This window comes from Corvus moneduloides, unplaced genomic scaffold (assembly GCF_009650955.1).
Source record: "Corvus moneduloides isolate bCorMon1 unplaced genomic scaffold, bCorMon1.pri scaffold_114_arrow_ctg1, whole genome shotgun sequence".
NCBI classification, from domain to species: Eukaryota; Metazoa; Chordata; class Aves; order Passeriformes; family Corvidae; genus Corvus; species Corvus moneduloides.
The window spans coordinates 82,637-145,865 of NW_022436879.1; the positions used below are offsets into that span (position 1 = coordinate 82,637).

The window sequence follows — 63,229 nt, forward strand, 5'->3', positions numbered from 1 at the left end:
AAACAACTATGGATTTATAACACGAGATGATACAGGGGAAGATTTATTCATCCACAGAACTGCCATTAAAAGGAATAACCCTAAAAATTACCTGCAAAGTGTAGGAGATGGGGAAGTTGTACAATTTGATATAGTACAAGGAAAGAAGGGTTTACAAGCAGCAAATGTTACTGGGCCTGGAGGTATTCCCGTCAAAGGCAGCCGTTATGCACAAAATTATAAACAATATCCATCCCAGCAATTTCCTACTCACACCCTACTTTCCCCTTTTACCCTATACCCAATATGAACCCTTTCCTAAGTTTACCCTATCCCCAGTTTATTCCTAATCCGTTTTTCACCCCATGGCTTCCCTATACAATTCCATTTCCCTACAATTCCTCTCTGATGCCGAGGGGGGGATGAAAAGAGGGAGGGAAGAAATTAAACCCTCTCCTGCCTCAGTTTCCCCACAAAGCATGCCCAGAGAGTTCTGTCTCTGTTCTGTCAGCCCTAAGATGTTCCAGAGAATCTGTTTGGACATTTAAAGACTCAGGAGGGTGGCTTGTTTTGTCTTGAAACTGTTCTTGTTATGTTTATCCAGTTGTTTTCATTCTCCTTTTATTAAAATAAAACAGGTGAGATGTTGGGGTCTGCCCCCCCTGCCATGGAGCCCTGGGAGATGGGCCCTGGGCGGGAGACACGGGGTTTCCCTGCCCCTGGTCAGCTTCATTCCCCATTGGTTGGTTTGTGCTCCCCGGTGTGGCCAAGGTCCCTCGGGTCCCGTGACTGGGGGAGTTCCTGAGAGAGCCCCGGCCATGCGGCTGGAGAAATAAACATCTCTAAACATCTGCCATGAATCTGTCCATATATACTTCTTTTCCATGGGACTCCTGGCTTGATATATGTGTGTTACAGTAATCCCCGCTGCAACAGTTCCTCTCTTTTTTCCCTAGTCAAGGACAGTTCACTCATATAGCTTGGATTGTGCACGTACACATGTCCCTGTTCACTCAGCCATTTCTCTACAATTCCCCCTTTTTCTTCTTGCACAAGCCAAGCTCGATGAACAACTTTCTTGAAAGCTTTCCATATGCACCCAAAAACACAACAAATTATTATTGCCACAATTACTAGTGTAGCTAGCAGACGTAATCCTTCTTGAACCAGGTTTCCTAACCATCCTGTCAGACTGAGCGAGGACAGCCACTCAGAGAAGCTGTCTGTATGGATCTGTATCTTCTGAAAAGCATGTTGCAGTTCTGAGAGCTGTCGATGGATACTCTGGGAATGGTCTGATAGGTTCATACAACACATACCTGCTAACTCTTCGCAACCATGGCCGTGAGCTAGCAATAAAAAATCAATCACAGCTTGATTTTGTAGTACAGCATGCCTAATGCTATCTACATCAGTTAAAAGCTCATTTAATATATGGGAAGTCCTATTAAATTCCTTTTCTGACCAACAGGCCATGAGCTGCAGCACCCCCTGGGTTAAAAATAGCCAATGGTATAAACGCACTCAAACTCATAATGTTGACCTTATCATTACAATCTTTATCAAATGTGGAAACACTACGATGGTATCTATTCCGCATCCTACTTTTCCAACTTTTTGATGCCGTAATGTTTTTCCATGTTCGTATAGAAGGGGCAAACACAGTTAGCTTTCCCAGGTAGCAAGGATCCCCAATCAGACTATGCGGAATCCCATTCCATGCTCTATCTCCGCATATCAAAAACACTCCAGGAGGTGAAATCTTTCCTCCGGTTGTGTCAATAGACTCAGCTCCTCCCAACGTGGCCAGCACGTTCCAGCTTGGATGGAGTGTCCTGATACATTCTGTTTCCTTGGAAAGGATCCTATGCCCTGTCGTGCCTGGTAGTCCTCCCAAGGATCTCCATAGGAGAAAACCCCAGACCCACTGGCATATTGCATTGGAGGCACCACATTGGAACAGTTGGTCCATGGTGTTACGTTAACAAGAGTACTGGGAAGAAGGGACCCATAAAGCTGTAGCTCTTGAAGAGGCAAGGTTGCATTTTTTGTTAAATTGGCAATAATACTGGTTTGCTGCAAGGAGTGCCAATAACTAGACCAACAACCTAAGCACTCGCCCCAGTTTCTTTTGTTTTTCATTTGTTGCTCCACTTCCTCATTGATTTTCCCTAGATCTGTCACCCATTTTTGAAATGTGTCCTTGAGTGAGATCCATGGCATGCCAATTAGACATGTGCAAAATGGATCTGCTGCCAACGCCATGGCCAGACAGAAATCTGTCTGGTTTGCCTGGTGAGCCCATGTTACCCACACATTTTCTCTTTCTGACACTGAAGTTATCACAGCTTTACTCAGGGTGAAAGTACTTGAGAGGAGCAGCCACATGTAGGGCACCATGCCTGGGTTACAGTGGTCTTTTTACTCAGTTACAGACGTCTGATGGCTTCCTTCCCTGCCCACACTTCCAAGCTTATGGATCACTTCCAAACTCGTGTGGATCCCTGAATGAGCTAACTCTTATCTGTTGTGGTGGAATTCCGAACACAATAGACGCACACTGCCTAAAACTTCTTGTCTCAGGCACTTGATAACATCCTCGGCATAAACTGCCTCACTCGTCTACATTCCAAGTTCCCCTAGTAAGCTCTTCCCCACAGCCCCCACAGCACAAGCGCAAGCACAAGCTATTATAACAGCATAAACAATTTTTGCAGCGATTAGCATGCACACTTGATGACTGTTCCCAGACTCCGAGTGGTCGTCCAAATGTGAGGTCATCGGCCACCAAGCAAAGGTTCACTTCCCAAAGGCTGGGAACATCTGCTGTATGTGCCACGTCCTGGCTCAGTCAGTCACGCACTCACTGGAGCCGCTTTTGTCAACAGCAGGACTGGGAGCAGGCTTGGTCCATCTGCTAGGAACCCATATTGGTCCGGTTTCTGTAGAAACACAGCTATAACCTCGATCATTAAATAACAATGGAGCTGCCCCCCCCCATTGTCCTGTCCGTGGGTCTTTATAACAAATTTGTACCCCTGGGGTGGCTTGTAACCTAATATGGCTGTTATGTGTGACTATGGGGGGCTGTTCGGCATCTCCTGCCAAACTCAACAAATTTAGAGTAAACAGTACCTGTTGCAGCCTAATTACAGGATCCGTTTGCTCAGCACCCTTCTGTTTAGCTAAATACTCCTTGATTGTCCGATGGGCCCGTTCTACAATAGCCTGTCCTGTAGACACGTGAGGAATGCCAGTACTATGCTTAACACCCCATAGCTGTAAAAACTTCTGCACTCAACCCCCCATGTAAGCAGGCCCATGATCAGTTTTTAAGGAGTCTGGTACACCCATGATGGCAAAACATGCAGTTAGGTGGCAAATCACATGGATTGCCTTCTCTCCTGCCTGTGCAGTAGCCCATTATCATTTTAGAAAAGGGATCTACAGTGACATGCACGTATTTTAAACGCCCAAATTCAGGCACATGTGACATCCATCTGCCACAGTTCGCACGCCTGCAGCCCTCTTGGGTTCACTCCGAGGCCTAAACTTGAGCCGTGCTGGCTGCACTGTGGGCAGGCCCTCACAATCCCGTGTGCATCAGTGTTGGTAATGCGGAACTGTCTTTGCAAGGCCTTTGTGGATTGCTGGAACATAGCATGACTGTTATGGGCTGCTGCAAAAGAGTCCTGAGGTGCCTTCAATAGCGGGCTAACCAAGGCATCAGCTCAGGTATTGCCTTCGCCTAATCCTCAGTCAGAGAGGTGACTTCTGATGTGCAGCATGCTGCATGGCTCAGTCCGATCATACTTGCTGCACTTCAAAGAACAACTGTCCAAGTTGTGGGTTGCTGGGTGGTTTAATCAAAGCGTCCTTGATTCTCATCACTACACCCACCACGTATAGTGAATCGGATACTACATTCAATGGTTCTGTTCTCCACTGTATTAGTGCCCGCGCTACTGCAGCTAATTCAAGTGTCTGTAACGAGTCCTGATCAGTTCCATATACCAGGTGATGCTTCCATGTGGTCCCCTCTAGCCACGTGCAGGCAGCTTTTCTACTTTGTTTGCCTGCATCAGTAAATACCGTACGTCCCTCTACAGGACGCTTGGACACCTTTGCAGTCTCAAGCCACAGTTGTTTTCCTAACATTTGGAGTCGTGCATCCTTTGGGTAGCGATCAATAACATCACTGGGGTAGGCGAGTAACGCCACTTGTAGCGGTTCAGAGTGTTGCAACAATCATTCTTTCAACTCTGCCTTCAGAGGTAAAGCTATGAATGCAGGTTCCATAGCACCAGTTTTAAGAGTCCTAGTCCTGGCTTTGAGAATCAAGTGGGCAATTGCCGCTGTTCTGGCCCAAATGCTCATTGGAGGCGTGTGCAACGTAAACACCCATTCCAATAGGGCAAATTTGTCATCTGGAGTTTTCAGTCGCTTTGTTGTTGCTTTGTCAGGTGCTTGTGTTTGTTGCTGTTGTCGCTGCAGCCTGGCACTACAGATTGTGTTATCAACAGGGTCATTTTCCCCCTTTTCCTTTTGCCAGGCTGGCCATTGACAGAGCATTGCAAAAGGGGAAGCCTCTTGGTTAAATACAAGCACCCCTATGGGTTCGTCTGGGAAGCAGCAATCAGCAAAGGCACCTGTTATCTTGTTCCCAAGATGCTGCAAACAGCAGCGCTGATCGTTGCTAAGCTGGACAGGGCATTGAGGAGAAGTACAGTGTAATAGGGGCATTAGTGGAGCTATTTCATCATTCTGGAGCCCTGTTATGTTGCGGACCCATTGTAAGTCACCAATTAAAGTCTGAGCATCGTGTAGGCTGGTGACATCAGTGGCAAGAGTCACTTTTTGAGGGCGTACGGAGCTAGAGGTAAGCACCCATCCAAAATACTTCCAGGGGCTTGATCATTTCACTTTTTCTGGTGCCACTATAAGATCTCTGTTCTGTAGCAACTGAGTGATGTAAGAAACATCTTCATCAGTAAAGGGTCGTTGCCAACAAAACAGAATATCGTCCATATAATGGTAGATGATGGTGGCAGAAAAGTGCTCTCGAACTGGTTCCAACGCCCAATGCACGTATAACTGACACATAGTGGGAGAGTTTTTCATGCCTTGAGGCAGGACGATCCATTCATATCTTTCTGTTGGGGCGCTTTTATTGACAGAGGGCGCTGTGAAAGCAAAGTGCACAGTATCTTCGGATCATAAGGGAATAGTGAAAAAACAGTCCTTAAGATCAAGAACCAAAATTTCCCAGTCTCGAGGCAACATAGTAGGAGATGGCATGCCAGGCTGGAGGGCGCCCATAGGCCACATTTGTTCATTTACTGCTCGTAGATCATGCAAAAGGCGCCACCTTCTGGATTTTTTGGGAATTACAAAGATGGGTGACTGATGGAGGGCTTTATGTTGTGGCCTGCTTGCAATTGTTCATGTATCAGGTGCTTAGCAATCTGGAGCCACTCTTTATTTAAAGGCCACTGCTCTACCCATACAAATTTATCAGTTTTCCATGGAATTCTTGGGGTAGGCGGCTGTTCTGCAGTGGCTGCACCTAAAAAGGTGTTGGCACATTTAATGTGGCCCCTATCTGGCTGAGGATGTCTCATCCGATGAGACCTCCCAAGCCCCCTGGAAGGGTCATGACATATGGGCAAAGAGTAATTTCTTGCCCTTCTGCCAACTTTATTTTATTGCTTGCAAACTGCGCATGGGGGTGGTTCCTCCCCCTACACCTTGTACTGCATCAATTGCAGGGCACAGAGACCACCGTCGAGGCCACTTGTCTCTGCTGATGATTGTAACATCAGCGCCTGTATCCATCATCGCAGTAATTTGATGTGCCTCGGTGTCATTTAACATGGTAATAGTGACCATGGGCCGAAGTTTCATTTGCTGTACAAAATTGACGACTGTTTCCCCGGTGGACCCAAAGCCACGGTCTTTGTGATAAGGACGAGTATGAATTTCTTCTCCTGCGGGCTTGTCTATAAACATGAACTGAGCAATCCGTTGTCCCGCTTTAATGGGTAAGGGGGGGAAACAAGGTATAAGCGCAAATTATAATTTCTCCAGTGTAATCAGTATCAATGACCCCTGGTAAGACTATTAGTACAGCAAGTCCTGTTGATGATCTCCCTAGTAGCAATGCTCCAAATGAACTGTCCACTTCTACCACGGGGCCAAAAACACCTGTGGGAATTTTGTGGACAGTGCTGTCCTTTAAGGTGATATTCACTGCTGCTGCCAAATCGACTCCCAGGCTTCCCCTGGTGGTGGGGGGGGGAAGGTCTTGGACACTGATGCCTGGCCGACTACTTGTGTCGGAGCGTGGTAAGGCCTCACACTGGATTTCCTGTTTTTTGACCTCTTGCATACGGTTGTAGAATGGATATCCTTTTGGCATTGGTCACACCATACAGCCACCTTGCAAATGCAACGAAAATGTCCTTTTTGGCCACAGTGAAAGCAAGTTCCTGACTCTTCTCCTTGTGACTTAATGCCCATCTTTGTAACTGCAGTGGCCAGGAGCTTTGCAGCAGGTTTTATGGCCTCTGCTACCATACTGGCCATAACTTGTCCTTGTTGTTGTTGTACTGTTCGATTGGCTAGCTCGAGCATATCACTTACTTCCACACCCCTTGGAAGGGTGGCGAGGACACGTTTCATATTTGGATTGGCTCCTTCAAAGGCCAACAACTTAAACATACTCTGCTTTGCGTCCTCTGTCATGTCTGATTGGCTGGCCAGAGCTTGCCAAAGCCTATCGATGAAATGTGAGTATCCTTCAGAATGGCCTTGTCGGATGGTGGCGAAGCTGGGTTGAGGCCGGGAATCAGGTACTGCGTTGAAGGCTTGGCAGGCAAGCTACGCTGACAGATGATGTATTGGCAACGGGTATTGAAGCTGCACTTGTAAATGTCCATATACTCCAGACCCGGTCAACATGTCTGGGTTAATACCGTATAGAGGTTCATTCTGCTGTTGCGGACAATTGGCCTCCATCTGTGCTAGTCTTTTCCACTCTCGCTCCCAGTGAAGGAACTGGGAAGGTGTCAACAGAAGCCTTGCCAGGTTAGTGCTGTCTATAGGAGAGTTGGTATCTGCTGTAAAAATCCAATCCAAGGCCATGCGGGTGGCCTCAGATTTTATTCCATGATCTGTTACAGACTTCTTGGCTTGTTGTAAAATTTTCCAGCAATGCTGCTCATATCGTCGTTCACCGTTCTGGAATATGATGGGGCAGGCAATTTGCCCTGCCGCTTCCCAGTCTCCCTCCAGGATAGCATCTTTTATAATTCCAGACCACCTCTGTCCCAATCGAGAAGTAGTGGGAGTGCCCGTGACGTAGGGTGGAGGTGGTGTGTTATCAAAGTCAGCAGGTGGAGCGGAGGGCTCTACTTGAGCCCATTCCTGTAGCTGCAGGGCTGTCTGGGCCACACCCTTTCGGGACTCAGTGGGACCCTGTTGTGGCTCGTGCTTCCGATGGAGCTTTTCTTCCATAGAAGACAGAGCACAATCAAAGTGTGGTTTCATTTGATGCATTGCCTCTTCTACTTGATGAGCCCATCTTTCCAATGCTTGTGGGTTCACACAGGATCCTGGGGGATGAGCAGGTAGCTCATTTGTCACCTCTGTCATTGGTATGCCATCATCTGGCAGAGGAACAGTCTGTGGCTCTGGCAGGGAAACAGTCTGTGGCAGAGGAGCAGTCTGTGGTCCGGGATGAATCTCTGCTGGCAGCGGGGGTGGAGGGGGTGGGCAAGCAGGGTAGAGGCGCGGTTGACAAGAAGGACTGCCTGTTGCTCTGCCCATTGACTGGTCGACTGTAACTTCCGCGTTTGCCTTCAGTTTGCTCTGAGGCACAGTGACGGTAACTTCCTCTTTTGGCTCTGATTGCAAGAGCTCTTTCTCCTGCTCCTGCAGGAGCTCACTGACAGTCTCAAAGTGCTTCTCTGCTTTCTGCCCTTTTATCACGCTCGGGCTTTTAAACAGTCCACTCAGCCCCTGCGCTGCATAGTTCAGGCAGGAGTGACAACCCCAGCCGCTGTTGCAATTGCCTCCACCGCAGCCACAGCTAGTTTTGACTCGGCTTGCATATTTTTCAAGGCATTTATAACAGTTCTCCAGGTGGGCCCTAAGTTTGTCATTTCTTTCCCTTTTCCCTGGATAGTACAGTCCCAGAGGTGATCCCCTACTTCCCTCCACTTGGCTGCATCGAAGAGGAGGGGGAGGACTCGCAAATGTCCATGCTCCTGCACCCATAAAACGAGCTTATTTAGATCCTTTTCCTTGACCTCCTCCCCTTGCTTAGCGAGGATACTGAGGAGTAATTTCTGTGCTGCCGCAAACTCTAAATCCATGCTAGCAGGGTATCATGGAGGGAAGGTAGCGACCCTTCTTACCGGCCTGACCGACGTCCTTTGACTCGCGGTCGACACTCTCCGCCTGCAGTGTCTCTGTTGCTCGTCATCATCACCCTTCTTTCGGTGATCAGCGAGCATATCTTCCTCTGAGGAACGGTCCCTGGTCGGGTGCCAGAAATAGCCAGAGATCTGCTGGGATGAACCACGCTTCTCACAGAGATATGATGGAACTCCATTTATTCTATTGTCAGTCCCATAGTTATACCCTAATTCTCCAAGCACGCGTAAGCAAGCTCCATACTATTGGGTTACAGCTACTGTTCACGCGGCTTTTAATAGCAAGTGATTGGTTACAGATTAATATGCACACGACTAACTAACATAAGTCTTTCTCTTTCTGTGGTCAGCATCCCCCTCTGCAACATCCTGTTGGCTTGCCACATCAGCATTGCTCCTCTCTTTTTTCCCTAGTCAAGGACAGTTCACTAATATAGCTTGGATTGTGAACGTATACATGTCCCTGTTCACTCAGCCATTTCTCTACAAAACTCCAAGCACACTTTCATCCTACCAAGATATTCACACCAGGAGTCATGATGTAATTGGTGCCTGAATGGATATTTGTGTCCTTTTCCTAGGCTTTCCCTACACCAAGAACTTTCGCCTCACTAACACCTCTTCGGCGTCCCTGACATTCAAGCTCTGCATTCCAGATGATGGTTCAGGGCCTGTTGTTACCTGCTATGACCAAATGCACAACAATACTGACCCATCCTGGAGGAAGGGAATTCATTTTTATGTGGAGCCAAAGGAGTTTACAATGACTCCCAGCCAAGGGACCATCCTCCCCCAGGGACACCAGGATATTGAGGTATGGGAAGAGCCCAGCTGGTGGGCTGAAACTTCACTGGAGTGTGGGAGTGCTTTAGCTCTGCCAGCTTTGAGCATCGTGTGCGTGAGAGACCTGTGTGGATACAAAAATGCTGCTAGCAAGAATTTTCTTGGTATTTTCTGTGAGAGACTTTCTCACAGAAGATAGTACCAGAGTTCTATAAACAACAAAATACCTGCAACCTTGAGAAGCCTTGTTTATACTATAGTAGAAAAATATTTTGACAATGGATGTTTTAGGATTTTAGCCAATCATCCCCAAGGGGTGGCTGATCCCTTGTCCAATTAGACTATGAAGAAAAAAGTCTATAAAAGGGTTTGTAAAATAATTAAAGAACTCTATCTTGCTGCACAATTCCTGCCTGCTGGATTTTCTCTCCTCCTCCCTACGGCTACGGGACACAGTAATATTTTACGGCATTAATAGACCTGCACCGGTGTGAGGCCTCTGTTAGCTGGGTTACTGGGGATGCTCCTGAAGGAGCTGTTTTGTCTCCAAAATCACAAGCTGAAACCGTGTACCAGATGATCAGTACAGAAGCCATTCTTGTGCTTTTGAGAGAGATTTCTTTGATTGAAAGTGGGCAGAGGAAGGATGAGGACAGGAGGTGGCTATTAGAGAGATGTCACTGTATAAAGCAGTTTGCTTTTCTTCCTGGTCTCATTTCTCCTCTCCTGGGGAGCAGATGAGTTGTGTTCACTGCAGGGATCTCCAGGGGAGACAGAAAAAACTCTGCAGCCATGAACTGCCCAGCCCCTGCTGGGCCACACTTTGCCCTCAATTTCTTGCTGTAAAGCTGGACTAGTTCTGTTCAAATCAGAAGACTTCCTCTGCATTTATGTCATTGCAGTCAGATGAAAAATTGGCCCCTTAATTTGAATACAGTGGTGCATAGAGCTTTACTCTAATGTTTCAATTTAGCTGACCTATGCCCTGATAGAAGGGTGTGTTTAACAAATCTGGTATTGCCAGAAGGCTTGTGTTACTCCCAGAGACTGTGCTCTACACATGGACCAGCAGAAGAATTAAGGCAAAATCCTCCCCTTCCTTGCCATGAAACAAGAACTGGAGGACACCACACGTGGGCAATGAGCTTTTGTAAGGAAGAATTTACTGCTCTTCTCTTCCACCAGGTGACCCTGTGTTCCAACACCGTGATGGAATACTACTGGTATATCCTGGTGGTCATGGAGGGTGTTGGTGAGGGAGTGTTGGCACTGAACGTCACGGGCAGGTATCAGCATTTCCCTGGCCTCCCCCAGTGACTTGGGATGACCTTATGATGTGTATCCCATATCGCTGCCTATGCCCAGAAATTAATTCCTGTGCCTTTCTATGCCTCTAAACTGAGCCTGAGAGGGGGAAGGAAAAAAACTGAGCAAAACTTTTTCAAAGCAGTTTGCAGCTTGTTCAAGGTCACACACAGATAGCAATTTGTTTCCCAGCTGTGGCAGGGGAGGGAGGAAGCACTCGGCTTGCTGCTCCCAGGACAGTTTTTTTTTTTGGCCAGTGGTTCAGCTGCTTTGTTCTCCGGAGAGAGACGGAGAGTTGAATTTTTCCTTCCCTGGAATTTTGGATTTTCTCCCTTTTCTACTGGACTGCTTGATTGCTTTAACATCAGAGCACATCGGGAGGACTTTCCACCGGGCACAGAGGGCCTGGCCCTGGGCCAAGCCCCAGCTCCGAGGAGACCAAAGGGAGGACTCTAACGCTTTCCCAGGTTTTTCCTCCACAGTGAAAGATTTTATTATTAAGCATTATTTTCCTTTTCCTGTGTGTTTGTTAAATAAATAGTTTATCTGCTTCACTTTCCTTCGAGGAAAATTTATTTTTTCCCGACCCTGGTGGGGGAGGGGTGATTGTGCCTTCTCTCAGAGGATATATTTCTAAATTTGGCCAAACCAGAACACCCAGCACACTGCCATGCACAGGCTTTGCTGGCTGCAGCTCCCAAGGAGAAGTGTTGCTTAATGACCTTGTGTTCTGCCCAGCTGGACATGAGAACATCAGTAATTGGAAAGCAGCCTGTGGTGAAAAGCACCCCTGCTTCCACCCCAGCATGACCCTGGGCCTTTTTCTAAAAGGAACAGGAATGATATAACTTATTAGCCTGGTTTTTGATGCTTGAGGTGGAACAAATTTCCCGAGGGCCTCCTCTCCTTTTTCCTGCAAGAAGTGGAGTTGTGCTGGGTTGTGAGGACCCTGCAGCATTGGTTTGGGACACAGGGAGCAGCCTGCCGAGAGTCAGGGTCTGGTTCTGTTAATGAGGGCACTTGCCAGTGGGGAAGTGGCTCACAGCAAGAGTGGTGAGGGCAAGATCTTATGAAGGGAAAACAGCCCTTAATGTGGCAGGTCAGCTCTAGTTTTTCTCCTCCCCTCTGCTTCCCATTTTGAGCTTTAATGTTCTCAGGCTTAACCCAGAAGTTGTTCTTGCTGCAGCCAAATTTCATCCTGCTATGCTGCTGTGGACATCAGTTTAACGACAAGAGGGATGCAGCTCCCTCTCCCAGGCAGAGCCGTCCGGGCAGTGCCTGGGCAGCAGTTTTGTCAAGCAAGTGCAAATGGGGACAGTCAGTGTAGAGACCCGTGGGGTGAAGGACCAAGGGAGCTGTAGGAGGTGGGAGAGGGGGATCACCCACTCCATAGGGCAGGTGGTGGCTTGTGCCCTCCAAGGCTGGGGCAAGCCAGCTGACTTCTCAGGCCAGGGCAACAGCACCATGGGAGAGAAGGGAGTTATTTTTACTGAGACACTGTAGTCTTGTGTTCTTTGAGCCTTGGTGAGCACTGGTCCTTGTTGGCAAGGCTCCCCCAGAGCTCATGGATCACTGGGACTGTTACAGGAGTCCTTTCAAGCCTTCTTGGGTAAAGGAGGGGCTGAGGCAGCTGTGGGACAAGTGCTCTGCCTGGGGCACTTGGCAGCCTCTGGGTGCTGCCTCTCAGGGTTTGCCCCTCCTTGACAAGACATGTTTGAGTGGGAAGACTTTGAAGGCAATTTATCACTGTAGGGCTGTTAAATGTCGATTTGACAGTGACAGATGTGTTACGCTCCATTTCACAACCTTCAGGGGTAAACGTTCTCCATCCTCAGTAGCTCTGATTCCCTTGGGGCCATCTCTTTCCCCAGATGCATCGTTCCTAAGCTGACAGCGTGCCCCTGCATCCTGTGCTACAATGAGTGCCATCTGAAGGAGCCGTACGAGAGGAAGTTCCTCATTGTGAATAACAGCCACATTCCTGGCTGCTATGAGCTTATTGCCCAGGTTTGGCATCGCATCCACCTCCTCCTCTCCAATATTATTGAGGAGATTATTAGGGGAAGAAAAGGGTTTGGTTTGCTGGTTTCTATTCAGTCTTAAAGATCTGCTGAGAACAAGATCCTACCTGAATGTAAACTTTAGGGTGCAGTTTAACTCCTGAGGAAGTAGTTCATGTTCTAGTCTTCAGGGTGTGGGAGATCTTAGAGGGTTGTGAAAAGCTGCTGCATCCACAGACACCAACGCCTGTGCTGGCAGCCTCCTTGCAGGACCTCCTGAGAATGCTAAACCCACAATTCTTGCATCTTGTTTGCGCCTTTCACCTTTTTCCTGGGGATTTTTAGAAGTGTGTGTGAGTTGCCATTGTGGTGGATGTTAAGGAGTTTAAAGTTTCTTCAGAGGTCCCTCTGAAGTTGCATTTGATTCTGTCCCTTCTAGAAACGCAAGGAAGATACTCCTGTGTTCTACTCCAGCTCCGAGCCCTGTGGGATTGTCCAGCCTTTCAGCACAGCAGAGATTCCAGTTACAATCAAAGCCCAAAAATTGGGTGAGTATGACACCAGTGTCCTTATTGGCGTGTTCGGGGATGAAGGAAACCCGCTGGTGAGTGCAAGGGGAGACGTGTGCCTTTGTGCAACTCATCCTGGCAGGGTGCAAAGCGTACAGGGATTCTTCCAGAGAAAACAGGCACAGGCTGGTGTGGAGAAGAACAGAAGGGATTGGTGGCATACATAGCTCATGCCTTATAGGTGGTAATCTCAGTGTCTGACACAACGTATCGTTCATCTAAGCTGGAATCAAGGATAATTTTAGTTAATTAATCTTTAAAATGCCATTAACTTTGGAAACATCTGTTTAAAAATGTCATGTCATCTCTCTGAGCACAAAAGAGAATGTCAGAAGATTTCTGGAAACCTTGAGCTTTCTGTAAAAGAAAGGAAAGCTGGCATTTGGAAAGTAGTTGCAAGGATCCAAACATATTAAGACATATGGAAATGATGATGCCAAATTCCCTGGATGGCACCATCACACTGGGCCAGTGTGGCACTGCATGTAAGTCAGTCAACAGGAGGGCCAGGCAGTGCAGGCTGTGGCAGGGAGCCTGAAGTTTGACTAAACAGTTGCTTTTAACTATCACGCTCCTTACCTTAAAGAGGAGGGTTTCTCCCCACTAGAATAACCAGTTGTTTAACTGTCAGCCTGGTCTTAACTACAGATTTCTTGAAAAGCTTTTACCTTTGGGCCAATAATTTGTAGTTTGAAACTTTCTCTTACCTTAATCCTTTTTAATTCAGAGGTGAATGTAGAGGGATTCCTTGTGGAACAGGGGCATATGACAGCCCAGGAGAGTTTGGGCAACCCAGGGCTGCTGCAGAAGCACCCCTGAAGGGCCCTCAGGCTGCAGATAGGCCAGAAAGACACCTGGCAGCAGGCAGCCTTGAACAGCCTTGGGAAAAGTTACACGCTGGTCGGCTCCCCTGCTGCTTAGAGGCTGTCCTGTGGAAATAGGGCATGAAGCTTTGTAAAGTAGATATAAGTGAGTGTAAGTAAACAAGAAAGGAAGCACGATGCTCAAATCGTATCGGTGTTCGTATCGTGACTTTGGCCGGCTCCCCTGCGCTCAGAACCCTCCCCCCCCCGCTAAAGGTGAATGTGTCTTTTTTTTCCCCCAAAAAGCCCAGAATTTCAGATGGAGAGTGGTAGTTGTCCCTAAAGAAATAACTTGAGCAGGATTGAGCTGTTTAAGCTTTTTTAGCTTTCCCTGTTGTGGTTTGGTTTGGTTTTTTTTTCAAGTCTTTCTTGCCTGCTTTCTGGAACAGAGACAGGTTTTACGGAGCACTGGAACGCGGGCGGATATCTACCCAAGTCCAAGACTGATAGAATTTGTCATGATCCCAGCGCTACGTTGTAATACACAAACCTTTCACCTCATCAATGAGGGTTTTGTTGCTGCAGACTTCAGGATGGAGGTCGTACCCCCCCACAGGGTCACCAAGTGCAGGATCTCAAAGATTGAGTAATAGTTTTGGGCGCAGATTAATACAAAATACAGTAACAGGATGAATCACCCCAGAACAAACATTTTGGAGGAAAACACCAGGTCCTGTCAGCACCTCCTGGAAAATGCTACACTGCCGTTATAAACATATTTCTCTTTGCAATGATGACATCAGAAGGGCAGCTTATCAGACACTGTTTCTGGTCCACATTAAGACCTGGAAATGAAGACAGTCTCCAAGCTATTAACACCTCAAATTGTTCATTGGGAGCAATCTGATGACCAGGGAAATATAGCTACTCCCATACTGTTTTCCATCTTGTCTTCTCTTCTAGCCTCATTCCCTGCTTTTGTCGGTTCAAATTCACAAACGGGGGCTACCGTTTCCATCGGCTCTACTGGACCATGGAATGTTACAGACCACCTGAGGAGGAGGGCCAGAGCCTCACATCTGTCAGTAGCTCCAGGGATGAAGAGGATTCCCAGAGCCCCTGTTTCAGCTGCAGCCGCGGTCAATGGAGCTGCAGCCAGACGAGTCAGCTCACATGGTGGTGCAAGGCTTCTCCAGCGTTCCGCAGGTGAGGTCCCCACCAAGGGCTGAGCCTGGGGAACCATCAGATCCCCTCCCCTGGGCTTGTTCTGCAGTCCCTTGACATTTGCCTGGGGGAATGAGCAGGGGCCTTCAAGAAACTGGTTTAAAGCCACACGTTTCCATGTCAGCACCAGCTACTTTCCTTGCTGGCCACCATCAGGCCAGCTAACGCTTTATCGTGATTTCACATCTACCAAAGCCCAGTGCTGATCCCAAAATAGGGGTGGAAGGAAATACTGCTCTTTTGGGCAAACAGTGTTGCATGCTGAGTCAGCAAGGAAAGACAGAGAAATAAGTTACACTTAGACTAGGAGCCCAAGAAGAAAGTGAATTAAACAAGTGCCAAGTGGTTTATCTGGGGTATGCACAGAGTAAGACAAAAGCTGTGTGAGAAGGGAGGGAAGGTCTCACAAGTGCCTTTTGTGGCTGTTGGGGTGCAGTGTTAGAGACAATTGAGTGCAGAATAAATAAGCTGCATCACAGGAAGAAAAGGGGGCAGTGACCATAACTCTGTGGCAGGAATAGAGCCCGTGGTGGGTGATGAGCCAATCTGCTGAATGCCAGCACCTGCTGGTGACAAGTGTCTCTTGCAGGCAGGCGGTGCAGGATTACGTGCTGTGTGAAGCCACCATTGGGGAAAGCACAACCGCAGAGCCAATAACAGAAACAGTCCTTACTTGTGAGTTTATTGATCCCTCTATAGAAGTATCAGCCAAAGAATTCTCTTTCCGAGTGGAGAAGGTAAGTCTCTGGATTGCAACCTGGCATTTAACAGCACAGCTGAGGAGGGTGTGTGCTTGTGTTAAAGCCCCTCTTTTTACCCTTCCTGAGGCACTTTGTAAAGTGAGTGAGGATGCTTTTAGAGATGAGACTGGTGTTTAACTTCCCCAAAGTAAAATTGCAGTAACAGCTGCACTGCCAAGGGGGATCGTGGCCACTTACAGAGAAATACTAGTTTCTCTGCTCACTATAAAGGGAGATTTTTGAGGATCCTCCAAGGCAGGGTGATGTCTAAACACTGATACTGTAGGAAAGCTGGGGAAAATGGGGATTCCTGTGAATTCCTCAGGCTTACAAGGAAAAACCCATCATCTCCTGTGTCTCTTTGCCTTCTCTGCTGTAGGCATGAATGCTTTATGGTATAGCTATATGGTATAGCTCTGTGCATTTCCCTAAGCCTCACCTGCCTCAAAGGACCCCCAGACATCCTGCAGCTGCAGTGACAATAACACTGGGGCAGAGCAGGTGCCCTTAGTCTCTGGATCCCAACTCCTGCGTCATCTTTCCCTCTCCTGCAAGTTGTCTGAAAAAGAGATGTTTCATTATTTGGTTTCTGTAGTTTCAGGCCTCTCCTCTAGTTCCCAGGCTTCCAATGAATCACAGAATCCCTTGAACAGGCAGTTCAGATGTAATTAGAAGCTTTTCAGCTCTCCCTGATTCTGCCTGGCTTCTGCTCAATGCCACACACACTGAATTATCACATACTATAGCACAGCACCTGTTTGGTATCAGTACATCCAGAACTAGTTTCCCAAACTCTCTGGTTTCTTTAAACCATGCACGAAGCCCAGCACAATGCATAGACAGGAAAGAAGAGCCCAGGCTGATCAGAGCTTTGAAGCCACAGACACCTTGTCCCTGTAGCAAGGGCAGCAGGACACATGTTGCAGATGAACTGCTTTTATGAGGCTGCTAGAGCCAATAAGGTTGTAAGAAATGACTGTACGTGTGTGAAGATCATCTAGTGCTGTTCTGCTCAATAGAGAGACAAAACTAGAGACAAATGCTCTGGATTCACTTTCTGCTTTAGATCTTGTTCAAGCAGCTGCCTCCTGTCAGGGGCCTATTCCCTCATCTGTATGTAGGAGTGTTTCCCTGTCCCCCAGAGGATGCTGTGGTTTCTAAACATGAAAAGCATCTGCTATAAAGAAAAATCTCCTGGAAGGGTAGAAGCAAATACAAAGGGTAATAGAGATGGATGCACCTCTAGGGCTGAAAAATGTGAAATGCAGCAGAAGCAGGAGGAGGTCTGTGGCCACTTGAGGTTGTTTTTCCTTGTCTCTCTCCCTTGCTGGACAGGAGGTGCTACGAGCATTCAGTGATCCTTTGTTGGCATAGCAAAGTCTTCAGAAGGGAGCTGGGGAGAGATACCACTCCTTCCACCCAGTGTTCTGAAGCTCTGGGCTACACGGTATAACAAAGTTATCAAGAATCGCTCCGTTACATAACACAACTCCCGAATGTGAGACGGGGTTAGAGGCTGGTAACACCAGGGGGGTTCCCTTGGAGTCCCTAGGGATCACTTTCTCTGCCGCTCCTTCCTCTGCAGCGGGGGTGCCCTCACGCTCTTTCCCTGCCCCAGCGTGGGAGGCTGAGCCTGCTGGAGCGTGACCATCTGTCCCAGGGTCTCTTTCGGCATCTGCGCATCCCTGCACAGCTCCTGTAGACGCTGCTGTCCCCTGAATCCAGGCAGACCGGGCTGCATTTGCCTGCTGCCAGTGTGAGGGGAAGAAAGAGCAAGAGTTCATTAGGGCTTGACCTGAAATGACGTTTTGGCGCTTCTGCTTCTTCTCACAGCTTTGGCAGCTGAGCAGCATCTCTGTCCCTGCCACCCACTGGCCCTTGGAATGCACACATGAGCCCATGTATCACTTCTGGTGAACCCAAGTGGCCGCGTCAGTTTGAAAGGGCAGCTGTTGTTTCACTGTTACCTTTCTTGGCTGGTTACAGCCCCTCCTGCCTGTACTACAGCCTGTGCTTGAAGACACAAAACTGCCATGAAGACACAAAACTGCCATGATGCCTTGAGGAAAGGCATCAAAAGCTTGACAAAGGCTGAAGGGAACACTCTGATTACCCTTTTTCCCAAGAGATTTCTTTAGCTGAAGTTGCTAAACAGGACCAGACTTGACACCGCGGCATGGGCTTGTGGTTCTTTTATTTCTCGGGTCCTCAGTCCTGCGTGGGACTCGGTAACCGGGTGCTGCAGAGGCTCCGGCAAGGCATCAAAGACGCCTGCCCCGCACCCAAGGGTGGTGCAAGATCTCCTCCAGCTCTGGCCTGTCCGCGGGGTGCTTGGACAAACACCAGCGGATCAGATGTTGGCACTCTGGGGAGAGAAGCCAGAAAGCGCTGGTCACTTGCAGAAGGCTCCTGCCCAGCTGCTCCCGGCACCCGCAGGGCCCGGGCCGTGCTGCGTGTGCTCAGAGCTGTGCCAGCCTCCCGGCTGACTCTGCCCTTTGAGGACAGCGGCACGGCAGGACACGCGCCACCTCCTTCAGCCAAGCGGGCCACACCGACCCTGTTGTCACGGGCCGCCTCCTGCGGCCAGCCCTTGAGGGCAGATCGACCTCCCACGGAGCTGCATGAGGGCCACGCTGGGCTGCGCGGTGCCATCTGCCAAAGCCTGCTTTCTTGAGGCCGGACACCAACCTGGAGAGACCTGCTGCCAGAAGAAGAGCTGCCCTGACACGATGTCACGGTCCTCCTGGAAGGGCATGTTCCCGCAGACCATGACGTACAGCAGCACGCCCAGCGACCAGATGGTTGCTGAATGGCCGTGGTAGCAGCCAAGGCAGATCCACTCGGGTGGGCTGTACATGTGTGCTCCTAGGGGACACAGGCGGCGCTGTCCAGGCGCAGGCTGCTGGCTTCCAGAGCTGGGTGCCAGCCTCCTGGCGGAAGCAGGGGCTGCACCAGTGGCCACAACTTCCCCCCGGGGCCACCCGGCGTCCCCCAGCCAATTGGCCAAAGCCAGGAAGCCATTCTGCAAGGCAAACAAGGCCAGCGGAGCAGCCCAAGCCCTTGCGGGCCTGCCAAGCCGAGCGGCCGGGGCCTGGCTTTGGCAGCCCCCCTCTGTGGGCAGGGCCGGCAGCCGGCTCCTGGGGCACAGCATCTGGCCCGTGCCAAAGGGCAGCCGGCAGCCGCCTGAATGCCGCACCACGCAGCCCAGGAGGGAATGGGGCCGTGCAGTGCCTGGCACTGGGAGCAGGGCCCGGCCTGTGGGCTCACCGGCAAATCGCGTGAAGGCCTGCTCCTGGAGGAAGGTGCCGCAACCGAAGTCGATGAGCTTCAGGTCGCCGCTCTCTGGGTCCACGAGGAGGTTCTCCGGCTTGATGTCCCGGTGCAGGACGCCGCAGGCGGTGCAGTGCCGCACGGCCTCCAGCACCTGGCAGAAAAGCCAGCGCGCCATCTCCTCGCACAGGAACCCCTGCTCCAGCAGGAAGGCCAGGAGATCCTGCGATGGCTCTGGACGCTCCATCACCAGCAGGAAGCTGTCAGGCAGCTCAAACCAGTCGAGGAGCCGGATGATGTTGTGGCAGCCAGAGCCCACCTTCTCCATGAGCACGATCTCCATGGGAACACGGGTGCCGTCGGGCTGTGAGGAGGAGACAGTGCCTCCAGCAGGCCTGATGCTGCCCTGTGGCTCCGCTGCCCCGTGCCTGGGATGCCCCAGTGCCCCCTTGGGCAGCCTCCCTGGTGCTTGGGCTTCCTCCCGCCCAGGGGATGCTGGGGGGTGCCCCCCTGCCCGGCCCCACCTCCGGTGTTTGGCATGCCCGGGCCCGCCATGCTCCGGCTCGCACGCTGAGCCCACGCCCGCTCCCCCCGCCCTGCGCCGCCTCCCGCCCTCGGGGCCCGGCCTTATCCCTGCCCGCCGCGCCCCGCTCTGTCGCGGTGGCCCCGCTCACTCACCAGCTCGTACCACTGCAGGACGCTCTCCCGGGCTACGCGTTTGATGGCCACCTGCAAGCCCACGAGAGACGGGGCTGAGCTCAAGCCCTGCCCCGCCCCGCCCCGCCCCTGGCCCTCCTCCCGCGCCCCGCCGTCCCGGCCACTTACCGGGCTCCCGTCCGAGAGGCGGATGCCCGAGAAAACGGTGCCGAAGCCACCGCTGCCCAGCTGCGGGCCCAGCTGGTACAGCTCCTGCAGCTTCTTCTTTTGCCCTGCGACCGAGACCGAGCCATCAGCCTTGCGCCCAGGGCCCCCCCGGCCAAGTGCCCGCGAGTGAAGCGGGCCGAGCCACCGCGGGCCACGTTGCTCTGACCTGCTTCCTGCTGCGCGCCGGGCAGCGGCCACCGCCTTGCGGCCGTCGGGCTGGCGAGCGGCAGAGCTGGGGCAGGGGAGCGCGCAGAGGCGGCTGCAGGAGCCGGAGGGCAGCGGGGCAGGGCGGCACCGTCGCTGTCCCCGGCGTTGTGGGCTGGACTCTGCTGTTGAGGACTGCCGGGGCTACAGCCCGAGGACTCGCACAGGGGGGTGTCAGGAGCAGCTGCAAACCAGAGAGGGGTTTTTTGAAGCCGTGGCATCAGAAGCACTGGAAACAGCCAGAGACTCTGCTGCTCTCAAGGGCCCTGGCCTGGCCTGGGGATGCCCCTCAAGAGCCCCGAGGGAGCCTCAGACAGCTCCTCAGAAGATCTCACCTGCTACCAGAAAGGCCTTCCTGGTAGTCGGTGGTCGTCTCGGAGCAGCTTCCTGGAGATGGAGGGACCTCCTGGGTGTCTTGAGGGTCGTCTCCGCCACCAGGCATGGGCTGTTGCCAGCTGGCACAGCCGGCACAGCGTCCTGGGAGCTGTGGGCCAGCAACTGCTGGCTCCAGCTCACTTGCTGCTCCGCCACCTGCTCCTGAGAAGGCTCCCCTGGATCGGGCTGGGCTCCCACTTGGACTTCTGGGCTTTCCCTGGCCACGTCAGTTGTCAGGGTTGCGCCCGTGTTGTTGAAGTCCGTGAGTCCAAGGGAGCTGGGAGACCTGTCCACAGGCTCTGCACCTTCTGCAGGCTGACAGGTCTCACTGAGCGTCTGCGGGGGATAGAGGCTGTCAGAGATAGCCGAGGCTCGTGGCAGGATGGAGAATCTCTGACAGCCTGAGCTTCTTGCCTGGATAGCGGGTCCCTCATGGTGTGCCATCCTTGCAAGGGTTGAGGCTCTCCCAGGGATGGAGAATCTTGCTGGGAGCAGCCTCTTGAAGGGATGGAGGCTCCTGGAGGAGCTGGACGAGCCACAGCAGGGCAGGTGGCCTCACTTCAGCAGCTCCTCCAGTTCTTTCCACAACGCCTGCCACATCCCAGAGTAGAGCGGCACCCATGTCCCATTGCGAGCCCAGAGCAGCAGCATCAGTTCCTGCAGCTCCTGGGCCACTGCCATGCAGGGGCCGCAGCTGCAGGGGCTGTCCAGGGGGCTCGCGGGAGCACGTGGCCGCTTGCGAGGGGTTGCCCGAGGCCTGGAGGACCTGGGAGCCACAGGGGCTCCTCGCTTCCTCCGTGAGCCTCTGGGCTGCACCCCGGGGCGCTTGTGTCTCTTCGATGTCCATGCCTGCCGCCTCCGTGGTTGCCAGTGGCCAACGGCCCACCAGACAGCCACAGTGGCCAGCAGCAGGACAAGCACAATCACCAGGACGCCACCGTCACCCATGGCTCCGGCACGTCCCATCGCGACTGCACTGGCAGCTGCAGGTGCTGGCCTGTGTTACGTAGCGACTGCGCGGTGATGTCACAGTGCTGTGGGCCAGGACAGCCGTGTGACATCCCAGCCCTGCCTCTCGCCAGCGCTCAGCCCCTTTGTGCCGTCACAGCCCTGCCTCACCCCAGCGCTCTCCAGTGCCACAGGAGGAAGAAAGGGGCTCCCTGTGGGCACTTGAGGGCCCTCTGGAGCAGAGTGGGTGGAAGATTCTTGTCTAAGTAGGACACAGGGATGAGGAGGGGAATGATGATGGTGTCACCTCCTTGCTGGCAGAGCATGGGACATGGATTGTCCAAAGGGACACTGTAAAGTCCTTGGGGAAGGCAAGCCCTGCTCAGCAACATCCAAACCACCCATGTGCTATCCACTTCATTCCCATCCTGAATCCAAATCCAACTCTGTCCCACTTCCTGGGAAGAAAATGGATCCTATCCCATTGAAAACCAGTACATCAGCCAGTTCTTCACCCAGCACACCCTGTCCCTGCTCGTCTCACATCTGGACACCTGCTCCAGAAGGATTCTGTGAGGGACAGGGTCAAAACTCCTCTTAAAATCCTGAAATACAACCTGCAATGCCTTCCCATCACCCATGAGACAGGTGACCTTATGGCAGCAGGATAATCAGTCAGTTAGACTGGAATTTCCTTCTGTTATCTCACGCTGCCCCCGGCTGACACTGGCATTGTCCTTCCATCACTTCCCAGTAGTGCCAAGTATGACCTTCTCCACCATTTTTCCTGCTATCAATATTAGATTAAGAGGGCTGGAGTTTCCTGGAAAGTCCAAGCCCTTGCTGTCAAGTCGCATACAGCTGGAGAGCATTGAGCCAGCATGGACCTCCTTGGGCTTTCAGGAGCTTGGGTAGATGATTTAGGGGGTTCCTGCTGGGACATACTGGGATGAATCCCATCCAATGCCACAGCCTCATGGATACTGTTCTGGTCCAAGCTGTCCCCAGCAATCCCAAATGGAAGATCACTGTGGTGGAAGAGCTCGGCTGTGCATCCTGCCTCTTGGAGACATAAAGGAATGGGATCCTGCATGGTGCAGGGAGGGAGGAGGAATCGTTTTTGCTGTTGGCTGTGCAGTTTCTAGGCTGCAAAAGAAAAGGCAATTCCAGCACGGCCTCTTTCTTTAGAACCTTTTCTGTGCCATCAGCTGCTCAGCATGGAACTCACACCCTCTGAAATGCATCCAAATCCCTGAAGATATGCTTCTTCTCTCAAGCTCAGTGGACCATCTTACCCTCTCATTTTTGCATATGCCAAACCCCCTTCCAAACATCCAGCAGCTGCTTGTCAAGAAAAAGTCCTAGAACAAAAAGCCAGTGCTGCCTTTCATAGCCCCTTTGCTGTCTAGGAACTAGAGGAAACAAGCTAGTGATACGCACTTTCTTTCTCAACTCCATAGAGCGCATCCTTCTCTCCAGGTGGCAGAGTCCTTGGCGGAAGTGAAGCATCTCCAGCTGCAGTTCAGACTGAGCCATGTGCCAGGACAGGAGACATTTGCTGACCTTCCCTCTTCCCTGTGCAACATGATTCTCGCAGCCCAGTCACTTTCACACACCTTCGGTATCCCTGAGTCCAAGCACCTAAAGCTCCCACAGACAGACGTGTCAGGAAGGAGCACGTTCCAAGAGCACCCCCTTCTCTTATCAGCATATACGTTGTGCACAACACGCTGCGGCACTGAACCTTCCTTCTCAGATAGACATGCCATCACACTTTTCACTCTTGCAGCTCGGTTGAAAAGGTCCACCAGCTGCTCCCGCAATAGCAAAAGGTTCTCAAAGTGAAAGCCACTTCTGGGCTGCACCTTCTCCTTGCCGCATGCAAGCCACACCCAACTCACTGATGCACTCTGTCCTTCCCTTCTCAAACGAGTACACGGGGGCCATCAGGACACACCTGTGTCCCAGCAGCTGCGTGCCCAGTTGGGAGCAGGAGCAGGGCTGGGGCTGCTCCCAAAGTTGCCCGGCCCCAATGACACAGCCGGACATGGGCTGAGGGGGGGCTGGATCAGGCTTTCTTGTCCACCTGTATGCCAGGAGGGAGCACAAAATCTACCTGCATTCTCTGCAGCATGCCATCCTGGAGCAGAGCCATTCCCAAAGGAAGCCGTGAGCCCGTGACAAGCCAGTGCCGCAGTGGCATCCTAGCAGCACCTGTGGAAGCCGGGAGAGAGGAGCCCACCTGGAGCAGGTTCCTGCCAGGATTAATCATCCCGTGGCTTCCCACCAGGGTCTCGTTGCTTCCAAAAGGCCCCAGAGTGTCACTGCGGCCCCTCGGTTCCACCAGGTTCCATAGCGTCACTGTGGTGCCCAGGCTTCCGTCAGCTTCCCTAGCATCCCCACGGTCTGCAGGGCTCCCCGAGCTTCTGTGCTGGTGTCACAGTGGAGCCAGGGTTCCATCAGCTTCCATAGCGTCCCCACGGTCTGCAGGGCTCCCCGATCTTCTGTGCGCGTGTCACAGTGGAGCCAGGGTTCCGTGTAGGTCCCCAGCATCACAAAGGCTCTCCTGGGAGCCACGGGTCACAAAGCACCGTGGGTTCTGGGCAGCCCCGCTGTGTCACAATGGCCGCTGGCTTCCACGAGCCCCTGCAGTGTCCCAGTGGGCCCGTGGCTTTAGGAGTGGGTGGCTGGGAGTTGGTGCCCCGCCAGCGGCTGGGGGAGAAGCAGCAGGGACAGCGTGCAGACAGTGCCATGGCCACTTCTGTGGCCACTCGTGTCTCTGTCCCAGGCACAGCCGTGGTGTGGAACACCGGCTCCTTTGGGTGTGCAGGTGGCAGTCACGGCCTGGAGCATGGCTGCTCCCGGGGGACACCCTGGGGCAGGAGGCTGCTGGAGCTTCATTCCCCACACACTGCAGCTCCTTGTCATGAGGTGCTCGGAGTGATTCTAAAGGCTCTTCCCACCAGGCACTTCTCTGGCTTAGAGCTGTTGAGCTGTCAGCGGGAATGCAAAGGCCAAGCTCGGGAGCCTTTTGTCCTGGTGCCTTTCGTGTGTGAGCAGTCCCTGGTGCCGTTGTCTTTGGATCCTGACTCTGGCAGAGGGAAGGCTTAGCATGGTGCCTAGAGCTGAGAAGGAAAGTGCCCAGAGCAGCGTGTGTGCTGCTGGTTTGAGGGCTGCAGTTGAAGTTGTAGGCAGCAAGAGCTTTCTCAGCTGGCCCTTTGGTGAGCTCTGCTTTTGCCAGGTGGCTTCAAGTTGGTGGCCGGACTCTGCGAGAAGGAAAAGATTTGTTAGGGCAAAGGAGTTCATCTTGCTCTTGGAGTGTGGGTGCAAAGAAGAGTCTGCACTTGCAAGGGGAAGATGAGGGAAATCTTTTTGTCCTGACACCGTTGATTTGAGAGCAGGGAAGTTTCCAAGTTGCCTCTGCCCTTGGGCTGCTTTCGAGCTGGGCTCGCAGTGATTCCTTCTTCTGCAAGTCAGCAGCGCTATCGGGTGCTTGTTTCCATGAGCGCTGACAGTGCCCAGGAAAAAAGCCAAGCGCTTGGCTGGCGCGGCCCCAGTGGTATGCGAGCAGTGGATGGAAGAGCTCGGCTGTGCATCCTGCCTCTTGGAGACATAAAGGAATGGGATCCTGCATGGAGCAGGGAAGGAGGAGGAGGAATCGTTTCGCTGTTGGCTGTGCAGTTTCTAGGCTGCAAAAGGAAAGGCAATTCCAGCACGGCCTCTTTCTTTAGAACCTTTTCGGTGCCATCAGCTGCTCAGCATGGAACTCACACCCTCTGAAATGCATCCAAATCCCTGAAGAGATGCTTCTTCTCTCAAGCTCAGTGGACCATCTTACCCTCTCATTTTTGCATATCCCCCTTCCAAACATCCAGCAGCTGCTTGTCAAGAAAAAGTCCTAGAACAAAAAGCCAGTGCTGGCTTTCATAGCCCCTTTGCTGTCTAGCAACTAGAGGAAACAAGCTAGCGATAGGCACTTTCTTTCTCAACTCCATCTAGCGCATCCTTCTCGCAAGGTGGCACAGTCCTTGGAGGAAGTGAAGCATCTCCAGCTGCAGTTCAGACTGAGACATGTGCCAGGACAGGAAACATTTGCTGACCTTCCCTCTTCCCTGTGCAACATGATTCTCGCAGCCCAGTCACTCTCGCACACTTTCGGGATCCCTGAGTCCAAGCACCTAAAGCTCCCACAGACAGACGTGTCAGGAAGGAAAACGTTCCAAAAGCACCCCCTTCTCTTATCAGCATAGAAATTGTGCACAACACGCTGCGGCACTGAACCTTCCTTCTCAGATAGACATGCCATCACACTTTTCACTCTTGCAGCTCGGTGGAAAAGGTCCACCAGCTGCTCCCGCAATAGCAAAAGGTTCTAGAAGTGAAAGCCACTTCTGGGCTGCACCTTCTCCTTGCCGCATGGAAGCCACACCAAACTCACTGATGCACTCTGTCCTTCCCTTCTCAAACGAGTACACGGGGGCCATCAGGACACACCTGTGTCCCAGCAGCTGCGTGCCCAGCCGGGACCAGGAGCAGGGCTGGGGCTGCTCCCAAAGTTCCCCCGCCCCAATGACACAGCCGGACATGGGCTGAGGGGGGGCTGCATCAGGCTTTCTTGTCCACCTGCATGCCAGGAGGGAGCACAAAATCTACCTGCATTCTCTGCAGCATGCCATCCTGGAGCAGAGCCATTCCCAAAGGAAGCCGTGAGCCCGTGACAAGCCAGTGCCGCAGTGGCATCCTAGCAGCACCTGTGCAAGCCGGGAGAGAGGAGCCCACCTGGAGCAGGTTCCTGCCAGCATTAATCATCCCGTGGCTTCCCACCAGGGTCTCCTTGCTTCCAAAAGGCCCCACAGTGTCACTGTGGCCCCTCGGTTCCACCAGGTTCCACAGCGTCACTGTGGTGCCCAGGCTTCCGTCAGCTTCCCTAGCATCCCCACGGTCTCCAGGGCTCCCCGAGCTTCTGTGCTGGTGTCACAGTGGAGCCAGGGTTCCATCAGGTTTCATAGCGTCCCCACGGTCTCCAGGGCTCCCCGAGCTTCTGTGCTGGTGTCACACTGGAGCCAGGGTTCCGTGTAGTTGCCCAGCATCACAAAGGCTCTCCTGGGAGCCACGGGTCACAAAGCACCGTGGGTTCTGGGCAGCCCCGCTGTGTCACAAATGGCCGCTGGCTTCCAGAAGCCCCTGCAGTGTCCCAGTGGGCCCGTGGCTTTAGGAGTGGGTGGCTGGCAGTTGGTGCCCCGCCAGCGGCTGGGGGAGAAGCAGCAGGGACAGCGTGCAGGACAGTGCCATGGCCACTTCTGTGGCCACTCGTGTCTCTGTCCCAGGCACAGCCGTGGTGTGGAACACCGGCTCCTTTGGGTGTGCAGGTGGCAGTCACGGCCTGGAGCATGGCTGCTCCCGGGGGACACCCTGGGGCAGGAGGCTGCTGGAGCTTCATTCCCCACACACTGCAGCTCCTTGTCATGAGGTGCTCGGAGTGATTCTAAAGGCTCTTCCCACCAGGCACTTCTCTGGCTTAGAGCTGTTGAGCTGTCAGCGGGAATGCAAAGGCCAAGCTCGGGAGCCTTTTGTCCTGGTGCCTTTAGTGTGTGAGCAGTCCCTGGTGCCGTTGTCTTTGGATCCTGACTCTGGCAGAGGGAAGGCTTAGCATGGTGCCTAGAGCTGAGAAGGAAAGTGCCCAGAGCAGCGTGTGTGCTGCTGGTTTGAGGGCTGCAGTTGAAGTTGTAGGCAGCAAGAGCTTTCTCAGCTGGCCCTTTGGTGAGCTCTGCTTTTGCCAGGTGGCTTCAAGTTGGTGGCCGGACTCTGCGAGAAGGAAAAGATTTGTTAGGGCAAAGGAGTTCATCTTGCTCTTGGAGTGTGGGTGCAAAGAAGAGTCTGCACTTGCAAGGGGAAGATGAGGGAAATCTTTTTGTCCTGACACCGTTGATTTGAGAGCAGGGAAGTTTCCAAGTTGCCTCTGCCCTTGGGCTGCTTTCGAGCTGGGCTCGCAGTGATTCCTTCTTCTGCAAGTCAGCAGCGCTATCGGGTGCTTGTTTCCATGAGCGCTGACAGTGCCCAGGAAAAAGCCAAGCGCTTGGCTGGCGCGGCCCCAGTCGTGTGCGAGCAGTCGGTGGAAGAGCTCGGCTGTGCATCCTGCCTCTTGGAGACATAAAGGAATGGGATCCTGCATGGAGCAGGGAAGGAGGAGGAGGAATCGTTTTCGCTGTTGGCTGTGCAGTTTCTAGGCTGCAAAAGGAAAGGCAATTCCAGCACGGCCTCTTTCTTTAGAACCTTTTCTGTGCCATCAGCTGCTCAGCATGGAACTCACACCCTCTGAAATGCATCCAAATCCCTGAAGAGATGCTTCTTCTCTCAAGCTCAGTGGACCATCTTACCCTCTCATTTTTGCATATCCCCCTTCCAAACATCCAGCAGCTGCTTGTCAAGAAAAAGTCCTAGAACAAAAAGCCAGTGCTGGCTTTCATAGCCCCTTTGCTGTCTAGCAACTAGAGGAAACAAGCTAGCGATAGGCACTTTCTTTCTCAACTCCATCTAGCGCATCCTTCTCGCAAGGTGGCACAGTCCTTGGAGGAAGTGAAGCATCTCCAGCTGCAGTTCAGACTGAGACATGTGCCAGGACAGGAAACATTTGCTGACCTTCCCTCTTCCCTGTGCAACATGATTCTCGCAGCCCAGTCACTCTCGCACACTTTCGGGATCCCTGAGTCCAAGCACCTAAAGCTCCCACAGACAGACGTGTCAGGAAGGAACACGTTCCAAAAGCACCCCCTTCTCTTATCAGCATATCCATTGTGCACAACACGCTGCGGCACTGAACTGATTTTGGGGGGGCGTGTGTCCCCCCCAGCCCCGCTGTCACTCTGCCCCTGCCCGGCTGCTCCCAGTGTTCCCAGGAAGGCTTCCCAGTTCGCCCCGGTCCCGTTGATTGGGGAACAGTGGGAAGGGACTTTGGGGGATCCCGCGCGGGGACCGAGAGTGGAGGGGGTGGAACCGGCCCCAGGATGGATCGGGAATGGGGACCCCCGTGTGTCACCCTTGTGTCGCCCCCCCGGGGGGGTCCTTGGGAGGCACCTCAACCCCAAATCGGCACCCAGCGAACCCCAAAGGCGCAGAGGCCCCCCGCCTAAGCCGCCCCACAGCCCCCACCGACCAACCAAAATTCCCCGCGAGTATCAGATAATCAGAGAAGGCGCTGAACAACCTTCAGGCAATCAGAGCGCGCGGCGCTGGTGACTCACCAGTTGCCAGGCAGACCCGCAGCGCCCGGCGCTCCCCACCCGGACCCCACCTGCGCCCCCCCTCGCCCCCAGCGCCCCCCGCCAGGGGAATTTGAGGAGGGGGCGCGTGGGGGACTCCCAGGCCGGGCCCAGAGCCCAGCCCTGCCCCAGCCCGACCTGCCCCGACTCCATCCCGGCTCCTCCCGCCGGATGCGACCGCGCTGGGAAAACGGGGGGCCAAGGGTGGGCGCTGGGCCCGGGGGGAGCAGGAGAAGGGATGGGGGAGGAGGAGAAGGAGAAGGAGGCATCTTTTAATGGTATTTTATTGAGTCTCATTTTTTAGAGACCAGGATCAATACTCCCCGGGCGTCAGGGCGAGTCCCTCAGGGCTGTGGGGCCCTGCTGCCGGCTCACCTCGTGCCAGCCCAGCGCCAGCGCTCAGCGGGGCTTTGGCTTCCCGTGCCCTTTCCCGTGTCCCCAGCCCAGCGTCACCACCCCCGTGTCCCCAGGTCGTGCCCCACCCCTCCCCCCCTCCCCCTCTGTCGAGACATGGAGGATGAGCATTTCCCCACCATCCACCCCAAAGGTTCCCCCGAGGCCATTTCCTCTCGTCCTTTCCCTTGGGAGCAGAGCCCCAGCCCTCCTGGCTGCCCTCTCCTGTCAGGGACTTGGAGAGAGCCAGCTCCCCCCTGAGCCTCCTTTCCTCCAGGCTCAGCCCCCTCAGATCCCTCAGCTGCCCCTCAGAAGTCCTCCAGACCCTTCCCCAGCTCCATTCCCATCTCTGGACATGCTCCAGCCCCTCCATGTGTTTCTTGAAGTTTGAAGCCCAATCGCTGCCCTGTCGCTGCAGGTGCCAAAACCCCAGGGAGACTCCTTGGAAATGGGGGTAGAGAGGAGCCCTTCAAAGGGAAGCGTGTGCAAAAATGCTCCCAATGGCCGAGCGGGTTTGGTGTGGCTGCGGGAGGAAGAGATGCTCCGGGACTCCGCCTCGGCCCCGGAGCGGAGCGGCCCGTGCTGCCCCGGGGCGCGCGGGGCTCGGCCGTGGGGCGCGCGGGGGGGAACGGACAAACGGGCACCGGACACACGGACACGCGGACAAACGCTCCCAGCGCTTCAGCGGCAGCGGCAGCAGCGGCAGCAGCGGCAGCAGCGGCAGCAGCGGCAGCAGCAGCACAAGAGCAGCAGAAGAGCAGCGAGTCCACGAACCCTCTGCGTCCCTTCTCCTGCTCCTCCTCTCCCTCTCCCAGTGTCTCGCACCCTCTCCCGCTCTCCCTTTCGTTCCCCAACCCCCCCTCCCGCGGCCTCCCTCTCCCCACGCCCGGCCGGGCCATGCCCCCGGCCCGCCCCCGGCCCCGGGCGGGGCTGCCCCCTCCCCGGCCCCGGGCGTCCCGCCGCGGTCCCGCCTCCGTCCGGCTCTCGCCGTCCTGGCTGTGGCGCTGCTGGGCGGGCATCAGTGCCTGGCTCCTGGGCACCATCGCCAGCCCCTGGCTCCGGCTGGCCCGACCCCGACCCCTACCCCCACCCCGACCCCGACCCCGGCCTCGGCTCCTCCCGGGGCCCGCCGGGGACACAGGCGGCGCGGCCGCTCCCGCCGCCTCCGCAGCCTCTTCCCCGCTCCGAAGTCCGCCTCTCTTGAGCGCGGCCGCCGGCCCCGAGCCGCCGGTGTCCGCTTCAAAAGAGCCAACATGTGGACATGGCCGGCCCGGGGCGGTTGAGCGGCGCTCGGGGGCCGTTCCTGGCCCCGGGCCGAGCGCTGACGGCCGCGTCTCGCCGGCACGGAAGGCGCAGCAGGGCCTGAAGGAGCGGTACCGGCTGGGTTCGCTGCTGGGGCGCGGCGGCTTCGGCAGCGTCTTGGCGGCGACGCGGCTCTCGGACGGCGCCCCGGTGAGTGGCGGGGCCGGCGGCGGGCGCGGGAGGCGGGGGGCAAAGGAGGAGGAGAAGGAGCATGGGGCTCGGCACGGCGGGCGGCGAGCTCAGCCCGCTGCTCCCCTTGCCTTGCAGGTGGCCATCAAACGGGTGCCACGGAACCGCATCCACCATTGGGGCCAGCTGGTGAGTGAGCGAGGGGCAGCGGGAGAAGCCGGGGCGCGACGGGCGGGGATGAGCCGAGGCCCGGCAGGGTGGAAGCCGCCAGAACGCCTCGAGGGAGAGCGGCCGTGGGGCCAGCGGAGCGCGCAGAGCGTCCCCGGCTGGCTGAGGGCTTGCCGAGCCCCGGCACGGCATCGGCCCCGCTGACGGCATCGTGCTCCTCCCACAGCCCGACGGCACCCGAGCACCACTGGAGATCGTGCTGCTGCACAAGGTGTCCGCTGGCTTCCCCGGCATCGTCCAGCTCCACGAGTGGCTGGAGCTCCCCAGCAACGTGGTGATGGTGCTGGAGCGCCCGGAGCGGTCTCAGGACCTCCTGCACTTCATTTGGGCACGGGGCTTCCTGTGCGAGGAGGTGGCGCGGCACCTGTTCTGCCAGGTGCTGGAGGCCGTGCGGCACTGCACCAGCTGCGGGGTCCTGCACCGGGACATCAAACCAGAGAACATCCTGGTTGACCTGGCCACCGGGCAGGCCAAACTCATCGACTTTGGCTGTGGCACCTACCTGCAAGCCGCAGCCTACACCAGCTTTGCAGGTGAGCCCACGCAGGGGGAGGCTCCTGGTAGCGGCATCTCAGAGCCCAACAGCTCACAGCCCAAGCCGGCTGTGGCCCGGGGGATTGTCCCTTTTGCTGCCAGTCATGGCAGCCGGAGTCTTCAGCTGAGCTGCTTTTGAGCGGCGCTGGCTGAGGGGCCATCTTCCAGCCCTGCTGGCAGCCTTTGCCAGCCACTCTGCCCAGGACTGGCGCTGGGGCTGGGGCAGCCAGCGCCGCAGAAACACCCGTGGGTGGGGGTAGCAGAGAGGGGGGGCCAGAACCTGTGCTCCAGCCCGTTTGGTGTGCAGGCGAGACAGGGCTCGGACTGCTCTGCTGCCCGTGCTTGCCTTGGCTTAAGAATGGTTTCTGGGGCAGTGCAGGCAGGGAGGATGAAAGCGTGGTTTTTCCCCAGCACGGAGTGGGTTTTTCCTTTGCATGGAATGCTCGGGCCTTGCCAGGGCTTCCGCTGCCCTCTTGCGACACCAGCGGCTTCTTTTCCAACCCCCAGTTTGTACGCAAGTCCCCGGTGCTGGCGAGAGGGCAGCGGGTGCGGCCCCCGCAGGCCCAGGGATGCTGGGGCGAGGCTCTGGGAGCAGGCAGCGTCCCCCTGAAGAACTCCATCTCTATTCCATAGGAACACCGTCCTACAGCCCCCCGGAATGGACGCACCTCGGCTGGTACCACGGCGAGGCAGCGACTGTCTGGTCCCTGGGCATCGTGCTGCACCAGATGGTCTGCGGGGAGCACCCTTTCAGGAGGGGCTGGAACAGCACCTGGGGCCGGCTCTCGCTCCCACGACGGCTCTCTCCAGGTGGATCCTCGTCTCTGCAGCACGGGGGGAATAGCAGTGCTGGGAGACAGCAGCGGGCTCAGGAGCATGCCACACTGGCAGCTGCTGAGGAGGTGGCAATGTCCTGCTCCCCTCCAAAAGAAAGAATTGATGGCAAAGTTTAGGCACAGCCCTGAGCACACGCAGCACGGCCTGGCCATGGCAAGAGTGGGGCAAAGCGGACAGGAGCCTTCTGCAACTGACTGGTGCTTTCTGCTTTCTCTGCGCAGAGTGCCAGGATCTCATCCGACGGTGTTTATCCGTGCTCTCCTCGGAAAGGCCCTCATTAGAAGACCTGTCCTGTGATCCTTGGATGCAGGATATTCCCGTGCCGTAGGAGAAGGGAGAGAGCCACACGCACGCTTTGAGCCAGGGAGCCGGTAAGTTCCAGCTGCACACGTGCCTTGGCAAGAGGCAGCAAAGGAAGGCAGAGTTTTTGTCCTGCCTGAATCGCTGCGCAGGGCTCCTCAGCTGGGCACGCGCAGCCCTGCTGCTGGAGCTGAGCTGCTCTTCCCAGCACTGGTGGCCCCCATGGCAGCTGCTTTTGCTTGTCCTGCTTCAGCAACAGCCGGGGCCCTGGGCAGAGCACTGACAGCCTGCTCCAGCCCCAGGGAAGAAGGAGCCCCTGGAGAAGCTGTGCCAGGTGCGGCTGCTGCTGCTGGAGACATGGAGGGTGACATCAACGATGACAAGCTCTTCCTCCACCTGGCAAGCTGAAGATGATGGACTTCAATTGTGGCACCTTCTCCAAAGCCAGGCTCCACGGCGAATTTGCAGATGAGTCCACACGCAGGGGGCTGCTCCCAGATTTGTGCATTGCACAGCCTGGCCGGGAAGCAAAGGTTCCCCCCTTTGCTGGGGCGGATGCAACCAATTCTTCAGTCGGCTGCCAAGCTGCTTTTTGGCAGGGCTGGGGGGATAGGCTGGGCTGGTTTTGAACTGGGAGTCTGCTCCTGGCCCTGCCAACAGCCCCCAGCACCCACCGTGCCCCACATTGGGGCTGGGGCAGCCGGCGCGACACAAAGCAAGCCCCATGGTGGGAGCAGAGGTTGGACACCAGAAGCTGTGCATGGGCTGCTTTGCTCTGCAGGCAAGGAAGGGCTTGGGCTACTCCACTGCCCTTGTTGGCTTTGGGCTCAGCATGACTTTTGGGGGCAGTGCAGGGGGAAGGGAGAAAGCGTGCGCTGCCCTGGCCCGTGGGTGGGTTTTTCCCTCGCATGGCGGGCTTGGGCCTTCCTCAAGGCCCCAGCAGAGAGAAGATTTTTTACCTTTTTCCTTGTTTCCCCTTTTTGTCTGTAATCTCTTTTCATTGATTTATGGTTTGTTTTTCCAAAGGAAGCGTTCTAGGTGCTGTCGGGTCCGGATGGCGAAGTGCTTGGGAGCAGCTGCGGCGTGGGTGGGACGTGCCCTTGGAGAAGGCTGAGGACAGCGTTTGGGAGCAGCTTTTCTTCTGGCGGCGGGAGGCGTGCGGTGGGTGCCCGTCCTCTTGGCACGGCTGGGATAAGGGCTTTTGGGAGACGGCAGCGAGCGCAGCAGCATCCCGCTCTGGGCAGCTGCTGAGGAGGTGGCTGTGCCACGGCCGGCTGCAGGCTGGGCACGTGTCCTGCCCTCCTGCTCTGCTGCCAGAGGCAGCAATGCTGGGCAGCTTTGGGCAGCGCTCTGAGCACGGCCAGCACGGCCTGGGCACCGCGGGCGGCTGGGACAAGGGGAATGGGAGCCTTCAGCCGACGGGCGCTTTCTGCTTTGTCTCCTTGCAGCCGGGCTCTGTGGATGCTGAGGCTGCTCTGGGCTCTGCCAGGGCTCTGCTGTGGCTCAGCCCCGGGGCCACGAGAAGCCAAAGAAGAAACGCCGTGACCTGCAGCAGAGACGTGCTTGAGCAGCTCGGCAGTGCAGCTCACGTTTGCAGAGCGTGCACCTCCAGGGGAAAATATGACACCCCCCCAATAACAAACTTGTTCAGTAACTTCTGAAATGAAATCAGTCTGGGATGACCCCCAATGACATTTTTCAGCTTGCTCAAGCTGAAGCTCAGCCCTTCTCTGAACAGTTCTCTCCCCCACCTGCCTTTTGCTCCACAAGTGCTCCCTCTTTCCCCCAGTGAGTTCCCAGCTCACCGCAGTCCCCATTGCACTGTAGCCTTCCTTGATGCCCCTGGCCACGAGGAAGAGTGAGCCCCAGGTTTAGGGACTCATGTAGTCACTGCCTGAAGAACAGCAATGTCTCAGAGGTCTGGTGAGATTTGGGTGTCATTCAGAGCTGCTCTCCAGGCCTCAGCTCTGCTCACTGCTGGGTTCCCACTCCCTTTTCCTCGTTCTTCACAGAGCAGCATGAGCTCTGTGAATGCCCTTGACTCTCGCCACTCTTCCCAGCCCAGCCACCCAGCCCAGTCAGGCTTAAGCTGGAGCTTCTTTGTCTCCTCTGGCACCCCAGTGCAGTCCCCTCTGCGGGGAGCAGCAGCCCCAGAGCACTGCACACAGCAGTGCAGGCCGCACCTGGAGCAGCTCCCTGCAGCCATGGCCTGGCTCTTTGTGGCAACCAAATGCTCCCTGTGTGCAGCTGTCCCTGGAGGATGGTCCCAGGGCAGAGCCCAGCTGGGCTCCCACTGCATCCCCTGGAGCCTGGGGCAGACAGCGCTCGCAGAGCTGAGGTTCATGGTGAGCACCCAGAGCTGTGGCTCGCAGTCGGTGTTTGCAAGCATTGTGATCTCATCTCCTGTGACCTGTGGGGAAAAGGAGCTGTGCAGCCAGGCCAGCGCTGCCCCTCTGGGCAGGGACGAGGGTGAAGGCCTTTTCTGTTGCCGAGGAGGCGGCATGAAGCCTTAGCGGGGCCTGGCAGCTGTGGAGCCGGATCTCGCCCGCTGTCTGGGACTCGCTGCCCACCAACCGCCCCCACCCTCCGCGCTCCGTTCTGCAGGGACAGAAGGCTCTGGCTGTGCGAGGGTTTCCATCACGTCTGTGTACCCGTGGCTCTGCAACGCACACGGAGAGGGAAAGTGTCAGTCACGGTGCTGGCACACTCCTTCCTTTCCATACAGGACACGTCCCTGCGCACCCCGTGTGCGGATCTATTCAAAGGACAGGCGTGGATAGAGATTTCCCACGGAGCTCTGACTCTGGCGGAAGTCACCTTGTCAGCCAGCAGCCAGGGGATTTGTTTCCCAGCTCTGTGTCAGTCGGTGCCCAAGAGCTGAAGGGAGCAGCATTTAGAAGCAGTTCCCAGATTTCTAGGCAGGCAGTGGAGCTGACAAGCATCCGCGTAACTCGCCGTGTTCATCGGGAGGGGCTGCTGCTTCTTTGGGAGTACGGCACAACGGAGACACGAGACTTGGAAAAATCCCAGCTCTCTGTGGATTTGTGCAGGAGGGGGAGCAGCAGAAACACTTGGTGTCTGCTTGTGGGGACACAAGGTGCAAGGAGCGGGGCTGGCAGAGGGTGACCTGGGCTGCTGGCAGCTCAAGTCCCGTGTGTTGCGTCTGCCTGAGGGAAAGTTCACGGGCCTTCCAGGGCTGTGCTTTGCATTGGTAGCTGGACGGGTGCTGATAACAGAGCGGTGTTCTGGCTGCTGCCCAGCAGCGCTGTCCCTCTGCCATTCCTTCCCCCAGCAGAGGGGATGGGAGTGGGCAGGATCCTGGCAGGGGCACGGGCAGGATCCTGGCAGGGGCACAGCCAGGCCAGCGGACCCAAATCAGCCAAGGGGATGTTCCAACCAGATCAGATGTATAAAGCAAAGGGAGAGAGGAGGAAGGGCAGGGGGAGCTTTCGTGATTCCTCAACGTTTCCCTCCCGGAGAGACCATTCCGTGTGCTGAAGCCCAGCTTGCCGGGAAGTGTCCAAACATCGCTGCTAATGGCAAATAGAGCTTGGCTTTTTTCCTTAGCCTGAGCACATGCAGAATCTTCTTTTTTTTCTCCTTTTCTTTTCTTTTCCTTTTTCTTTTCCCTTTCCTTTCCTTTCCTTTCCTTTCCTTTCCTTTCCTTTTCCTTTTCTTTTCTTTTCTTTTCTTTTCTTTTCTTTTCTTTTCTTTTCTTTTCTTTTCTTTTCTTTTCTTTTCTTTTCTTTTCCCTTTTCCTTTTCTTTTCTTTTCCCTTTTCTTTTCTTTTCTCTTTTTTCTTTTCTTTTCTTTTCTTTTCTTTTCTTTTCTTTTCTTTTCTTTTCTTTTCTTTTTTCTTTTCTTTTCTTTTTTCTTTTCTCTTTCCTTTCCTTTCCTTTCCTTTCCTTTCCTTTTCTCTTTTCTTTTCTTTTCTTTTCTTTTCTTTTCTTTTCTTTTCTTTTCTTTTCTTTTCTTTTCTTTTCTTTTCTTTTCTTTTCTTTTCTTTTCTTTTCTTTTCTTTTCTTTTCTTTCTCTGTAATAAAACTGCCTTATCTCACCCTGCTGGTTGTTCTCCATCTTATTCTCTGCCCTGGGCCATTGGGAAAGGGACTGATAGAGCCACTTAGTGGGCACCTGGCACCCAGCCAAGGTCAGCCTGCTCCCTCCTGTTTCATGTCAGCAGAGAGTGGCACAGGACAGAGCTGTATGGCTGAAAAACAGGACTCACTTCACACACTCAGCCCTTTGCCTGCACTGGACTCAGCACAGAACGGAGCAGCCGGGTCTTGCTGACGAAGCACTGATGTCAAGACTCCAGTGGCAGAACACCTTCTTTTTCTAATTGAATCTCTCCAGCAGAACAGCAGTCACCCACAAACACCCCTGATTCCTCAGAGCCTGCCTGGGCTGCCCTGCACCAAACTTCAGAGGAAGAAATGATCGCGTTTCCGCACCCTTTCACTCACCGTGATGCGCCATCGGGATGCTGCTGTTGCCTTTGCCTTGTGAGTTGGAGATCACGGCTGCTGTTGTGCCCTTCTGGCTGCTGCCTGAAGTTCTTCAGCCAAACTGCAATTGCCTCTTTCAGTCAGGGCTACCCACCGTGCTTTCATGGCACTGAAGTCAGTCTTTTTGTCACAGGTGTAAGGATCAGCACACACTGGAATGCCCACCAGCCCCCGAGCACGAAGGCGAGGAGAATGAAAGCCATACAGGCCCCATTGCCAGCACTCAAACACAGTCCTGTTGCTGCTGCTCTTGAAATAGAACCAGCTGAGAGAGGCCAGCACAGCAATTGCCTCTGGAGCATGGAATGAAATTAAAAATCCACCAGGACAAAGAGAAACCAGAACTTCTCGACTCGCTTCCTTGCTTCTTCCCAGCAGCAGGAGACGTGCACGTCCAGAGGCATTTTCCGCTGCTGCTGAGCACAGCGAGAGCACAGCCTGCTGCCCGGTGCCAGCGGGAACCTGAGCCCAGCCCAGGGAGCTCCCGCAGCGTCGGCAGCTCAGCGGACGCGGTGCCAGGGCCGCAGCCCCGGGGACACGGCCGCCGATTGCGGGGCAGCAGCGCAGGTGGAATGTCCTGCGGCCCAGACTTCCTGCTGCTGCCACACAGCGCCCATCCTTCCCCCCTCCTCCTCTCCCGGCACAGCACAAATTCCACCTGGCAGGAGGCTTCCCCAGAGGGTGCTCGGGCGCCCCGCTCCCCTTTCCACCCGAGTGTTGCTGCGGAGGAATCTTTCACACAGTTCTGTGAGCCCGGGCTTCTCACCTCGTGCTGAAGCTGGGATGCAAATGGCCTTGTGAAGAAAGTCAAAAGCCAAGGGAAAGGATTAGTAATTATTAGAGAAAATTACCCTTCTTCCAGGCAAGGCTGACCAAGTCATTTCCTGCATTTCTCCTTTGGTTACAACCTGCCCTCTCCCACCAGGTCTGGGAAAAAATATGTTTCCAATCTATCTGTAACACTTCTATCTTTGCAGCCTGATCTACCTGCTTGTTGTTGCGATGTTCCTCATTAGCCCTACTCTTGGGGACATGAGCATCTACATGGGGGACTTTCACAACCAGCTTTCTTACTCAGGCAGTGATGTCTTTCCACTCTTCAGCAGCCCAGATTGGTTTTCCCCTATGCTGCCAATTAGCTTTTTCCCACTTTTCCAGCCATCCCCACAGAGCATTGGCTACCATCCATGAATCAGTGCAGAGGTAGAGCTTTGGCCACTTCTCTCTTTCAGCTATGTCCAGGGCTAGTTGAACAGCTTTGAGTTCAGCAAGTTGGCTTGATCCACCTTCTCCTTCAGTAGCTTCTGCAACCCGTCGTGTGGGGCTCCATATGGCTGCTGTCCACTTTCGTTTCATCCCTACGATTCAACAAGAACCGTCAATGAAAAGAGCGCAGCGTGTGTCTTCTGATGGCAGCTGGCTGTACGGTGGAGCTTTTTCAGCACGTGTCACTTGTTCTTCTTCATCAGCGAGACCAAAGTTTTCACTTTCAGGCCAATTTGTGATTATTTCCAAAATCCCAGGGCGATTCAGTTTTCTGATACAGGCGCGCTGTGTGATGAGAGCAATCCATTTGCTCCATGTGGCATTGGTGGCATGGTGGGTAGAGGGAACCTTTCCTTTGAACATCCACCCCAGCACCGGTAGTCGGGGTGCCAGGAGGAGTTGTGCTTCAGTGCCGATTACCTCAGAGGCAGCTTGGATTCCTTCATAGGCTGCCAAGATTTCTCTCTGTTGGGGTGTAGGTGGCTTCAGACCTTCTGTAGCTTCAACTCCAGAATCCCAGTGGTCGACCTCGAGTCTCACCAGACACCTTCTGCCAGAGGCTCCAGGACAGACCATTGCTCCCGGCGGCAGAGTAGAGCACGTTCTTCACTCTGGTCTTGTCCTGACTGGGCCAAGGGCTACGGCGTGAGCGATTTCCTGCTTGATTTGGGCAAAAGCTTGTTACTGTTCAGGGCCCCAAAGGAAATCGTTCTCCTTGTGGGTAACCAGGTAAAGAGGGCTCACAATCTGGCTGTACTCAGGAATATGCATCCTCCAAAAGAGCAGGATAGGCGTTGGATGATCCCCAGTGACCCCCGTGGGGCAGAGCCCTGGTGACCCCTGTTCCGGGTGATCCCCGCTGGGTGGGGGGAAGGTGTTGGAGAGATTTCTTTGCCTTCTCCTTGTGCTGCTGGGATTCGGTTGGTAATAAATTCCCTCCCTGTGCCCAGGCTGGGTCTGTTGTGCCGGTGCTCAGGGCGGGATCTCTCCTGGTCCTTCTCTCAGCTCCTGGGCTTTTCCTTGTATTTCCTGTCCCTGTGCAGTAGCAGAGGGCAGGGACAGAGCGGTTTTGGTGTCTCCCGGCATCCAGGCAGGGCCAGCCCAACCCCGAGGGTTGTGAGGGGCTTGTGGGGGTTCCCTGTTTGTGGGACATCCCTGCTGGAGGAGGTAAAACTGGAAGGAGGGAGGTGTGGGGGAAAGGTGTTTTTAAAAGTCTTCTTCTCATTATCCTACTCTGAGTTTGTTAGCAATAAATTCAATTCATATCTCCAATTTCGAGCCTGTGACGGTGTTTGACGAGGGATCTCTCCTGGTCCTTATCTCAGCTCATGAGCCCTTGGTTAAATTTTCTGTCCCCTGTCTGGCTGTGGAGGGCAGGGAGAGAGCGGCTGTGGTGGGTGCCTGACATCGGGCCAGCGTCCCCCCACTCCAATGGCACATGTTCCTGTGTGGCCCTGGGCTATGGTGCCACTGTTGCTGTTGCTTTTGTCTTCCTTATGATTTTATCTTTTGCATGAAATGCTTGTGAAGTGCCCCCGATGTCCCTCGTGTCCCCTGGGCATCGACAGCCCCGGCCCTTGCCCTGCTCCCCTCCCACGTTCCATCCCGGCTGGCAGAGCCTTGGAGCTGCCGTGGGGCCGTGGGGCTGCCCCGGGGGCTGCGCCCCGAGCCGTGGCCCCTTCCCAGTGCTCCCAGTCTGCCCATCCAGCCTGGAGCAGCCAGCGAGGGCTTCAGCTGGGGCGGCAGAGAGGCGCTGCTGGGCTTGGGTTGGGTTGTTCTTCCCAAGCTGGGCATAAACGACTTTGGGAGTTTTCTGCCACAAATCTCTCCCCCCGTGCACTCAGCCAAAGGGGTTTGGGGCGGTTTCCCCTTTTTCGGGGAAATCAACGCCATGCACTGATGCTCCGAATTAGGGGCGGGAGTAGCGAGGCTGCAGGGTTTCCCAAGGAGCCGGAGGCACCCCACACGCAGGGCTGGGCAGGTCGGGCCGGGAGCAGCGGAGAGCTTTGTTTCTCTTCTCAGCTGAATGGCGGCTCGGGCCGGGCCCGTTCCAGCGCTGTTCCTCAGCTGCGGCTTTCCCCTCACGCAGCCCGGGGGGCGCTGGGAGCGCGGGGCGGGGCTGGGCCGTGTGCAGAGCCCGCCCCTCGCTCCGATTGGGCGGTGCTGCCGTCAGTCGTGGTTCTGGCGCGCTGATTGGTCGGAGCGGGGAGCAGCCCGGGCCCGGAGCCGCCGGCAGGGCGGCCGTGGCGCAGCAGAGGCGCCATTGGCGGAGCGTCGGTGCGGGCCCGGGAGCGGCCGCGGCGGCCGGAGCCCGGTGAGGCGGCGGCGGAGCTCGGAGGCGGCCCCAGCGCAGGTGGGAGCCGCGCTCGGTTCTGGCGGGGCTCGGGGCTGGCTGCGGGCGGAGGGGGCGGCAGGGGGCTGTGGCGGGTTCGTTGTGCCGTGTGGGCGCCGTGTTCGCCCTGGCGTGAGGGCGCTGCGGGAGCGGCTGCCCGCGGTCTCCTTCCCGCTGCTCCCTCGGCAGGAGCCGGTGCCGGAGCAGCGCTGCTCGTCCCGGCTGCTGTGGGTAGGACAGAGGTGGCTGCCCCGTGCCCGGGAGTGTGCGGGAAAGTTCCCGTGGCCAGAGGTTTGTGTCCCCAGAGGAGCCGGAGGAGTCCTGTAAAAGTAGCTTTATTCCTGGACAAAGGGAGAGGCCACGGGGCATTTCCCGTGGGGTCTGTCCAAGTGTTGGAGGACGCAGCCTCCTTTTTATGCCGATTTGCCCGGCCGCATCTCCGTGTCCCTTTCCCCAGTGGCTGAGGTCCTTGGAAGGTACAGACTTCCCGATCCGCCTGCTGCATGTGCCCCTTAATGTGCCCCCCCACTTTGTATAACATCCGATATTCATGGCTCTGTGAAGTCTTTGCTCTTCTTCGGGAAGTTCAGGAATTTCGCTGGACCTTGGCTGAGCCGCAGTTTGTGTCAATTTGTAACATTTTCTGAAATTTATGGTTTCTCTCGTTAGTTCCTTACCTCCAAGTCCCTGGCCCTATCTCCAATGGGATTCACACCATCTGTTTTGAAAGACGCGTTCATTTTTTTTCCTTTTAATCCCCCCTCTTCTTATTTTTTCAGTACTTTTCTTTACAAACTCTAGAAATGCCTTAATCTGTTCTTCCTGGGCCTTCTTTGGTTTTGGGATTATTCTCAGTGACCTCATTCTGTGTCCTTTTGTAGCCGTTTCTGGGTCAGGAGGCCTGGCTGCCACCTGCATGCCCTTGATCCCCTGCTGAATCAGCTGCACTGAGCAAGGTGTGGTGCATGGTAAAAAGATGAGAGTTGCTGTAGCACCTGAGAGGAGAAACAGCATTGGTTTCATGTGGAAGAATGGCTGCAAGAAAGAGGACATAAAACCCTGAGAGCTGCTGCAAGCTCAGCAGCAAACCCACAAGAATGAGCAAGGTCAGCATGACCTTGAGCCTGCCTGCTGGACAATAACAGGATCTTGTGGTCAGCAAAACAAGGATGTGGGTTACAGCCCTAACCACAGCTGGGCCGAGCTAAGAAAATGTAACCTTTAAGAATTATCCAATCAACTAAGGACAAGTATGATTAGATAATAACGCCGGCTATAAATGTAACCACAGAATCACTAATAAACGAAGCTTGCTCACCAATCAAATTGATTGTCTGCATCTTCCCTCGTCCTCCGCAGTTTAATGCACGGTCTGCCAGGGAACCACGAAAACGTGTCCCAGTCCCGTCCTTTCCATGTTTGGAGTGGTACATGAGCTGCTTTCTTATTTCCTTTCTTCTCTGTTTCACCACTTTTCCTTTGCCATCTCTTTGCCAAGAGCAGTTTGAGTCATTTAATTTTCCACAACCTCCTGGTCCTTCTGTTGGAAAAGAATCTGATGCCATCCCAGGGTGAAATGTGGCGCTGCTCATGGGAGTGGATTGGTGGGTGAGAAGGTCAGGAGCTGGAGCTGTGTGCTTGGTTATGATTTGGAGGACAGCTTGTAATCTAGTGATGCATTGAAATGATCAGTGGGTTCTCTGGCACCTGGTATGAATTTGTTCGGGTTCCCAGGGGCTGCTCCATGGTGTTGTAGGATTTGTTCTGGTGGCCGTTGATCTTTTCCCCATTTTTGGGCGCTCCCTCCAGCCAGGGATGCATCAATTGACCTCTTTTCTCTGATTAAATCATCACATCCTTGGATTCCCAAGTGATTTCGCTGAACTTGTGGCAGCAAAAGCAGCCCAGTGGTCAAACCCACCCTGTATAACACAGACAGTACCAGCAGATGTTGGAGTGGGGAGAGGGATGATTCCCCCCCGCTTTTGTGAGTGAAGTTCTCCCAACATTCTCCGTTTGCTGTTTTCCTTTTCAGCTTCAGGGATTTCTGTTGCAGAGTCAGAGATGCTCAGTGTGGGCTCTGCCTTTAGCGATGCAAATTCCGTCAGTGCAGGGAGGCAGAGCTTGGGGTGAGGGGCAGAGGGAATCAGCCCAATTCCTGTGGCAGGCAAGGAGAGCCTGGGACATTGTGCCCACTTCCCCCAGCAGAGTTAATTTGCATTTTCAAAGCTCCTCTGCTGGCTGCCTGGAAGGAAGCTTCTCCTCCAGGGCAGCCATCAGGTGACTCACAAGTGGCCGCCCCCAAAAGTGGCTTTTTTTCCCCCTTTTTTTTTTCATATTTTTTAACTGTTTATGAGGAAAAGGGTCAGTTTTAAAGCTCTTCCAGTTTTGCAAAATGCAACCTACAGGTGAATATCGAAAAACCCATTCCAAAATTCTGCCATCACTAACAGCCACGCACACATACACAAAAAAGCCCCAAAGCAATAAAGATTTTTGCTACTTCTTCCCCTAAGACTAAAAATTGATTCTCACACCACTGGCCCAAACCCAGCTGACAATATCAAAGTAGGATTATTAAGAAAAAGCCTTCTAATGATGTAATCTTGTTACCAAAACTGTGGGAAGAACAAAAACTCTCCAACAACCTTTTTAGTGTTAGAGGATTAAGGCTGAAGAAAATGGATACAGAAGCTAAATTTTTAGCAATGTAATATTGAACATTTATTAGTAGAACAAAGGCAAATCACAGCTCTGGGGCGCTTGGCAATATTGCCAGAGGCGCCCTCCATTCATTTTACTGTGGACTGAAGTACTCTCCTGAACTGTTACATATTCATTAACCCAGGAAGGAATTTACACTTCACTCACCTTTCCCCGCTCCGGTTTCTGCCCCTTCCCCCAGCAGGACACCGCCTCAGTCCTCTGGATCGCTTCAGAACTGCAGACAGGCCCCCTCTCTCCGGTGCCTCCGCAGTCTCCAGCCTCATTGGCAGCTGCCAGTTCCCTTGGGCGGTGTGAGTTCTGATGAGGTAACAATCTTCCTGGGATGCTTGCGGTTTATCTTCTTTGTTTCTCAAAGATGTCTTGGTTCCTGGCTCTGTAGTTTCTCAGCTCAAAAGACATTTATTACCATGTGTTTATTAATACATTTCTTAGCATATTACAACTATTTTGAAATTACAATTTACCTTAATCTCGTTTCTACTTAACTACATTTTACCTTAACGCTATTTCTACACAATCCATCATCACTTCTAAATGTTTGAATCATATATGTGAAAGACAACATTTATCATTCACTCATTTATCACACCAGGGTAAGGAATTCCAAACATGGATTCCAGGGGAGATAATTGAATATCTGCCCTGGGTCTGGCTCTTCTTCGTGCCAAAGCCAATGGCAGCAGCCGTACCCGTGGCATCTTGGTTTCTCTCAGCAGCTTCAGAAGGTGTTTCCTTATTTCCCCATTCATTCTTTCCACCCAACCCGAACTCTGGGGGTGCCAGGGCGTTTGGAGGTGCCACTGTGTTCCTAAAGCAGCCAGAACGGCCTGAAGGATCTTTCCTGTAAAATGAGTTCCCCTGTCTGAGTCTATTCCTTCCACAATCCGTATCTTGGAATTGTTTGTTCCAAACATGCCTTAAGAACTGATGCAGGGATTGCTGAAGCAGTCGGAAATGCTTCTGCCCCGCTGTGAGCTGCCATGCTGTTAGCAGAAGATGTTGAAGCCTTCCTGCTTGGGGCATTTCAGTGCCAGGCTCTTCCAAGCACCCCCAGCTCAGCCCTTTGAGCTGAGCATGCGGGCGCTGAGCTGCGCTTTGTCTCATTCCCTTTCCTTAAGAGCAGCGTGTCTTGTCACTCTTTTCCCTTCTGCTGCCCTTGCAGACCCATCCCTAAACACATTTTCTCCCTCAGGCCAGGGAATGTCTGGTAAATCTCTCCTAGCCCGGGTCTGGAGCTCTGTCACTTGGCTGCAGCCATGGGTTTCTTGCCAGCCCCGTGTCCAGGGCCGTTCAAGCAGGAGGCTGGGTTCAACCCTTGCCCTGTCCTCAACTCTGAATCCTCCTGTTCCATCCAACACGTTTCATTCTGTAAGAACCGAGCGCTGCTCATCCATTTAGAGGCTCCTTTGGTTAACAAAGCTTTACCTTGATGCCAGGCTTGAACAATCAGAGATTGTGCTGCTGTCAGTTTTCAGGCCTCAGTTCCCATTAACGCCGGAGCTGCACAATTCTGCAGACAATGAGGCCACTCTCTGGCCACTGGCTTAAACACTTGAGCCCAAGAATTCCTTTGGCATGGCCCTGTTTAACATCCACATGCAATTCAAATGGTTTTTCCCTGTCTGGGAGGGCCAGGGCAGGAGGCTCAGTTAATCTGCTTTTGAAGCCTTGAAAATTGTGCTTTCCTTCTGGTGTCCATGATGGGGTTTCTTGCCTGGCAGGAGAGGAGAGTTGTAGGGAGAGATGCCTGGCTCCAGAAGCGCTGCCTTTAGCAGGGACTCAGTAAGAGACTGTAACCCCTTCCTTGCCTCCCTTGGAACAGGGTATTGCTTTTAGACACCACTTGTCCTGGATGCTTCAGAGGAATTTGGAGAAGCTCCATATCTAATTTTCCCTATTTCCCTGGGGCTGCCCACACTTCTGGGTTCCCTTCAGCAGAGGCCTTGGCAGACATTTGACACCAAGGTACAGCAGCATTAGCCTCTGTATCTCCTTTGACAATATGAATTTGTATTCCCACTTCAGCCCCCAAATCCCTTCCCAGTAAATTACAATCACAATTAGGAACAAACAGAAATTGATGCGTTTCAAACCCATCCCCCACATCTACTGATAGTGGTTGAATAAAACACACCTGCTCATGTTTCCCACTTATTGCCTGAATAATGAAAGAACTTCTTGACAATTTCCCCCCTTAGGTCTCAGATTCGGAGTGGATCGAGAGGTCCCTGTGTCCATCAGGAGCGGCCTCGTCTCGATCCAGAGGCGCCCTGAATGTTCTCAAGGGCTCTGGTGCGGTGGGTCCCTGGTGTGCTGGGAGCTCTGAGAGCCCTGACAATCCATGTCCATCAGGGGTGGACTTGCTGGTGCTGAGGGTGCTGCTGTCTGTGCTTGCAGTGGCCTTGTGGCCTGCAGCTGGAGCCCTGATTCCTTGGCAGGGGCTGTTTGGGTGGGCTCTGCCGTGCCGAGGAGGGCAATGCCTGTGCCAGGTGCTTGTGGCCGCCGCCGTCCCCTGGGTGCTGGGGCCCCCTTGGGCCCTGCGGTTCATCCCTGGGGGGCTGTAGAAACTCTGCCATGGCCTTTGCCTTCACCTTGGCCTTTTGCTCATCCCTTCTTGCATTCCCCTGCTGAGCCTTTCTGGCCAAGTGCTGCAGGGGCTTCTTGTGCCTCTCCTGCAGCCCCCTCAGTGCCTGTGGGTGCTCATCCTCTGACAGCTGCTGAGCTTTCTGCAAAATCATTCGTTTCTCCAGTGACCCAAACGAGATCGAGAAAAGAAAATCCTGATCCTTCCACATCCCGCAGCCTCCTGGGGGCCGGGGGCCACTGCTGGCCCTGCCTGGGGGATGTTGGGGTCAGGCAGTGCCCGGCGCTGAGCCCCGGCTGCCCCACAGCCCCGGCCCGGCCCCGCAGCTCCCCACAGGCCTCCAGCCCGTGCTGCCCTGTCCTGCTGCTCCCCCCCACAGAGAAACACCCTGAAATCCTGAACTTCTTTGTTTCTCAGTCCTGGAAACCAGGGATACAAAAGATCCAGATCAGCTGGCAAATTATGAGACAGTGCTGAAAAGCATCCCGGTCGACACCTTTTTCTCTTCCTCCTCTTTTCCATCTTCCTTTTCCTTTCTTGCCACATAGGTTCCTCCTGCTGCTGTTTGCCTTAACCATATTCCTGCACACTCCCTTCAACCAATCCCTTCCTAGCACACCAACACCATCCATCCCCTGTTGCTGAGACCCCTTCTCGACTTCCCTTTTTACCCCCGCTGGGTGTCCATGTCCTTAATTACCTCTGGGAGAATGTGCAAACCGCGTGAACATTGTCCCCTTTTGTATAGGACACGATGTCCATGGTTGTGTTCAGGCTTTGTTGTTGTTCTGGAAGTCGAGGAATTTAGCAGGAGCTTGGCTGAGCAGCAGTGTGTGTCAATCAGTACCATTTTGTGGAGCTGATGGTTTGTGCTGTCACTTGCTTGTGTCCAAGTCCGTGTGGCTGTGTCCGAGCAGATTGAGAGCATGTGTTTGTAGCGAGGCGTTGCTGTTGTTCCTTCGCTGGGGGTGGGTGCCCGGTTTTCGGGCCATCCCCCCTGGAGCAGGGTGTCCCCCCTTGGTGCAGGCGCGGCCCTCAGGCAGCGCTCAGCCAATCAGAAGGCGCGGCGCTGGTGAGTCAGCAGTTGCCAGGCAGAGCCGCAGCGCCCGGCGCTCCCCAGCTGGAGCCCCCGTGTGGCCCGGCCTTGGCGCCCCCCGCGAGGGGAATTTGGGGAGGTGGGAGGGGGGCAGCGCCAAGGCCGGGCCGGCCCGTGCTGTGCTGGCAGAAGTGGCTGCGGCGGGGGCCGAGTGCGGGCAGGAGCGGCCGAGAGCCCAGCGCTGCCGCAGCCCGAGCTGCCGCAGCTGCATCCCTGCTGGTGCTGGGGGATCCGAGAGCTCTGGGGGGCAGAGCGAGCCAGGGGTGGGTGCTGGACCTGGGGGGAGGAGGAGAAAGGCTGGAGGAGCAGGGCTGGAGACCAGAATGGTGAAAGGATGCACGTGAGAGCAGCAGGTGGGATTCTGCAGGAGAAGGAGTAGTGTGAGGAAGAGGAGTGTGAGGAAGAGTAGGGACAGAGGAGGAGGAGGAGGAGCAGGAAGAGGAGGCACCGCAAGGTTCCAGCACTCGCTGTATCTGCAGCCTCCCCCCAGCCCCAGGAGCGTTGCACCCCCCATCCAGCAGGTGATCAGGGAGGGGGATCCACGATTTTCCTGGGGGTGAATCTTGGTGTTTCTGAGGTATATTGGTCTCCATGTTGGTGTTTTGGGGATTTTTTGTGGGGGCTGAATGTTTATCTTTTGGAAGGGGTTTTGTCTGAATCTTGATGTTTTGGGAATTTTCTGTCTATGTCTTGATGTTTGTGGGACTTTTGGTTTGAATCTTTGTGTTTTGGAGGTTTTTACAGACACAAGATGCCCGGTGATGGCCTTGGGCAGGACGAACCCCCAGCCCAAGGAGCTCACCCCTTGTTTCTCCCCCCAAACCAGGATTTGTCATTCCCAAGGTGTGGCCGGATGGAGGAGGAGGAAAAGCCCCGGAGATGCCGCACAAGGAGCGGCTGCAAACGCAGCCCAGAGAGATCCAAGGAGGAAAGAGCCCCCCTGTGCCGGGAAGGCGGCCAGAGATCCAGGGGGAGCTTGGAGCTGGGGGAGAAGCTTCAGGGTGGCAAGAAGCCCCACAAGTGCTTGGAATGTGGGAAGGGCTTCAGGCGGAGCTCCAGCCTGAGGGCACACCAGAGGATCCACACTGGGGAAAAGCCCTACAAGTGTGGGGAGTGTGGGAAGAGCTTCAGGTGGAGCTCCAGCCTGATCCAGCACCAGAGGATCCACAATGGGGAGAGGCCCTACGAGTGTGGGGAATGTGAGAAGGGCTTCACCAACAGTTCCTGCCTGATCCGGCACCAGGTGGTCCACACTGGGGAACGGCCCTATGAGTGCTTGGATTGTTGGAAGAGCTTCGGACAGAGCTCTGAACTGAGGGGACACCAGCGCACCCACACTGGGGAGAGGCCCTACGAGTGTTCTGAGTGTGGGAAGAGGTTTCAGAGGAGCTCCCACCTCCTCGAACATCAGCGCATTCACACGGATGAGAGGCCCTTCCGCTGTCCCAATTGTGGGAAGGGCTTCAAACACAACTCCATCCTTGCCAGGCACCAGCGCATCCACACCGGGGAGAGGCCCTATGAGTGTCCCCAGTGTGGGAAGAGCTTCTCACAGAGCTCTCACTTGACCCAACACCAAGGGAGGCACCACTAAGGGAAGCCCTGTGAGTTCCCCGAGTGCGGGAAGAGCTTCGTGCGCTGCTCCAGCTCCATCCCCCGTGGGAGGATCGGCGTTGGATGATCCCCAGTGACCCCCGTTGGGCAGAGCCCTGGTGACCCCTGTTCCGGGTGATCCCCGCTGGGTGGGGGGAAGGTGTTGGAGAGATTTCTTTGCCTTCTCCTTGTGCTGCTGTGATGTGGTTGGTAATAAATTCCCTCCCTGTGCCCAGGCTGGTTCTGTTGTGCCCGTGCCGGTCCTCAGGGCGGGATCTCTCCTGGTCCTTCTCTCAGCTCCTGGGCCTTTCCTTGTATTTCCTGTCCCTGTGCAGTAGCAGAGGGCAGGGACAGAGCGGTTTTGGTGTCTCCCGGCATCCAGGCAGGCCCAGCCCCGGGGGTTGTGAGGGGCTTGTGGGGGTCCCCCATTTTCGGGACATCCCCGCTGGAGGAGGGTGTCCCCCCCATTCTTGCTGCTCCAGCCCTCAGGCAGCCCTCAGCCAGGCAGAGAACGCGCTCAGCTGGGGCCTCGTTTTTGGCACACCTGAGACCCTGGACATCTCCATCCTCATCTTGGAGTGCACCTGAGCTCCTGGATATCTGGGACTGGGCAACTCCAGGAGTTAAAATGCTGGAAAAGGGGATTTTGGCCACTGCCAGCACTGAAAATCCCAGGAACAGGGGGGTTGGGGAACAGACAGACCCCAAAAATCCTGGGGACAGGGGGCTTAGGGAACACCAAAACTCCGAAAATCCTGGAAAAATGATGATTTTGGGCCTCCTCAATGGCTGGAAAAAAAAAAGGTCCATTCCGATGACTCCGGCGGGGTGAGAAGTATTGCAGTCCGAAGCAATGTGGTTGATAAAAGCAAGCTCCGTTTATTAGCAGTCCAGAGGCACTTACATAATATACCAGCTTGTTAACTCTTTTTTCAGGTTAACCCTATCACAGCACATTTCTGCTTCTACATAATTAGACTACCTTGGCAAGCTTCTACAGCTATGTTATGATTAAAAGAATTCAGAGTTTCACCCTCCCTTCTCCTGCTCAGTACCTTATCTCTACACAGCTGTACATTTTCAAAACTCCCTTTTTTGATCTCAGGCCTGTTTCTCACACCGAGATGTTCTCATGGAGACAGTTTTTCTCACACAGGCCTTTTGCTTGCAGGCTCTTGCTTGTACAGTTTCCTTATTGATCCCATAATTCTATCAATGATCCATGCCCCTGATCCTCTAACCATCCTTCAATACTCAACCTCCCAAAATCCTGGAAAAAGAGGATGTGGGAAACCCAGTTCCCCAAATCCTGGATATAAGGGGCGTGTTGACACTCCCAGACCCCCAAAATCTCAGGAAATGAGGGGTTTGAGCACTCCCAGAGCCCCAAAGTGGTGGAAGAAGAGGAGTTTGAGTATCCTCAGTCTCTAAAAATCCTGGGATCAGGGAGGTCTGGGCACTCCCAGCACCTTCCAAAATCCTGGGAACAGGGCGGTTGAGGAAAACCCAGAGCCCTAAAATCATGGGAAAAGAGGAGTTTGGCCACTGCAAACCCCAAAAATCGTGGGAAAGGGGAACAACCGTCAAAAAAGAGGAGATTGGGACAACGCCCTTCCCCCAAAAATCCCCAAATGATGAGGAAGGAGCGGGAGAAGGGCCTGGAGAGAAAACCAGAAGGAGGCGGGATTAGGAAGGAGGAGGAGCAAGAGGAGAGATGGAGGAGGAGGCGGGGGAGGATGAGCGGGAGGAAGAGGAGCAAGAGAGGAAGAGGAGGAGCAGGAAGAGGAAAAGCAGCAGGGGAAGCGCGGGGTCGGAGCCCGCTCTGTCCGCCGCGGCTCTGGGAGCATCCCGCAGGTGAGCGGGGAGGGGGAGCTCGGCCCAAATCTCTCGGGGGGTCTGTAAGAGACGGTCCGAAGATCCCTCATCTGCCTCACGATCATCGCCAGGGACAGAGACTGAACACAGGAGGCCTGGCCTGGCTGAGGTGGAGTGTCTGGAAATTGATGCAGGTCACAATGGACTGCGCCGTTCTCGCTGCCCAGGCGGGAGGGACTGCGCTGAAGCGGAAAGGAATGACCTGTCCTGTCCACCTGTCCTGTACCTGCTTCCCAAAGCAACGGGCCCCATAACAACGGCTGGAGGTTTCCCCAGCTCTTGGCCAGCTGCCCCTCACTTCTGAAAAGGATTATAAAGGGACTTTCTGAAATAACTGGGACGAGATCTCCCCACGGAAAGAAGACGAATCTGTTGGCAGGAGACCACGAGGACTTTGTCTCATCTGTTGGTAGCTATTCCCCCCGCCTTCTTCCTCTCTACTCTTTGTTTTCTTTATCTCTCTCTCTCCTCTATCACATTACCGTGTTGTGGGCACTTACTAAAGGTGCACTGTTCTGATTAAAACTGAAATCTCTTGTATCCTTTTACACTCTGAGATCGATGAACGAACCATCACGACCCTCGCTTGTATTAGCAGATCGTGACAGGGTCCCCAAGCGGTGTTTTCTCTTGGAGGGTATTTGGAGCTCACAGCTTCCAGAATGGAGCCCCAAATCTCTGTGGGTCCCTGGGAGAGTTTCATTTTGGGGCAGGGGAGGGGGGTGCAATGTTTGGATCCTGCGGGACCCCAAAGCTGAGCCGCAAATGGCCCTTCGGGGGATATTTTGGGGGCTCCATCCTGGTGCAGGGTGGGAGGGGGACATCGGTCTTGGGGCCCGGGAGTATGGTGGATGGGAACGCCGGGAGCCCTGGGGTGGGGTGAGGGGAGAGGGGCGATCCCAGAGCTGAGGGACCCCCAGCAGCCTGGAGAGGGGGTGAGCCTGGATAAGGGGGGACCCGTGGGATCGCTGGAAGCCTGGAGCAGAGAATCAGGGAGAAGGGACCCCTGGGACCCCCAAAATCCCTGGATCATCCCTGAGTGGGACCCCAGAGAGGGGGGATCCCCAGGAGCCACGGGACCCCAATGAGGCCAGGGAAAGGAGAGCCCCAGAACACCAAAGTGGAGAGATCAGAGAGGGGGAAGTGCTGGGAGGATTTTTTGGCCTGAATTGTGGTGGTTTGGGGTTTTTATAGACACAAAAACCCTGGAAACTCCCAGAGATGGACCTGTGCAGGAGGAATCCCCAGCCCAAGGTGTTCACTCCTTTTTTCTCCCCCCAAACCAGGATTTGTCATTCCCAAGGTGTGACTGGATGGAGGAGGAGGAAAAGCCCCGGAGATGCCGCACGAGGAGGAGGGGCTGCAAACGCAGCCCAGAGAGATCCAAGGAGGAAAGAGCCCCCCTGTGCCAGGAAGGCGGCCGGAGATCCAGGGGGAGCTTGGAGCTGGGGGAGAAGCCTCAGGGTGGGGAGAAGCCCCACAAGTGCTTGGAATGTGGGAAGGGCTTCAGGTGGAACTTTGGGCTGAGGGCACACCAGAGGATCCACACTGGGGAAAAGCCCCATGAATGTGGGGAATGTGGGATGGGCTTCAGAGACAGCTCCCAGCTCAGGGAACACCAGAGGATCCACACTGGGGAAAAGCCCTTTGAGTGTGGGAAATGTGGGAAGAGCTTCAGGCAGAGATCCCACCTGATTCAACACCAGGTGATCCACACCGGGGAACGGCCACATGAGTGTGGGGAATGTGGGAAGAGCTTCGGCCGGAGCTACAGCCTGATTCAACATCAGATGATCCACACCGGGGAGAGGCCCTACGAGTGTTCTGAGTGTGGGAAGAGGTTTAAGATCAGCTCCGATCTCCTCAGACATCAGCGCATTCACACGGATGAGAGGCCCTTCCGCTGCCCCGACTGCGGGAAGGGCTTCAAACGCATCTGCAACCTCATCAGGCACCAGCGCATCCACACCGGGGAGAGGCCCTACGAGTGTCCCCAGTGTGGGAAGAGCTTCTCACAGAGCTCTCACTTGACCCAACACCAACGGAGGCACCGCTAAGGGAAGCCCTGTGAGTGCCCCGAGTGCGGGAAGGGCTTCGTGCGCTGCTCCAGCTCCATCCCCCGTGGGAGGATCGGCGTTGGATGATCCCCAGTGACCCCCGTGGGGCAGAGCCCTGGTGACCCCTGTTCCGGGTGATCCCCGCTGGGTGGGGGGAAGGTGTTGGAGAGATTTCTTTGCCTTCTCCTTGTGCTGCTGGGATTCGGTTGGTAATAAATTCCCTCCCTGTGCCCAGGCTGGGTCTGTTGTGCCCGTGCTGGTGCTCAGGGCGGGATCTCTCCTGGTCCTTCTCTCAGCTCCTGGGCCTTTCCTTGTATTTCCTGTCCCTATGCAGTAGCAGAAGGCAGGGACAGAGCAGTTTTGGTGTCTCCCGGTATCCAAGCAGGGCCAGCCCAGCCCCAGGGGTTGTAAGGGGCTTGTGGGGGTCCCCCGTTTGCTTATTTAGACCACACGGAAAGGCGGGTATTCCTTTTGTTCCAGCTCGCCTGCCGGAAGGTGGAGGGGGACTCCGAGCCTCCGGGCCCCGCCGGGTCAGGGCCTCTGCACCCTCTCCTTTCCCAACACCGTGGCACAGAGCCTGTGTCACTGCTGGGGGGGAACTGTCCCAGAGCCGCAGGCAGCTAAAGCCAGCCATGGACTGCTCATAGCTAAACCCATCCGGCGCGGCTCCCTGGGACCGGCGGGTCCCTCTCCTCTCCATGCGGAGCCGGCGGAGTCAACGGGAGCCGGCAGAGCCTCCTGTCTGCAGCCAGCACACTCCGCGCTGAACTGAAGAGGACACCATGCAGCCAGCAGCACAAAAGGAGCGAGGTTTTCTCCACCGTAAAGCCCGAACAAGAACACTCTTCAACATGGCGGCTTCGGAGTCAGAGAGAAGAGAAAGTGAGTCCTGTGGGACGGAGCTGGAAATGGCGACGGGAGAAAAGAGGGCGGTGCCGCGATTCTGGCGCGCAGCTTAAAAAAATTCCTGCAGGCTGTGGTAAGAAACTGTAATATCACAAACTGTTTGTCTCTTTGATCCATTTGGAGTACATGGCGGGGATGGAGAATTCACACGTGGCCCGTGAAAATTGTGAAGAGGGCCCATGCCAGGCTATATAGAAGCAGTGAGAGGCTTTTAGACACTTGTGGTGAAGAAAGCCTTTGTGTTCAGGCCAGAATAACTCATCCTTAAAAAGATTAATAGCCCCATGTGATGGCCCATGTCTGGCAGTGTGAAGGAATTGTGAGATTTTTCAGGGCAGAGGTGTTTTACACCACAGCAGATTGTTTCTTTCCAGGTGGGTCTGCTGTTGATAGCACGTTGGGAACCACGTGATGCAGAAGAAAACCCTTTTCTCCTTAAGCATAACAAAGAGACTTTTCAAGAACTGCAACACTGACCGAAATTCCATGTTCTGTTATCCTTTCTGTGAGTTGGGTAAAAGGAGGGAAGTGCTGGAAGAGAGGGGAGGTTTGCTTTAATTTCTTGTTATTTCTTTTTACTTTTAATTCTGTTAGTAATAAACTTTTTCTTTGTACAGCAACTGTTTTAAGTTTGAACCTGTTTTGCCTCGCAGTTCTCTAGTTTTCCTCAATATTTTCTTACTTTCCCCTTATGAAAAATAACAGATTTCGTGTGCTTGACGCTCAGCTGCGTCAAACCACGACAGGCAGAGCCCTGGTGCCCCCTGAGTGATCCATGTTTGGATCCAGTGTCCTGGGTTTGCATGGCCAGGCTTTGGAAATAGGGGGCCTCCAGGGGTGGCTTCCCTGAGCAGCTTCCAGAAGCTTCCCCCGTGTCCAGTTCCTGTTCCGCCCCGCCCCTGAAGGCGAGGGTAACCCAGGGTCTGGTTCATGGCTCCCTGGGGCAGATTAGAGTGAAACAACAGTGAAAGATCTGTGTTTATAAATATATCTCTGTAGGGTTTATTTCAGAACAGTTCGGTTACTGTGTGAAGGGGGTTTGGAGCCCTTTTGGTTACCATCTCCAGTAATATTAAAAGCATAAAAGTAAAACTTAGGAAATGTATAAGGGCAAAGAAAGTATGAGAGTAGAAGGATACACAGTCAGCAGCCCTGGATCAGCAACAAAACTTTTGGTTTCGGTTGTTCCAATGTCCCTGTCCTTGGTGTAAGTGATGGTCCCAGGCTGGATCCCGTGGGGGCTGGGGAAGCGCAGGAAACTCCAAGTTCCGTGGGTTAACACAGGTTCAGGTTTGGGTGAACACCCAGGCACCTCCCCCGGGGGAGTTTTGCACTGTCCGATGTCACACTGTGGATCCCGGGGCACTTTGGGGGCTCTGATGGTTTATGGCCCCTTCTAAGACATGGCCCTGCCCCTCCCGGCAGCGCAGCTGAGCCAGGCATGGCCCATGCGAAGGGATGGAAACCTCCAGCCCTCTGTGTGCATGTCCCGGGCCTGCCCCGGGCGGGTTCCCAGAGCTGGGCCAGCTGTGGAAGGGAGGGCGCTGCCCTGCTCCAAAGCCCTGTCCCACCTGGCCGGATCTGCTTCCCATCGGCCTCTGCCCTTCCCTGGCTCCAGGCCCGGCTCGTCCCCTCCGGGCTGGGTGTTCCCCCCCTGTGCCCCCGGGCGCTCCCTGTGCCCACGGCCAGCAAAGGCCCCGCTGCTGTTGCCAGTGGCCAATGGTTTGAGCCACTAACCTGGAACATTTCAGTCCCTCACAGCTCTGCACCCCAAAAGCCGAGAGAGATCGAAGGCGCCTCAAAGCGACTCCATCCCACTGCAAACAGCTCAATTCCACCTCAGAAAAACTCCATCCCACCTCCAAATTTTGGGGTATCCCCTGTGCCCAAACTGCTCCCAGTTGTAGATGTTCCTGTCCATGAACTTCACCCAGTTGTTGTCATCAAGGAAGTGCCAGTGGGCTTTTCCCCAGGAATGGAACACACCTGTGTGGGAGACAGGTCAGGGGGTGCCCCCCTCCAGCAGCCCCCAGCACCCCACAGCAGGTTGGGAGCTCAAGGGACCCCCCTGGACACCCCTTTCCCACCCCTCTCTGCCCCACGGCCACCTCAGCACCAGCTGCTGGGTGGGGAGGAACCCCCCATGAGACCCCCAGGGAGGAACAGGGGTTTGGGGAGCCCCCCGTGAGGTTCTGCCCCCCCGAGAGCCCCAGGGAACAGCTCAAGAGATCAAGTGATGGGGAAACGAAGGGACTCTCATGGGAAGCCCTTTCCCGCTGTCCCCCCGGCCCTTATCCCCCTCTCAGACACCTTTCCCATCGTCCCCGCGCCCCTCCCCACTCACCCAAGAGCTCCTCACCCGCAGCCGGGGGCTCCCAGCAGCCAGAGCGGGGTGACACGGGGGGGACACACGGGGGTCCCCATTCCTGATCCATCCCAGGGCTGGTTTTGCCCCTCCAGTCTCGGCTCCCTGCGGGGTTCCCCAGAGTCCCTCTCCAGTGCCTCCCAATAAACGGGACCGGGGCCGAACTGGGAACACTGGGAGCAGCTGGGTGGGGGCAGAGTGACAGCGGGGCTGGAGGGGACACACGACCCCCCCAAAATCAGCGCGGGGATGGAGCGGGGGGTCCCGGCCGGGCCCGAGGCCACGGGGAGGGGCTGCGGCCGCCGGCGGCTCAGGAGCTCTGTGGGCAGAGCAAAGGGGGTGACACCGGGCTGGGGGGCCCCGGGGGGGCACACACGCTCTGGGGGAGGGGGGATGCGATCCCCGGGACCCCCCGTCACCTCCTCGAGCAAGTGAAAGCCGAGCCCCAGCGCCAGGAAGATGAAGCCCAACACGAAGTCCCCGATCCCCGTCAGAATCTGGCTGCGGGCAGTGTCTGCTGGCATCTCTGGGGGGGCCGCAGGGGTCAGGACCTCTCAAAAAAACCCCCAGAGAGCCATCAGGACCCCCCAAACCCCTCTTTTTTTCGTCCCCAATCTGTCCAGAACGCCGTTAAACCTTCCAGCACATGCCAAACCCACTCTCATCTCCTCCAGGACTCCACAAGCCCCATTCCAGTTGCTCCCTGCCTTCCGAGGATCCCCCAAACCCTCTCCCAGCCCCTTTGCCAAGGCTAAAAAGAAGGGTGGCTCTTGATGGAATGCCCAACACCGAGAAACAGGACAAGAGATCGGCCTAGAAGCATAGACAGCTTTGGGTTGCAGTGTTCTGAGAGAAGTGAGCTGCCCTCGCGAGAGGGGAGTGGATTGAGAGCACTGGGGAGGCACTGGGAGGGCACTGGGAGCGACTGGGAACGGAGCGCGCGGCACTGGGAGGCCGAGTCCAGCACGGGGCAGTCGGCGCTGCGGGTCTGCCTGGCAACTGATGAGTCATCAGAGAGACGCGCTCTGATTGGCTGAGGGGCGTCAGCGCCACGCAGGGCTGGGATGGACACGCGCGGGGGCACTGGGAGACACTGGGATGGACTGGGAGAGACTAGGAGTGACTGGGAGAGCTCAGGGGAACCTGGAAGGACAAGAGGCCCCGGGGATGGGCTCCAGGGGGGCTGAGGGGCTCCAGGCTCATCCCCAGGGCAGGGCCCGAGGGGACTCGCTCTGCCCGACGTTCTGCACCTCTGCGCTCCGCCAGCAACGGGGCAACGATCTCGCGGTTGTGCCGCCAGAGCCTGTCCGCCAGAGCCCCTTTGTACCCCACTCTTGCTGCATGGCTGTTCCAGCACTGCGCCTGTTTCTCCCCACACGGGGTGTCCCCCACCAACAGCCCCACATCGCTGCCGAGTGCAGTTGCTGCTCCCGCTGTCAGATGCTCCTCTGCACCAACCTCACCCGCTCGCTGCCCTTCATGAAGTGACACTCGGACTTCATCATCCCCTGGAACACCCCTGTGTGTGCGGGACACAGCTCAGGGGGTGCCCCCCTGCAGCCCCCAGCACGCCCAGAGCTCCGGGAGCCACCCCGGATCCCCGCTCCGCACCCCCTGTGCCCCACGGCCGCCATGGGACCCTCCTGCCCGTGCTCCCACTTCCTCTTTTCCACCCTTCTCCCTATTTCACATCCCCTCCCCCGCCATTTCCAGCCGCTCCCCAGAGGAGTTTTGGAGTCCCATTCCCCCCTTTTCACCCTTTCCACCCTTTTCCCCCACAATCCCCCAATCCCCAGCCCACTCCCGCTCACTTTTAGGGTCCCATCCTCCACTTTTCCCCACTTTCCCACCCCCTCCCACCCGTTTCTCCCCCACTCTTCAGCCCCCTCCTGCTCTTCCTCTGAGGGTCCCCTCCACCTCTCACTCATTTTAGGGGTCCCATCACCCCTTTTTCCCCTTCTCCTCCCCTTTCCCATCATGTCACGCCCCCCCCGCTCACCTGAGAGCTTCGTGCCCGCAGCCAGGGGGGCTCCCAGCACCACCAGTGCCACCAGTACGGCCCCAGCTGCCGCAACTCGCCCCATGGCCAGTGCTGGCCACGATTTTGATTGGCTGAGGGCCCGGCAGTGGGGATTTTTGGGAGGGGGAACCTCGAGGTGCAGGGCAGGTGGGAGCTCAGCTTGTGCCCAGAAATGTGTCCCCAGGGACGCGGGATCTCAGGGGTGCCCATGGCCTGGGGTGACGCTGGCCCGGTGCCAGGCACCCACCAAAGCCACTCTGTCCCTGCCCCCCGCAGCCGCACAGGGGAGAGAAAATGGAACCGAGGCTTCCCGGGTGGGGATAAGGACCGGGAGAGATCCCTCAGCAAACACTGGCACGGGCACAACAGGCTCTAATTAGAGATATTAATTAAATTGATGACACCTGAAAAAATAAGAGCAAGAGAATGAGAAGGAAAAGAAGACCCTTAAAAACACCCTCCCAGTCCTCCCTCCTTCCCAGGGGCTGTGGGGGCATCTCTGCATCTGGCACCTCCATCTTTGGAGCCGCCAGGGATTGGCTCTGCCAGACATGGAGGAAGCTTCCAGATCCTTCTCTCAGAAGCCACCTCTGAACCAACCCCGCTACCAAAACCAGGCTGTGCAAGACCAATAGAGCCCCAAAACTGGGGACCCAGGTATCCAGGAGCTCAGCTGCACCCCAAAATGGGGATGGAGATGTCCAGGGGCTCAGCTGTGCCCAAAAACGAGGCCCCAGCTGAGGGCGTTCTCTGCTTGGCTGAGCGCTGCCTGAGGGCTGGGGCTGCAGCAAGGGGGGACACCCTCCTCCAGCGGGGATGTCCCACAAACAGGGGACCCCCACAAGCCCCTCACAACCCCTGGGGCTGGGCTGGCCCTGCCTGGATGCCGGGAGACACCAAAACCGCTCTGTCCCTGCCCTCTGCTACTGCACAGGGACAGGAAATACAAGGAAAGGCCCAGGAGCTGAGAGAAGGACCAGGAGAGATCCCGCCCTGAGCACCGGCACGGGCACAACAGAACCAGCCTGGGCACAGGGAGGGAATTTATTACCAACCACATCACAGCAGCACAAGGAGAAGGCAAAGAAATCTCTCCAACACCTTCCCCCCACCCAGCGGGGATCACCCGGAACAGGGGTCACCAGGGCTCTGCCCAACGGGGGTCACTGGGGATCATCCAACGCTGATCCTCCCACGGGGGATGGAGCTGGAGCAGCGCACGAAGCTCTTCCCGCACTCGGGGCACTCACAGGGCTTCCCTTAGCGGTGCCTCCGTTGGTGTTGGGTCAAGTGAGAGCTCTGTGAGAAGCTCTTCCCACACTGGGGACACTCGTAGGGCCTCTCCCCAGTGTGGATGCACTGGTGCCTGATGAGGGTGGAGTTGTATTTGAAGCCCTTCCCACAGCTGGGGCAGTGGAAGGGCCTCTCATCCGTGTGAGTGCGCTGATGTCTGAGGAGATCGGAGCTGCTTGGAAACCTCTTCCCACATTCAGAACACTCGTAGGGCCTCTCCCCAGTGTGGGTGCGCTGGTGTTCCCTTAGGCTGGAGCTCTGTCCAAAGCTCTTCCAACAATCCAAGCACTCATAGGGCCTTTCCCCAGTGTGGATCCTCTGGTGCCGGATCAGGCTGGAGCTCCAGCAGAAGCTCTTCCCACATTCCCCACACTCGTACGGCCTCTCCCCAGTGTGGATCCTCTGGTGTTCCCTCAGCCTGAAGTTCCATCTGAAGCCCTTCCCACACTCCAAGCACTTGTGGGGCTTCTCCCCACCCTGAGGCTTCTCCCCCAGCTCCGAGCTCCCCCTGGATCTCCGGCCGCCTTCCTGGCCCAGGGGGGCTCTTTCCTCCTTGGATCTCTCTGGGCTGCGTTTGCAGCCCCTCCTCGTGCGGCATCTCCGGGGCTTTTCTCCTCCTCCATCCAGCCACGCCTTGGGAATGACAAATCCTGGTTTGAGAGGAGAAACAAGGGGTGAGGTCCTTGGGCTGGGGGTTCCTCCACCCAAGTCCATCACCGGGCATCTTGTGTCCTGTAAAAACCTCCAAAACACCAAGATTCAGACCAAAAGTCCCACAAACACCAAGACACAGACACAAAACTCCCAAAACATCAAGATTCAGATAAAACACCCTCCAAAATATAAACACATTCAGCCCCCACAAAAAATCCCCAAACCACCAACATGGAGACCAATATACCTCAGAAACACCAAGATTCACCCCCAGGAAAATCGTGGATCCCCCTCCCTGATCACCTGCTGGATGGGGGGGGCAACGCTCCTGGGGCTGGGGGGAGGCTGCAGATACAGCGAGTGCTGGAACCTTGCGGTGCCTCCTCTTCCTGCTCCTCCTCCTCCTCCTCCTGTGTCCCTACTCTTCCTCACACTCCTCTTCCTCACACTACTCCTTCTCCTGCTGAATCCCACCTGCTGCTCCCACGTGCATCCTTTCACCATTCTGGTCTCCAGCCCTGCTCCTCCAGCCTTTCTCCTCCTCCCCCCAGGTCCAGCACCCACCCCTGGCTCGCTCTGCCCCCCAGAGCTCTCGCATCCCACAGCACCAGCAGGGATGCAGCTGCGGCAGCTCGGGCTGCGGCAGCGCTGGGCTCTCGGCCGCTCCTGCCCGCACTCGGCCCCCGCCGCAGCCACTTCTGCCAGCACAGCACGGGCCGGCCCGGCCTTGGCGCTCCCCCCCTCCCACCTCCCCAAATTCCCCTCGCGGGGGGCGCCAAGGCCGGGCCACACGGGGGCTCCAGCTGGGGAGCGCCGGGCGCTGCGGCTCTGCCTGGCAACTGCTGACTCACCAGCGCCGCGCCTTCTGATTGGCTGAGCGCTGCCTGAGGGCCGCGCCTGCACCAAGGGGGGACACCCTGCTCCAGGGGGGATGGCCCGAAAACCGGGCACCCCCCAGCGAACGAACAACAGCAACGCCTCCCTACAAACACATGCTCTCAATCTGCTCGGACACAGCCACACCGACTTGGACACAAGCAAGTGACAGCACAAACCATCAGCTCCACAAAATGGTACTGATTGACACACACTGCTGCTCAGCCAAGCTCCTGCTCAATTCCTCGACTTCCAGAACAACAACAAAGCCTGAACACAACCATGGACATCGTGTCCTATACAAAAGGGGACAATGTTCACGCGGTTTGCACATTCTCCCAGAGGTAATTAAGGACATGGACACCCAGCGGGGGTAAAAAGGGAAGTCGAGAAGGGGTCTCAGCAACAGGGGATGGATGGTGTTGGTGTGCTGGGAAGGGATTGGTTGAAGGGAGTGTGCAGGAATATGGTTAAGGCAAACAGCAGCAGGAGGAATCTATGTGGCAAGAAAGGAAAAGGAAGATGGAAAAGAGGAGGAAGAGAAAAAGGTGTCAGGACCTGGGATGCTTTTCAGCACATCGTATCATAATTTGCCAGCTGATCTGGATCTTTTGTATCCCTGGTTTCCAGGACTGGGAAACAAAGAAGTTCAGGATTTCAGGGTGTTTCTCTGTGGGGGGGAGCAGCAGGACAGGGCAGCACGGGCTGGGGGCCTGTGGGGAGCTGCGGGGCCGGGCCGGGGCTGTGGGGCAGCCGGGGCTCAGCGCCGGGCACTGCCTGACCCCAACACCCCCAGGGCAGGGCCAGGCAGTGGCCCCCGGCCCCCAGGAGGCTGCGGGATGTGGAAGGATCAGGATTTTCTTTCATCGATCTTGTTTGGGTCACTGGAGAAACGAATGATTTTGCAGAAAGCTCAGCAGCTGTCAGAGGATGAGCACCCACAGGCACTGAGGGGGCTGCAGGAGAGGCACAAGAAGCCCCTGCAGCACTTGGCCAGAAAGGCTCAGCAGGGGAATGCAAGAAGGGATGAGCAAAAGGCCAAGGTGAAGGCAAAGGCCATGGCAGAGTTTCTACAGCCCCCCAGGGATGAACCGCAGGGCCCAAGGGGGCCCCAGCACCCAGGGGACGGCGGCGGCCACAAGCACCTGGCACAGGCATTGCCCTCCTCGGCACGGCAGAGCCCACCCAAACAGCCCCTGCCAAGGAATCAGGGCTCCAGCTGCAGGCCACAAGGACACTGCAAGCACAGACAGCAGCACCCTCAGCACCAGCAAGTCCACCCCTGATGGACATGGATTGTCAGGGCTCTCAGAGCTCCCAGCACACCAGGGACCCACCGCACCAGAGCCCTTGAGAACATTCAGGGCGCCTCTGGATCGAGACGAGGCTGCTCCTGATGGACACAGGGGCCTCTCGATCCACTCCGAATCTGAGACCTAAGGGGGGAAATTGTCAAGAAGTTCTTTCATTATTCAGGCAATAAGTGGGAAAGATGAGCAGGGGTGTTTTATTCAACCACTATCAGTAGATGTGGGGGATGGGTTTGAAACGCATCAATTTCTGTTTGTTCCTAATTGTGATTGTAATTTACTGGGAAGGGATTTGGTGGCTGAAGTGGGAATGCAAATTCATATTGTCAAAGGAGATACAGAGGCTAATGCTGCTGGACCTTGGTGTCAAATGTCTGCCAAGGCCTCTGCTGAAGGGAACCCAGAAGTGTGGGCAGCCCCAGGGAAATAGGCAAAATTAGATATGGAGCCTCTCCAAATTCCTCTGAAGCATCCAGGACAAGTGGTGTCTAAAAGCAATACCCTGTTCCAAGGGAGGCAAGGAAGGGGTTACAGCCTCTTACTGAGGCCCTGCTAAAGGCAGCGCTTCTGGAGCCAGGCATCTCTCCCTACAACACTCCTCTCCTGCCAGCCAAGAAACCCCATCATGGACACCAGAAGGAAAGCACAATTTTCAAGGCTTCAAAAGCAGATTAACTGAGCCTCCTGCCCTGGCCCTCCCAGACAGGGAAAAACCATTTGAATTGCATGTGGATGTTAAACAGGGCCATGCCAAAGGAATTCTTGGGCTCAAGTGTTTAAGCCAGTGGCCAGAGAGTGGCCTCATTGTCTGCAGAATTGTGCAGCTCCGGCGTTAAGGGGAACTGAGGCCTGAAAACTGACAGCAGCACAATCTCTGATTGTTCAAGCCTGGCATCAAGGTAAAGCTTTGTTAACCAAAGGAGCCTCTAAATGGATGAGCAGCGCTCGGTTCTTACAGAATGAAACTCGTTGGATGGAACAGGAGGATTCAGAGTTGAGGACAGGGCAAGGGTTGAACCCAGCCTCCTGCTTGAACGGCCCTGGACACGGGGCTGGCAAGAAACCCATGGCTGCAGCCAAGTGACAGAGCTCCAGACCCGGGCTAGGAGAGATTTACCAGACATTCCCTGGCCTGAGGGAGAAAATGTGTTTAGGGATGGGTCTGCAAGGGCAGCAGAAGGGAAAAGAGTGACAAGACACGCTGCTCTTAAGGAAAGGGAATGAGACAAAGCGCAGCTCAGCGCCCGCATGCTCAGCTCAAAGGGCTGAGCTGGGGGTGCTTGGAA

General features: G+C 55.4%; 3 protein-coding genes, 1 long non-coding RNA gene and 1 pseudogene across 4 annotated transcripts; 3 read left to right on the plus strand and 2 right to left on the minus strand.

The window, feature by feature from the left end:
* Nucleotides 1-17,320: 17,320 nt before the first annotated feature.
* On the minus strand, nt 17,321-19,852 carry LOC116438782 (serine/threonine-protein kinase pim-1-like; the record flags this gene model as incomplete). The annotated part of the gene is made up of 4 exons (XM_032097782.1): nt 17,321-18,203; nt 18,527-18,703; nt 19,106-19,472; nt 19,787-19,852. Coding segments are annotated over 4 exons (714 nt in total), but the record flags the coding sequence as incomplete, so codon positions are not given.
* Nucleotides 19,853-30,090: 10,238 nt separating this feature from the next.
* LOC116438783 (serine/threonine-protein kinase pim-1-like) lies at nt 30,091-32,771 on the plus strand (the record flags this gene model as incomplete). The annotated part of the gene is made up of 6 exons (XM_032097783.1): nt 30,091-30,603; nt 30,721-30,771; nt 30,977-31,343; nt 31,978-32,154; nt 32,403-32,552; nt 32,735-32,771. Coding segments are annotated over 5 exons (1,215 nt in total), but the record flags the coding sequence as incomplete, so codon positions are not given.
* A 43-nt stretch (nt 32,772-32,814) lies between these two features.
* Nucleotides 32,815-34,398, plus strand: LOC116438785. Its single transcript, XR_004237921.1, has 2 exons — nt 32,815-33,642; nt 33,930-34,398. It is a non-coding gene; the product is annotated as an uncharacterized LOC116438785 (long non-coding RNA).
* A 5,845-nt stretch (nt 34,399-40,243) lies between these two features.
* On the plus strand, nt 40,244-53,273 carry LOC116438784 (annotated as a pseudogene).
* A 5,513-nt stretch (nt 53,274-58,786) lies between these two features.
* Nucleotides 58,787-60,706, minus strand: LOC116438786 (zinc finger protein 239-like). The gene has a single exon (XM_032097785.1). The coding sequence runs from the start codon at nt 59,815-59,817 to the stop codon at nt 59,071-59,073; it is 747 nt and encodes a 248-aa protein (XP_031953676.1). The 5' UTR covers nt 59,818-60,706; the 3' UTR covers nt 58,787-59,070.
* Between the last annotated feature and the right edge of the window lie 2,523 nt (nt 60,707-63,229).

Coding starts and splice junctions, on each gene's coding strand:
- LOC116438786 (XM_032097785.1), bottom strand. CDS start 59,817: ATGGACTTGGGTGGAGGAACCCCCAGCCCAAGGACCTCACCCCTTGTT.